This window comes from Hyalella azteca, unplaced genomic scaffold (genome assembly GCF_000764305.2).
Source record: "Hyalella azteca isolate HAZT.00-mixed unplaced genomic scaffold, Hazt_2.0.2 contig14089, whole genome shotgun sequence".
NCBI lineage: Eukaryota > Metazoa > Arthropoda > Malacostraca > Amphipoda > Hyalellidae > Hyalella > Hyalella azteca.
This window is the reverse complement of record NW_025943988.1, coordinates 1,204,890-1,276,978: the sequence shown is the minus strand read 5'-3', so window position 1 is coordinate 1,276,978 and position 72,089 is coordinate 1,204,890. Positions and strand designations below refer to the sequence as shown.

Genomic DNA, 72,089 nt, shown 5'->3' with positions numbered 1-72,089 from the left:
TTGTACATAACCATAACTGATGGCTTCGAGGATCGCTGGTTGTGTGTATGTGTCAGTTGTGCAACTATTCTGTGTCCTGTGACTAACCGTCTATCCAAAGGTACAAAAGCTTCTCTCCTCAGAGCATATCGACTATCTATTGCACAACAGCAATTCTACTTGAATTTCAGTGAAATAGATATCAACTGCTTGCTCACAATGGTGCCTATAATGCCCTATAGAAGTATGAGCCAAAAATTTATAGCGAATCCTGACGGCTGACGCCAGATGTATTGGGCCATGAGCATTCGTCTTAAAAAATATAACTCAGCACTCACTGCAATGAGTGACAGAGAGCGGATTTTCTCAAAATCGACGAAAACGTGAAGTCACGGACAGACGGACGGACATACGGACAGACGGACAGACGGACGGACGGACAGACGGACGGACGGACATGACGAGCACAATAGGGCATTTTTTTCATAAATGAGAATATGCGCTAAAAAATACTGGAGTTTTTTATGCAAGATTTCTACGTTACAACGAAAGTTTCTCTGTCGGTAAGTGGTAGACTACTATATACAACGCCTCGTTTAAAAAAATTAACTATCGTTTGCTTGTAATGCCAATGACAACTTTGAATTAATCTTCAATTTTTCAACCATAATAGTAGGCAAAAACGATATTTAATTGGCCTGGTTTCACTAGCAAAATGATACAATGGTACATGCAAGGTACAGTCCATTATAATTATCAATTATCTTAAAAGGCATTACAGAGAAGACACAGACATTGACATTCAATATGAAAGAAGTCAAGTTTTAGTGTATGGGATTATAAAATAAGTGTTCATGCTCGGTATGATTTTGATCAACATCCCACTAATATTTTAGTAGATGATGTATTTATTCTGAATGTATTTGGTAGAAGATTTGATATATATGTTCCGACTGCGTAAATAAGTACTCTATTGATCCCGTCACATCAGCAAGAATGATTTTTTGCATCATTTAGTTCGGAGGAAAAAATAGCCAGTTAATTTCAGAGAAAATGTCAAAGTATCTTTAATTTCCCATTCGTCGAGGTAAATTACTACGCAAAACATTTTGCGAATAACCTGCAGCTTGATATCTGGAATTATTGTTAGTTTACCTTATTTATTTATTCAGCCAGCCCTTTGAAGTGCTGTCAGTTGAGCGCTAATTTATGATATTATATCAATGTATGATGTGAATTTGGTCACCAAATTCAGGAGCTCGGTCAGAGCAACTCAGATCACGCGAGGCTGTGCTGTTTAACAGCATCGCATAACTGCGCCCGACCTGCAGCTACCGCCACGTATAGAATCGCGTGCCTTTATAAACGATTGATTTCGAGAGAACTTATTGTCCGTGTGCGGCAGTGAGCTCCAAAAATCATGCAATGATTTAGCAATAACTTTAAATTTATTGATAGGGACATCGATCTGGGTATGAACTAAATATGGTCTAGTGTTAACTTATTCATGATGGAATATTCGTTGTTTTCCTACGAACACGACCGCCTCTTGGCAACAAACTTCAACACGCAATGTTTCATGAGTGATGAACTCAATGACTAGAGCAGCGATATGAAGCAACATTCTGAACTTAAATTACCAGGTAATTATTACCTTAGGCATATAATTACGTTATATATATATTTTTTTCATATAACCCTACTTGTGTCTCGTATATACTTTGGTCCCCAAATGAATTTTTTTCTTTTTAGAAATACTTTTTTCGATTGTTTGCAAGCCACTTAACATATATTAATAATACTAGGAGTTCATAAGCCCGCTTTGGCTCATTCTGAGGGGCTCTAGATCAAATAAATATATTAAGGAATGAATATATTAATATTTATTATAAATAGGGTTAAGGGAATGAAAACGCAATATCTAAATATACTCACTTACTTTCATACATGATAGCTAAATTTAATATTCATCAGTTACTTATTTTTTCTAATTAATTCAATCATGCAGTCATCAGTCCCTCAAAATAGTTTTGTCACCCTCCTCAATCTTTATGTTTAACATATTGAAGGATGCATTCCCGAGATGCCGATGCAGCTGGCAATAAATAACTGATGTGAGTTAAGAGCAGAGCGATGCCCTCAATATTGAAACATTTCAAACGATTTTGTTCAATGCGCCCGTAAAACAAGTTTGGCGGTGATGAAGATTAACAATTACTTATTTTACTTCAGTCACCGTATGATAAAAAATGTGATTCTATGTATTATAGCAGCATGTTATGTCAGATATAAATAAAAATAACACACTTTCTCCACCGGGAACTATTTTTACAATGGAAACTTTGCTCACGCTTCTCACATTTGAATAACGCTATATATGTACAGAGTTGCTTCTTGTATGATTCTTGAGGAATATTATTTATCCATTGGAATCATCCGGTCGAACATATGTTTGATAATTATAGTTCATATATCAACCCGAATAACCTAATAAAACAATTTTGTAACTCGCATGAGTTAGTATCATGAATAAGAAAATAAAGTCACGTTGATGTTAAGAGGTAATATTGGATGGCACCGATATATTAATGTATGTTCAACATGAATCCGAGGACAGGGATTAGTTGACTAAGTGAGTGTGGTATACGTAACAACCCTGTTCTTTACTAAACTTATCTTGTTACGGGGTGGTTATGCAGATCTACGTACGGGTGGATATAATTATTACAGATACAGACAGGTATAGACTAAGACTTGGACGTTAGGTCGGAGTAGCTCTAACAAGTGTTACATCGCGACGTGAATACGTCTTCCAGCGTATATCCATCCGCAATACCGTGTCTGGTAATAGCGGGACCTGAAACTTGACTTTTCAGGAGACATCTCAAAGCGAGGGCTGAATAATATGTTAGTATCCAATCTGATTTTTGAAATTAAATGAACGATGTCAAGTGTAAACAAATGCGACCTGAAATTTGATTCAAGATTCCTAACAGAGTTTGGATGAGGGTTAGAGTTTATCTGTCTTTGATTCGCATGACTTGTTTGAAACTTTACGTGATGTAAAGGCATGAATGTTTTCATGTTACAACAGGAAAGACGAATGTTTTCATTTGATAAAACCCTAAATAAATAGGTAAAGCTGTCACAATATCTGCTTGAAATGCTTTAATATCTGAGGGACTATCAACCCCGATCACGGCCGGGTTATCCAGCGCATGGTCGCGCCGCTCAGGCTGTGCCGTGCACGGCAAACTCCACCTTCTTGACCAACCAAATCGTTTCAGTTCTTACAAAAAAATATTTAAATCTCGTTAAAATGGATATTTGTGTTCATATCAAATAAAAGTACAGCTTTAATCATGCGTTTTCCAATATTTTATCCCTAAAAATCTACGGAAGAGAAAACAGCGCACAATTATAAAGACCATTCTCAAAAAGATTCAATCACTGCATAAATCTACATTCTACATTCTACTACAAACGAATCCATATATAGATGCTGTTACATCAGTAACTTCTTTCAATAGATATAATTTTAACGGAACTTTCATTTAAATTAACATCGCCTATCTAAACCGATTTTCGCATTGATATTTATTATAATATGTAGCTGTGTGGGACACAATCCATCTATTGGGAAACAAATTAAGATTGTTTCAATTTTAGGCAATGAGAAACATTCACTCTACTTGATAATAGAACATTAATAACATGCCCCTTGGAAACCTCTTATCAGTTCTTTCGACTATAACAAAAATTCTAATTCGCCAGAGTGATGAAAAATTAGTTTAGTCGATAGTATACGGTTAGTTGTGATACAGTTCAAATCATTAAACTAGTAAGGTTGATGAATCTCATCAAAATCGGTCAATAATCGGTCGTCAGAATTCGAATTTCAGAGCGAATTCAGGCTTCATAGGCTTGTCATAAATTTGCCTTCGCAACGATAAATTTTGGCCGATCTTCACACCAGCAGCTTCACCTAACGCTAGTAAGGATGGAGGTGTGTGCGTATTTAATAATAATTAATGTGAGATGAGCCTTCTCTTTCATCCATGAGTCATGAGACGCAGTAATTTCAAGAACTTACTCTCTTTTTTTTTTTGTTGAAAGAATCCAAGTTATTACAACATTATAACCTTAGATTATACAGCTTTGCATTATAGTGACAAATTTATTTTGAAACTAATATTATTTTAAGCTTCCAGGACCGACCATATTGTTCTGTTCTCACTTTTTGTTTATTTTATTCATTTGGGTAGTACTACTTACTAGTCGTCAGTCAGAAGGGCCGGGCATTCAGTCCACTGGGAGAACAGGCCACAACAGCGCCTCATAGCTGCCACCGACCAACAGCGCCGCAACGTGGCGGACAGGTTATTTAGTTTGCTTTTATGAAGTTAGATCTCAAATTAAATAATTCCGTCAATAATGAGATAATGGCAAATATTCAATTTCTTCACGTTCTTTGTATTTGCGTTCGATTATGCGCAGCTAATATTGATCAAATCCAGGGCACAGTTCCTATAAATCAACAACAAAACTAAACACGATAAAATCCTGCGCTGAAGTTAGAATAATATTATGGCACCTATAATACTGAAGGGGAATTATAGCAGGTTTTCAGGTAACTAGAAACGAAAGAAAACTTAATATCGTGCATGTGTACGGTATGAATTATCATTTTTTACCACGTTTTTCTTAGCTCGCTTTCGTGTCCGTCTGTCTGTCTGTCTGTCTGTCTGTTTGTGATGATCAAAATCTTGCAATCGATATTTCACCAACTTTCCCGCTAGCTAGCGCTCTGAAACTTTTAGGGAAGCTCAGCTCCCGATGACAATACAATAATCAATAATTTGTTGCACATTTCCAGGCGTATTTATCACTATTATAAACAAATTAATTTTCGAAGTGGGCAGGCGCTGACGCTGCGTATCATCGATACGTACGTCAAGTCAAGTAAATTGGCTCGCAACAACGTTTTTCATGTGTAGCAACGGACTAAAAGGGGGAAAATAAAATACTTAAAAAAAACTTTTTAAAAATCCACGTTTTTCTTGTGGACTAAAAAGTAGAAAATAAATTATGGCTCGCCCAAAAAAACCTAGGTCGGGCTGTACGTTCATCATCAAATTTCCAAAATTCGTGTGTTGTGTGCTTTTTGCTTTAATCATAAATCTGCCCGACACACGTTTTTGGGGCGAGCCATAATTTATTTTCTACTTTTCAGTCCACAAGAAAAACGTGGTTTGTTAAAAAGTTTTTTTTAAAGTATTTTATATGTACAAGTGTTCGCCACAGTTGCTTAAAACACCGGCTTAATAATTGTTATGTACTCCGTATTAAATTGAATAATAACGTTAGAAATTTGTGCGCTAACGAATCGTTCTATAATATAAAAATTAACGCAGTAATTTTCATTGTCCATAACTGATGGCTTCGTGGAAGTATTTAAGTGTCAGCTTTGCAACTAAACTGAGACTAACCCGGTGGCACAAATGCTTCTCTCCTCAAAGCATATCGACTATCTATTACACAATAACAATTCTCATTGAACTTCAATGAATTCGATATGAACGGCTTGCTCACAATGATGCATATAGGAAGTATGAGCTCAAAATTCATAGCGAATCCTGACTGCTGACGCCAGATGAATTGTGTCAAGAGCATTCATCTTAAAAAATATAACTCAGTACTCACTGCAGTGAGTGACAGAGAGCGGATTTTCTCGAAATCGATGAAAACGTGAAGACACGGACAGACGGACAGACGGACGGACGGACATGACGAGCACAATTGGCATTTTTTCATAAATGCGAATATGCGCTAAAAAAATCCTAGAGTTTATCCATGCAAGATTTCTACGTTACATATGAAACTTTCTCTGTCGGTAAGTGGTAGACTACTATATTCAATGCCTCGTTAAAAAAATCAACTATCGTTTGCTTGTAATGCCGATGACAACTTTGAATAAATCTTCAATTCTTCAACCATTATAGTAGGCAAAAACGATATTTAATTGGCCTAGTTTCACTAGCAAAATGTTACAATGGTACATGCAAGGTACAGTCCATACTAATTATCTTAAAAGGCATTACAGAGAAGTCACAGACATTGACATTCAAGATGAAAGAAGTCAAGTTTTAGTGTATGGAATTTTAAGTTAAGTGTTTATGCACAGTATGATTTTGATCTGTATCCCACTTATATTTTATTTACGATTCATGCATTCCGTATGTTTTTGGTAAAAGATTTGATGCTGTCTGTGCCGACTTAAACATCATGGACAGTCCTGACCTCCATGTTATGCAGCGCTGTTGTTGGGTGCACGCGCCCTGCCTGTTCCTGGCCAACGTCACACCAAGCAAGTTTAATAATTAATTTAATTAATTCATTCATTTCACATTTTTTTCTACTTAGTATTAATTATGATAAATTTTTCGTTATTATTATTTTTTATTTCTTATTATTAGTTTTATTTTTGCTAATATTATTATGTTCTTTCAATGCCATATTTGTTTGTGGATTGCTTTCATTGTGAAGAGATAAATATTCGGGAAATATATCCTCGGAAGCATTTCTTTGTATCACTATCAGATCACTTGATGACATTCTTTTATTTTGAAACTGGGTTCTCGACTGTCCCATCTAGGAAAAAAACCCGTCTCATTAATGCTGACAATATTCAAACGTTTAGAGTGAAAATGAATCGATTTCCCTCTGACTATCTAACTAATATTGATGAACCCAACCTTGCAATGCAGTCTTGCATGACAGAACTTTCAAAAATTTACAATGCATAATTTCCTATAAAGTTTGTCACGATTAGGAAGCCTCGGCCTCCATGGGTGACCGCCGAAATAAAGTCTGCCATCAAGAAGAAGCATAAACTTCTAAAGCTTTCTCGCACTGGTGTAATTTACCGTAGATCTTACTGTACTTATCGGAATATATTGAATGCGCTTTTAAAAGTAGTTAAGAAGCAGTACTATTCGACTAAGATTCAGGAGGAGTCGAACGACTCTAGGGCTCTATGGAATATTGTCAACTCCTTACTTGCAAAAAATACTACACTCAAAAAGATTGAATTGTCCAAAAATAACAAGCTTATGTCTGGCACTGATGCGGTTACTGAATTCAATGATTATTTTATCTCTCCTGCCAATGACTTGACAAAAGATTTAGGTCCTGTGAGAGATGATACGACTTTCGAGGTCCCATTTAATGAGGCATCCTGCTTCTTATCTCCTTCTTCTGCATCAGAAATAAAAAGTTTGCTGCGACTATGTAAAGGCAAGAGGCTTCATATTGATGAAATTCAGCCAAGAATATTATTTGAAGTTGCTGATATCGTAGCACCTGTTTTAGCCCATATTTTTAATTTGTGTATGTCTACTGGAATCTACCCTGATGTCCTAAAACGTGCCCGTGTCATACCAGTTTTCAAATCCGGCAACTCTACTAACGTGTGCAACTATCGCCCCATATCTACTCTACCTTTCCTTAATAAGATTTTCGAAAAAATTCTACACTGCCGACTTACAAATTTTCTTTACAAATTTTCGCTAATATCTGATGATCAATTTGGTTTCCGTAAGGGCACTAACACGACTATGGTAATATTTTATCTAGTCCAAGACCTGCTTATGTCATTCAATGCAAAAAAAACTACTGTGTTGCTCTTTTCCTCGATTTACAAAAAGCCTTTGATTGCGTAAACCATCAAATCCTCCTAAGTAAACTCTACCGTTATGGCATCAGGGGGCCTTTTCATTCATTAATTCAATCATATCTAACCAATAGAGAGCAGTATGTTTCATTCAACGAATTAAAATCACCCATTAGACCAATTACGATTGGAATACCGCAAGGCTCTGTTCTCGGGCCTCTTTTTCTTTAACATTTTCATAAATGACATCGCCTCTTCTTTTAACGTGAACTGCAAGCTCTTTGCTGACGATGCCGTTTTCTATGTCTCGAGGAGCTCCTACGATGAAGCGTGTGATCAAATTTCGGAGCTAGCAGTGAATTTGTCAGGGTGGCTCAAAAAAAATAGGCTTGTGGCCCACACTGGTAAGACTAAGTTGATGCTTTTTACTCACAGACCCCTTTCCTTTCCCCGCGAAATCACTTTTAGTGGGACAGTTTTAGAATGGGTAGATCATTTTAGATATCTTGGTTTAATAATCGACAATAAGTTTTCCTACAATAAACACATTACCTACGTCTGTCAGGGGCTGAGTAGAGCCCACGGTGTTTTGCGTGCTCTATCAAGTGTTTTCCCTCTTCCATCACTAAGAACGCTTTTCTACTCAATTTCCGTATCTAAACTGTCGAACACGTTGGTCATATGGGGTGGGGTATCTTCTAATTCTGAAAAACGGGTCATCACATTAATAAACAAATCGTTGCGTGCTATATTTCGGGTTAGGTATGATGAAAACAATATCCCTTTGACTCGTACTACTGTATTATATAGGCAGTCGAAAATTTTAAAACTTGATGATATGTACAAATTTCAGCTTTTAAAATTCATGAATAGAGCACTCTTCCACGATGAACGTCTTTTTAATTCTGCATTCGCCTCTCTTGTTCCCCTACATTCCCATGACACCAGGGGCATGCATTTTAACTTACCTCCGATTCGGTTAGAAATTGAAAGAAACGGTACAGTTTTTAATTGTGTTAAATATTTTAATGAATTACCTGATGATTTTAAAATTGATTGTTCTAAATTCAGTTTGAAGACTAAATTCCGCGATTTTATTATTACTCGTTATTAATTTGACTCTGATTAGTTTCGTAAGATTTTTGGTAATTGCCTTTCCTCAATAATATTTTTGAAAAATAATATGGTGTAAGTTAACATTGTTTCGACTTTTCGTCTTAGTTGTATTTAATTTTTTTAGGTAGGGTTGTTATTGCCTTTGTTGAATATCATTTTTAGTCGCCATGCTAGTTACCATCAGTTTTACTAAAGGTTAGTTTTTATCAGGATGTTTTCGATTTAGTCACTTTCTGTTCCCTTTTGTCTTATCCCATCGTCGTTGTGTGTTATTGTTTTTCGATTGTAATATCGCTAATGTCGCCTGTGAAGCTTTTTAGCTTATATGGGCATTCACATGGATGCATTTTGTATTGTTTTATCCAAATTTTTGCCATTTTCTTGTTATGAATTTTTTTTGTATGCTCCTGCGTGAATAAAGAATAATAAAGAACAATACGGGATGTTCTCAAAATGTGTACAAATATATGATGTCAATTTCCTCTATCGGGAATGCAACAGATCAATTCGGCTACGATCTGAAAAAGTATCACACTACTGTGCGCATTTCACCCACAAATTTGCCCACATTATTGTGAATATTGCCCACTTTAATTTCTTTCACTATCCACTTAGTCCGAGCGAATCGATCTAGTCCAACCTCATAAATTGCAGGTGCTTTCGTGCCTCGAGATAACTTAATTAGTTACTCCTCGAAAAAAGTGATGGGAGGATCGTATAATGAACTGTTCAGTACTTCTTTATATTCATAGGAAATTCAAATTCCACTTCGACAAGGGGGTGCTCCTCCTTGATATACAACGTGCTTATTATTTATGAACGGTGGCTAAGAGACTGCAACTGGTTGCATCTCGAAGCTGCCCATATATGAAGATAATAATAGGGCTGCGAAACGGTAGAAAATATCGATTCAACAGATGAGAGAGTTGTAAACTGAATCCTACTTCACTTCCATGCGAAAACTGATAAAATTTTTCAAAAAGCCAGAAAACCGTTTATATGTTTCCGATTATTTATTTGCACCAAAATAAATTCTCGACTAACTAACTGAACGCTCTGTTATTTTGGAACAGAAATAAGTCCATCAAGATGACCTTCGAAATCCATATTACTGAAGAATTTCCCTCAATATGATATACGGTAGTACTTAAATAATTATGAAAAATTTAATTTTGAATTTATTTCTACCTCAAAATCGTGCAAATAAATTCGAGAACTAATCCATCGACCAAATATGACCCGCAAATTTTTCCTGAACAATGACTTTAATATTTATTCGAATTAATTTTCCAATATATATGCCTTCTATTCGAGAGCAGTAATGAATGAGCTATAGGCAATGTTTGGCGCTATACAGCGAGCTATCCCAACACAGTTAACCTAAGAAATAACTGCTCAAAAAAATACCCACTCGTCAAGAACTTTGATTACAAATTTTCCTAATATTTAAATTTTCTATGTACAAATAGAAAAAACGTGTTCGACCGGAGACTAAGCTAAATATATATCACGAACCCTAGAACGGTAATACATACGAGTTAATCACCCAAGAAAAAATCTACAATGACCAATCCTGGGAATATAATGAAAATTATAAGATTGGATGATTTCATTTTAGACTATTATCTCAATGGATGAACAATATGGTGATCCCTCAATGGGTGATTCCTATAATTGTAAACATCGGCAACGTAGTCTCTCAACCCTGACATTCGATAGGGGAGGCGATAGGGGGGGCGGCAGTCCGAAGTCAGAAGTTCGAACGTTTGTTTGACGATTTGTACACAACACGTGCAGCACATGACTCCCAGCGATGGATTTTTCACCCAGATCTGTTTTTTTAACCTCTCCTGGGTTTACGTCTCGGACAAATTACTGTAACGGCCGGACTCGCGGCCGGTCTAACGGCCAAATTCCAAATCTAACAATCAAAGAATATCTCTCAAACTAAGGAGCGTATCTCGTTGAAACTTGTTACACGTATTCATTAGGATCTAACGGTAATGTTTAGCTTGTTACATTTTTTTCGATTTTGCCTTCGCTTGCGAGTTATACGGCTCTTGGTTAAACCGGTCGGTAGAAAACCCAGTCGTTTCTCCTATATCTGTATAACTCGATAACGAAGGCAAAATATAAAAATTGTCACGAGTTAAACATCACCGTTGGGATGTTAGGTACTTATATATAAAGTTTCGTTGAAATCTGTTCAGTAGTTTAGAAGAAATTTCTTGATCGCCGTGAATTTAAGCGACAAATTACCCGGCGATACGGGCCGAATATAGGGAAGTGTGAAATCAAGAATGACGGTGAAATGAAAAAAAAACTCGCAAACGAAGGCAAAATCGATTTTTTTAGTTATTAAAACCGTTTGGTAGTTAGAAATGTTTATTCAAATTTTCTTTCAAATCTGTTCAGTAGTTAGGATGAAATTCATTGATCACTGCAAATTTTGGCACGTATCACAATATAACTCACGAATGAAGGTGAAATTTGAAAAATTTTTACGAGCTAAACATCACCATTAGGTTCTGATGAATACAAGTTCCAAGTTTCATTGAGCTGCGTTCATTATTTTGGCGAATATTCCTTGATAATTGAATTTGGAGATTAGTCGTGAGACCAGCCACGAGTCCGGCCGTAAAGTCGCCCGAGACGTCCTAGGTTTCAAGTGCCGAAACAGTTAAAACAGCTGAAAAAACATATAGGTTTACTAAATGGGGTTCTATTTGTGAAATACACATTTGTGTTTAACCTTTATCTTTTAAAATTGCAGCGTACTAAATATCAAGAAAAAGGCGTTTGTTTTTATATGTGTCTGTGGGGGCGCCAGCCTGAAAAAGTTTGGGAACCACTGTTTTAAGCCTTCAGTTGGCCCAAAGGAGAAAGGCAGATAGACAGAACACGGCCAATGTTACTTCCGAGACCCGAGGGCGGGGTGACCTGCATGCTTATCGACGACTTGGAGACGGAGGACGACGAAGGCGCCGCATCAGCGTAACCGTGGACTACGAATTCCTAAACTCAGCATAAGGTCATAAAGTTGATGAATCTCGTGGTACTAGAAGCAGTTAATAATCAGTCAGAATTGGAATTTCTGAGCAAAGCCATTCTTCTCCTGGCTTGCCATAAATTGGCCTTCACAACGATGAAATTTGGTTCAATCGACCTTCACACCAGCAGCTTCACCTAACGCAGTAAGGATGGTGATGTGTGTGTCTGTCTGCCCTCTCTTTTATCCACGAGACGCAGGATTATCAAGAAATTGCCCTTTTTAGCGCATTTTCTTCTTTATGGAAAAAATGCACTATTGTGCTCGCCATGTCCGTCTGTCGGTCTGTCTGTCTGTCTGTCTGTCTGTCTATCCGTCCGTCTGTCCGTCCGTCCGTCCGTGACCTCAAGTTTTTGTCGACGAGAAAATGCGCTCTCTGTCACTCACTGCTGTGAGTACTGCTGAGTTATATTTTTTTTGTTTAATGAGTGCAAGTTAGTAAAATATTATATCCTTAGTTTAAAAAGCTCTATATTATACAGTAGAGAATTTGTTTTGAACGGAACATTACTTCAAGCTTCCAGGACCGACTATATTTTTTTCATTTTTTGTATGTTACGTATTTATTATTTATTATTATTATATATATGATGGGGGAGTGTTAGTGCCCAGCATTCAGGCCACGGGAGGAACAGACCACAACAGCGCCTCATAGCTGCCACCGACCAACAGCGCCGCAACGTGGCGGACAGGTTATTTATTTTGCTTCTGTGAAGTTAAATAATCCCATCAATAATGTAATGATGGCAACTATTCAATTTCTTCTCGTTCTTCGCAGAAATTTTACGTTCCATTATGCGCAGCTAATATTGAACATAAATGATGCAGTTTCTACAAAATAACAACAAAACTAAACACGATAAAATCCTGCGCTAAAGTTAGAATAATATTATGGCAACTATAATACTGAAGGAGAATAATCGCAGGTTTTCAGGTAACTAAAAGCGAGGGAAAACTTAATATCGTGCATGTGTACGGTATGAATTACCATTTTTACGCACAAACGTTCGTCATAGTTTCTTAAAACACCGGCTTAAGGCCTGTAGTCACAGTGCGGCGAAGTCCGTGAGCGAGAAATTCGCGACAAGGATGTGGAACCCTTGTTCTGTGTTCAGATCGGCAAGTTGCTGCGCTCGAGCTTGTTGCCTTTGTAATATGATACCTGAGCCAGCACCCATCTAAGGGGCTGCGGCCGTCTCTTAGGTGGCCGAGGAATGGCCTGCGGTGACTAAAACTAACTGGCCGAGGCCAGACCACTGGCCAACCATTATTACTCGCCCCTTATTGTGCTCCCCTTNGATTTTGAGGCGCCATCCATCCGTATTATATTATCATGGCGCTATATAATTCAACGGCAGGCATGCTTGTTGCAAGAGAATTAAGTTAGTATAAATAAATCGTCGTAATATCTAACGCAATAAATACCAATGGCAAGATATGCGGGGTCGCTTATGTTAGCCGCAGTTATGTGGCGCTGTTGCCACCTGTCGTCAGCAGCGGACTAAACCCAGCCCGCGATACCCGTTGAAATGAATAATGTGACTCGTCGTCGCTGGTCGCATTCAGCGTTAATATATTTATTTATCCATAATAAATAACATCAGTGAACGGTTGATTATTATAGTAAGCATGGTTCATGGTTGTGAATGAGTATGAGGTGAAGTTTTCTGTTATGAACAATTTTTGAGGTACGAATATGACTGGAACTAGCTCCTTTATTTCTAAATTATAAATTTAAACACTTCTACTTCATCCAAACTACTTCTAAATTATTTACGTTTTTTTCTTTGCTTGCTCCATATTCATTAAGGAAGAACAAAGATTTGTTCATGTCAAGATAACCGCTTGTGTAATTAATTATCTATCTATTCAGATGTAATATATACCAATTGCTCATCAAAGCGTTTTATGCTACATTAATCTGTTATATAAATAACTTCTCGTCACTCAGGTGCACGTCTTGCAAAAGACATGCATGCCCCCGGCAAACTCAGTTTAGCCCGGCAAAAAGACGTATCAGTGCTACGTGCAGAAAGCGTGCTACAATTGGACAATATGACCCATTCATTTGTCTGAACGTACAGATCACACCTGCATGGGTTGATTAGCCATCAAAAGATCGCGTTCAAGTGTGGCAATAGGGAAGAACTTTGTAGTGGCGAATAATTGAATTTAAATACCAGAAATAGAGTATTGTCATACCTAGCATGCATTTGGTGCTACACTCAGATTAACAAGTGGAGTCTTTGTCCAAATAGTGACGCTCTTTTATCCTTGTGTGGGTCATCCTCGTGCAGCTGTGCTGGGTAAAGAAGCGTATCTAAATGCGGAGTTAAAGTAGTGTGTCACTATTTGAACAATATGACCAACTACTTTTTCTGAGTGTATGCTTGACTAAATGGAGAATGTGTAAAGTATTAAGGTTTTTGAGTATACAAAAAAAAATCAATATTGTTATTCAGAAAAACAATCAATCAATCAAAAACAATCAATATAAAGTATACAATCAACAAAAAACACACATGCTTGCTTTTGCTTGCTGTCGTCAGCTCGGTCAGTAACTCAGATCACGCGAGGCTGTGCAGTTCATCAGCAACGCATAACTGCGCCCGACCTGCAGCGTCTGACGCGTACGGCGCCTGGGGCCTTAAGTTAGTTTAGTCAATAAAATTTGTCTTCCTAATGCTACGATGAGCTAGGAAAATCAGCCACATTATGTTAACAGTATTTATTTAGTCCCCTGAGAACAAGTTCCCCACTTAATAATAAACCACAGCACGCACGATTTCTTGAGTGATTAGCGCAATGTCTTGAGTACAAACATGATGCATAGGTTATAATTTATCACGGTATCCTATTAAGAATTACCTAATTAATTATATAATTATCATACGTCACTTACTTACTTACCCGCAATTACTTGACTTCCTCTAGGATATTTCTCGTCTTATTACATATTTCTTTAATTATTCGCAAGCCTTTAGATTAGAGATAATTAATGCTTGGAATTCGTGCTCACTTGTTGCATGAAACTTACAATTAAAATATTTAATTAAGAACAATTTTTATATTTGTGCACAAGTTTGGCTTTAGGAGTGAAATGGAACACATCAACATTGTAAATCGATCAAATATAAAACAATCCTGAACTATAATACATGGTACATAATATAATCTATTCCGTCATCAGCCCCACTGAAAATAGGCTTGTCTCCCCTCAATATTTACAAATTACATTAAAAAGAACCACCCCATCGACGTCGCTGCAGCTGCAATGGATAGCTGAAGTAAGTTAGGAGTGGAGCGATGCGTTCACTGTTGAATCTTGCTGAACTCAACGGAACATACAATAGCGGGAAATTAGTCATTAGCTAAGTTAAATTTATATTGACTGATTATTGTCTGTTATTAAAGAGATTTATTTAGCACAGTGATATATATAAATGACTTTAAATACATTTGGGCACATGTTGAAAATAAGTTTCAGTTACCGTTACATAAAATACTATAACGTTAGTCACATTTATAATTAATAATAATGAACATTACTGAAGATGATTAACTTCATGCACGAAACTTATTTTTCAATAAATTTTTTGCTATCAGTAATCATTGCAAGAAGTGCTGACGTGATAAATTGATTCTTGTCAAATATTACAGGACAATAACAACTAAATTAGGTCGGTTGTTGTTCATTTCTTTATCATTATGTATCTCTACAAATTATTTCGGTTAATATAAAAAATAAATTTTGCGACTCATACGAGTCTTCAGCGGCACGTTGGTAGAGCTCATTGAGTGCAGGGCGAGATGGTAATGCTGCCGGTGTGCGTTACGCCCTGTATACGACCTAGCCGCACTCAACGTGTTGACATAGAACATTGCACTCACGTTTACTCAGGCCGTTATCATTAGCCCTGTACATTGCTTTGTCTACAATTGATCCATTTACTTTACATGAATTTATGATGCGTTTCTCAACTTAACCTGCTTCATATGAATACATGGCTTATCTCCACTCAACCTGTCTATTTTATATGAGGTGAAGGCCCTCTTGCACTATGAGACTCTGCCTGAAAAACTCGCTTTTTATTATTAACACGTTTTTCTTTACTCAGCTTCGCGTTTGTTTGTTGTTAACATTGACAACGAAAATTAGCCCACTTCTGATTTCTCTAGAGATCTGAAATTCGGCATGCAGGCTATTTTAGCCAAACAATTTCAGATACAATCATAAAAACTAGCAATTAGAGACCTAAATTAGCTTATTAGTAGCTTCGAAAGAGCCCTAATAGTAGCTTCGAAAGAGCCCTAATAGTAGCTTCGAATAAGCGCTGAAAGTAGCCTCGCCGGCTGGCTGAATGGCGTTTTACGCACCTGTGCCAACTCATTTTAGGACAAGCCGGGATAGACACTTCGGTGCGTAGTTTTAACGCAGCGATTTGTTTCAGTGCACCCTGTTAGTTCTGCCTATACACTTGATTCGTGCTAACCTATAATTCTCGCAACAAGCCAGCCCTCCATCAATATATATAACAGTTCAGTTTTCTATATAACAATTAGTTTTTATTCAAATTAGTTTCTACATAACAATATAACAGTTAGTTATATTACATAGTTATATAGCAGTAAATTTAATCATCTTAACTGAAGTTTACATATGCTTGATCAGCCTAGCCATAATATGATACGGATATGATTTTGAACTAATTTTTCCCCCCATAGTAAGCAGTAAAACGATAAAAGTCTAGAGTAGTTCGAAATTTGAATCCTAGTTTTTATTTCTTCTTACCTTCTAATTTAAGCATCTCATCTATTATAGCAACGCGCAGCCACGCCGTAATTGTCAGTGGGTGCGTTTTCCGTCACACCTTCACTTAATGTTTATATATTTGACCTGAAGTTGGTTCGGTAAGTGGATACGAGGATTAATGAGGCACAGAGTGAAGATTAATAGAGTCTTACTCATTAGTATACACGGCTTACAGTTTATGGGAACATAGATCAGCGAGTATGAGGTTAATAACACTTTCTGTCATAGGCTCACGACTCTAACGGGAGTGAGGCAGAACAGAGAACGGTTGCGGATATGTTCCGCCTCCGTAAATAAGTACTCTATTGATCCCGTCCGTCACACAGTATGAATGATTTTTTACATCATTGAGTTCGGGGGATAAAGGGCCAATTAGATCCAGAAAAGTTGTCAAAATATCTTTCATTTCCTATTTGAAGATTTAAATTTGAATAACCTGCTGCTTTATATCTGAGAATAATTGTTAGTTTAACTTATTTATTTAAATCACAGCAGAATTGTGGCAGTGAGTCGCGAGTTCGAGACCGCGAAATGCTGTGAATGCTCTGTGATGTTAAGACTCGGCGACAGGCCTACGGCCTACTAAACGATGAAACCGCTATTATTATTATTATTTATTTATTATACATTGTAGAATTGGTTGCCAACTATCAAAGCTCGGTCAGCAAATCAGATCACGCGAGGCTGTGCTGTTCAACAGCAACGCATAACTGCGGACGACCTGCAGCGACGGTCACGTATAGCATCGATTGCCTGCATAAACGATTGATTTCGAGAGAATTTATTGTCCTTATGCGGCAGTGAGCTCCAAACATCAAGTAATGTCTCAGCAAAAACTTTAAATTTATTGATAGGGACGTCGATCTGGGTATGAACTAAATATGGTCTAGCGTTAACTTATTCATGATAGAATATTCGTTGTTTACCTACGAACACGACCGCCTCTTGACAACAAACTTCAACACGCAATGTTTCATGCATGAGTGATGAACTCAATGACTAGAGCAGCGATATGAAGCAACATTCTGAACTTAAATTACCAGGTAATTATTACCTTAGGCATATAATTACGTTATATATTTTTTCTTCATATTACCTACACGTGTCTCGTATATACTTTAGTCCTCAAGTGAAATTTTTTCTTTTCAGAAATACTTTTTCAATTGTTTACAAGCCACTTAACATATATGATAAATACTAGAAGTTCATAAGCCCCTGTGGCTCATTCTGAGGGACTCAAGATCAAATAAATATATTAAGGAATGAATATATTAATATTTATTACAAATAAGGTTAAGGAATTGCAAGCGCAATATCTATATATACTCACTTACTTCCATACATGATAGCTAAATTAAATATTCGACAGTCCCTTATTTTTTACTTAATTCAATCATGCAGTCATGTCTCTCAAAATAATTTTGTCAACCTCCTCAATCTTTATGTTTAACATATTGAAGGATGCATTCCCGAGATGCCGATGCAGCTGGCAATAAATAACTGATGAGAGTTAGGAGCGGAGCGATGCCTCAATATTGAAACTTTTAAATTGTAACCGGACATTTTAATAACACTGACTTAATCTTAGCTATGGCGAATAACAATTGGCTTATAATTCACTTATATTCAAACGATTTTGTTCGAAGCGCCCGAAAAACAAGTTTGGCTAAGATGATAATTAACAATTAGTTATGTGATTCTATGTATTATAGCAGCGTGATATGTCAGATATAGATAAGAATAACACACTTTTTCCACCGTGAACTATTTTTCCAATGAAAACTTTGCTCACGCTTCTTACAGTTAAATAACGCAACGTTAAAAGTTGCTTCGTGTATGATTCTTGAGGAATATTATTTATCCATTGGAATCATCCGGTCGAACATATGTTTTCAATTTGTAGTTCATATAAAAACTTATTTTCTAATAAAATAATTTTGTAACTCGCATGAGTTAGTATCATGTATAAGAAAATAAAGTCACGTTGATGTTCAGAGGTAATATTGGATGGCACCGATATATTAATGTATGTTCAACATGAATCCGAGGACAGGGATTCGTTGACTAAGTGAGTGAAGGATACGTAAAAACACTGTTCTTTACTAAACTTATCTTGTTACGGGGTGGTTATACACGAGAATTATTACGGATACAGACAGGTATAGACTAAGACAGTGGTTCCCAAAGTGGGCGATATCGCTCCCCTAGGGGCGGTGGAAAGATTTTGGGGGGCGCGGTGTAAGGAAGAAGAGGGCGGTTGGGGGGCGGCAGTCCGAAGTCGAAGTCAAAAGTTCGAACGTTTGTTTGATGATTTGTACACAACACGTGCAGCACATGACTCCCAGCGATGGTTTTGTCACCCAGATCTATTTTTTTAACTCTTCTGGGTTTACGTCTCGGAAAAATTAACGGCCGGACTCGAGGCCGGTCTCACGGCCAATTTCCAAATTCAAAGATCAAGGAATATCTCTGTAACTAATGAACTTAGCTCGATTAAACTTGGTACACGTATTCATTAGGATCTAACGTTAATGTATAGCTCGTGAAAATTTTATGAATTTTGCCTTCAATTGTTCTTGCCATAATTATATGGCAATACGGGCCGTAATTCACAGTGATCAAGGATTTTCTTCCAAACTACTGAACAGATTAAAACGAAATTTTGAATTTACAGTCCTAACTACCGAACGGTAATGTTTAGCTCGTGAAAATTTTTTCGATAGTGCCTTCGTTTGCGAGTTATTTTTACTTCACATTTATTCCTGATTTAAACAGCAATAAGGGCTTAAAATCGCAGTAATCAAGAAATTTCTTCCAAACTACTGAACAGATTTGAACGAAAATTAGTGTATAAATACCTAACCTTAGCAACGGTGATATTTATCTCGTGTCAATTTTTTCGATTTTGAGAGTTCTACGGCGATAGGTATACGGCTCTTGGTTAAACAGGCCGGTCGAAATGCCGGTCCTTTCACCGTATATCCGTATAACTCGCGAACGAAGGCTAAATAGAAAAAAATTGTCACGAGCTAAACATCACCGTTGGGAGGTTAGGTGTTTATATAATAAGTTTCGTTGAGATCTGTTCAGTAGTTTAGAAGAAATTTCTTGATCGCCGCGATTTTAGGCGACAAGTTACACGGCGATACGGGCCGAATAAAGAAGTGTGATATGAATGAGGTGAAATAAAAAAAAAATCGCAAACGAAGGCAAAATCGATAAATTTTTATAAGTTAAAAAGTCATCGTTTGGTAGTTAGGAATATATATTCAAAATTTCGTTCAAATCTGTTCAGTATAGTTTGGAAGAAATTCTTTGATCACTATATACGAATTTCGGCCTGTATCGCAATATAACTCACGAATGAAGGTGAAATTTAAAAAATTTTCACGAGCTAAACATCACCGTTAGGTTCTGATGAATACATATTGTAAGTTTCATTGAGCTGCGTTCATTAGTTTTGGAGATATTATTTGATAATTGAATTTGGAGATTGGTCGTGAGACCGGCCACGAGTCCGGCCGGAAATTCGCCCGCCACGTCCTATATAGGTTTCTAGTGCTGAAATATTTAAAAGAGCTGAAAAACATATTGGTTCACTATATGGGGCTCTATTTGTGAAATACACATTTGCGTTTAACCTTTGTCTTTTACAATTGCAGCGTACTAAATTTCAAGAAAGGGGCGTCCGTTTTTATGTCTGTGGAGGGCGCTAGAAATTCACTAAGGAGCCAAAGGGGGCGCCAGCCTGAAAAAGTTTGGGAACCACTGGACTAAGGCTTCGACCGTCAGGTCGGAGTAGCTCTAACATGTGTTACATCGCGGCGTAAATACGTGCATGGGGTCTTCCAGCGTATATCCATCCGCAATACCGTGCCTGGTAATAGCGGGACCTGAAACTTGACTTTTCAGGAGACATCTCAAAGCAAGGGCTGAATAATATGTTAGGATCCAATCTGATTTATGAAATTAAATGAACGGTTTAAACAAATGCGACCTGAAATTTGATTCAAGATTTCTAGCAGAGTTTGGATGAGAGTTTGATTTAACCCGTCTTTGATTCGCATGACTTGTTTGAAAATTTACGTGATGTAAAGGCATGAATGTTTTCATGTTACAACAGGAAAGATGAATGTTTTCATTTGATAAAAGCCTAAATAAATAGGTAAAGCTGTCACAATATCTTCTTGAAATGCTTTAATATCTGAGGGACTATCAACCCCGATCACGGCCGGGTTATCCAGCGCATGGTCGCGCCGCTCAGGCTATGCCGTGCACGGCAAACTCCTCCTTCTTGACCAACCAAATCGTTTCAGTTCTTACAAAAAATATTTAAATCTCATTAAAATGGATATTTGTGTTCATATCAAATAAAAGTACAGCTTTCATCATGCGCTCTTCAATATTTTCTCCATAAAAAACTACGGAAGAGAAAATAACTTACAAGTAATAAGACCAGCCTCACATAATATTCAATCACTGCATAAATATTCAATAAAATTAATTTTAGATGGCAGAATTTATTGATTTATACGCGAGCGATTAGTGCCCAGAGAATTCGTTGATTTAAATTATCAGAGAGTCGGACAATTCTGCAGATGACGTTGCTAGATCGAAAGGCATATTTCAGGAAGTAGTTTTAGTTCGTTAACGACGTTTCGAATGCAACACACATTCATTTTCAAGTTACAAGAAGCATCAAATATTGAAATTTTGGTGGAAATAAGTACACAAATATGATACTACAGTAAAATTTTGAACGAGAAAAATCACGCTGAAAACTATCTCAAAGTTCAGACAAGTCCGGTAGTCAGGAGTCAGAAAGCTGGCGTCAAATCCGCTGAGACTAAGAGGTCAGCCATCGTCGCTCGATTGATGTCAGGCCACTGCTTGATGACAATAATAATAATAGTAATAAAAATAATAATAATAATAATAAACTATAACTACTTCCTGAAATATTCAATAACGAACAAATTCTTTTTAAGTGATGGACATTCTTTTCTATTGCTATAATTTCATTTGGCCTTTCATTTAAATGGATTGCCTATTTAAACCGGTATTCGCGCTGATATTTATCATTATACTACAGTATAACTGTGTAATACAACATCCATATAATTGTGAAACAAATTTAAATTGTCTAAATTTTAGGCAATGAGAATCCTTCACTCTACTTGTTAATGAAAGAAAACATTAATATAACTTCCATAGGAAATATCAAATCAGTACTTTCGACTAAAACAAAAATTCTAATTCACCAAATTGAGGAAAAAATCAGTTGAGTTAACATTATCCGGGTTAGTTGTGAAACAAAATTGGTCTACAAGTAAGGTTTTAAACCTTCAGTTGGCCCAAAGAAGAAAGGCAGGTAGACAGAACACGGCCAATGTTACTTCCGAGACCCGAGGGCGGGGTGACCTGCATGCTTATCGACGACTTGGAGACGGAGGACGACGAAGGCGGCGCATCAGCGTGACCGTGGACTACGAATTCCTAAACTCATCATAAGGTTGATGAATCTCGTGGTACTAGAGCAGTTAATAATCAGTCAGAATTGGAATTTCTGAGCAAAGCCATTCTTCTTCTGGCTTGCCATAAATTGGCCTTCACAACGATGAAATTTGGTTCAATCGACCTTCACACCAGCAGCTTCACCTAACGCAGTAAGGATGGTGATGTGTGTGTCTGTCTGCCCTCTCTTTTATCCACGAGACGCAGGATTATCAAGAAATTGCCTTATTTTTTGTTTAATGAGTGCAAGTTAGTAAAATATTAGATCCTTAGTTTAAAAAGCTCTATATTACACAGAAGAGAATTTATTTTGAACGGAAATTACTTCAAGCTTCCAGGACCAACCATATTGTTTTCATTTTTTGTATATTTACGTATTTATTATGAAGGGAGGTGAGGCCCGGCATTCATGCCACGGGAGGAACAGACCACAACAGCGCCTCATAGCTGCCACCGACCAACAGCGCCGCAACGTGGCGGACAGGTTATTTAGTTTGCTCCTATGAAGTTAGATCTCAAAATAAATAATTCCGTCAATAATTTGATGATGGCAAATATTCAATTTCTTCCCGTTCTTCGTATATGCGTCCGATTATTCGCAGCTAATATTGAACAAATCCATGACCATGGCACAGTTTCCACAAAATAACAAAACAAAACACGATAAAATCCTGCACCAAAGTTAGAATAATATTACAACTATAATGCTGAAAGAGAATAATCGCAGGATTTCAGGTAACTAAAAGCGAGGGAAAACTTAATATCGTGCATGTGTACGGTATGAATTACCATTTTTCCGCACAAACGTTCGTCATAGTTTCTTAAAACACCGGCTTAATAGCTGTTATGTACTCAGTATTAAATTTGATAATTAACATAGAAATCTCTGCTTATGGAAGCTTCGTATAATATACAAATGAACATTGAAATTAACATGGTCCATAACTGATGGCTTCGTGGAAGTATCGAATTGTCAGCTACGCAATTAAACTGAGACTACCCGGAGGTACAAATGCTTCTCTTCTCAAAGCATATCGATTATCCATTGCACAATAACAATTCTCCTTGAATTTCAGTGAATTCGATATCAACGGCTTGCTCACAATGATGCATATAGGAAGTATGAGCTAAAAATTCATGGCGAATCCTGACGGCTGACGCCAGATGTATTGGGCCATGAGCATTCGTCATATCTTCTTAAGGGGCATTGAATATAGTAGTTTACCACTCACACTCGGAGCAATTTTCATTTCACACATAGAAAACTTCCGTGGGTAAACTCAAGTATTTTTCAAAGAAAAAATTACCTTTTACGTTTGCTTGTAATGCCGAATGCCGATGACAACTTTGAAATAATCTTCAATTCTTCAACCATGATAATGAGAAAAAACGATATTTCATCAGCCTGCTTTCACTAAGAAAATGCTAGAATGGTACAAGCAAGGTACAGTCTATTATAATTATCTTAAAAGGCATTACAGAGAAGACACACTGCACACAGATATTGACATTCAAAATAAAAGAAGTCAAGTTTTAGTGTATGGAATTGTAAAATATGTATTTATGCTCGGTCAAATTTCCATCTGCCTCCCACTTATATCTAGAATATGATTGATTTTTCAGTATGTATTTGGTAAATGATTTGATGGTGTCTGTGCCGACATAAACATCATGGGCAGTCCTGACCTCCATGTTATGCAGCGCTGTTGTTGGGTGCACGCGCCCTGCCTGTTCCTGGCCAACGTCTCACCAAGCAAGTTTTAGTTTGTATAATTTAATTTAATAATGGTTTAACATATTTTCTACTTAAAATTAATTATGAACACTTTTTTCGTTATTATTTTACGTTTTTTATTATCAGTTTTATTTTTGGTTATATTTGTATATTATTAAGATCAGTATTTTTTCAATGCCATTTATGTATAGGATTGCTGACATTGTGAAGAGAAAACTCACGACTTTTACTCACTTAACACCGTACAACAAATGTAACTCACACAACTTGTCAAAATTACCGTACAACAATTTTATTAGAAATCTGAGTGGCGGCGAGCAAAATATGTTATCGCCTCTTGGAATAGTTTGTTACAACTTCTTCTAACCAACTAAACACTATTTATTATTTCTTGCAGCTTAATACAAATATAAGTTATATTATCGTGACGCTATATAATTCAACGGTGAGCACGCTTGTTGCAAGAGAATTAAGTTAGTATAAATAAATCGTCGTAATATCTAACGCAATAAATACCAATGGCAAGATATGCGGGGTCGCTTATGTTAGCCGCAGTTATGTGGCGCTGTTGCCACCTGTCGTCAGCGGCGGACTAAACCCAGCCCGCGTTACCCGTTGAAATGAATAATGTGACTCGTCGTCGCAGGTCGCATTCAGCGTTTCTGATGAATCTATTTATCCATAATAAATAAATTAGTGAACGGTTGATTATCATAGTAAGCATGGTTCATGGTTGTGAATGAGTATGAGTTGAAGTTTCCTGTTATGAACAATTTTGAGGTACGAATATGACTGGAACTAGCTCCTTTATTTCTAAATCATCAATTAAAACACTTCTACTTCATCCAAACTACTTCTAAATTATTTACGTTTTTTCTTCGCTTGCTCCATATTCATTAAGGAAGAACAAAGATTTGTTCATGTCAAGATAACCGCTTGTGTAATTAATTATCTATCTATTCAGATGTAATAGATACCAATTGCTCATCAAAGCGTTTTATGCTACATTAATCTGTTATATAAATAACTTCTCGTCGCTCAGGTGCACGTCTTGCAAAAGACATGCCCCCGGCAAACTCAGTTTAGCCCGGCAAAAAGACGTATCAGTGCTACGTGCAGAAAGCGTGCTACAATTGGACAATATGACCCATTTATTTTTCTGAACGTACAGATCACACCTGCATGGGTTGATTAGCGATCAAAAGATCGCGTTCAAGTGTGGCAATAGAGAAGAACTTTGTAGTGGCGAATAATTGAATTTAAATACCAGAAATAGAGTTTTGTCATACCTAGCATGCAATTGGTGCTACACTCAGATTAACAAGTGGAGTCTTTGTCCAAATAGTGACGCTCTTTCATCCTTGTGTGGGTCATCCTCATGCAGCTGTGCTGGGTAAAGAAGCCTATATAAATGCGGAGTTAAAGTAGTGTGTCACTATTTGAACAATATGACCAACTAATTTTTCTGAGTGTATGCTTGACTAAATGGAGAATGTGTAACGTAATAAGGTTTTTGAGTATATAATTTTAAAATATAACTCGGAGATTTTATAATATATTATATTTAACTTTATATTATATTACATTATTTTATATTGTACAATATTATATTCCATTATATTATATTATATCATACTGTATATTATTATATTTATAAAATATATATTAACTATGATAATTTATACATAAAAGAAATAAGTTATCATAATATATATATTATTTAATGGCCAGCCAGCTACAAACAACAATAACAAATCCAAACAATCAACAAAAAAAAAACACACTTGCTTGCTTTCTTGCTTGTCTACGCTCGGTCAGTAACTCAGATCACGCGAGGCTGTGCAGGTCAACAGCAACGCATAACTGCGCCCGACCTCCAGCGCCTGACGCGTGTGGCGCCTGGGGCCTTTAAGTTAGTTTAGTCAATAAAATTTGTCTTCCTATAATAGGTATAATTAATGATTTGAGTTCGAACACCTTTTTGGCTTTAAGCTTAATTAAAGCTTAAATTAAGGTTTAATTAATTAAATTAATTAAGCTTTAAGCTTAATTAAAATAATTTAATTACCTTATTAATAATAATTATTTTTATGCACAGTTATGGCTTATGGAGTAAAATGGAACACAACATTGGAAATCAGCAAAATAAATTTAACCATGTACAGACTAAATTTGTACTGTAATTCATTGTACATAATTTACTTTATCCCGTCATAGGCTATGATAATCGGTTGGTCTACCTTTAATATTTATGAATTACATTTAAAAATAACCAGTTCATTGACGTCGCTGCAGCTTACAATGGATAACTGAAGTAAGTTGAGAGTGGAGCGATGCGTTCACTGTTGAGTCTTGTAAAACTTAACTGAACATTTCAATCACGGGAACTTAGCGAAGTAAAATAATTAGTCAAATCAATTGACTTATTATTATCTGACATTCAAGAAATTTAGTACACTGCTATATGAAAACGAGTTTGGTTACACGATGGTAACGTTTGGTGAATATTTTTGAGTTACCGTTAGATAAAATGCTATGACTACAGGCACATTATCGATGAATAATGATTAACATTACTGAAAGTAACAAATATTTCCCACTATAAAGTTTTTTTTTACATCAAATGTGTTCCCGTTTTGATTATTGTAGAAAGCGCATACATGTTCTTTCTCATTTTATCACAGAGGAAGGAATACTATTCTGAAAATGAGATCGGGCGATGCTGTTTATCCTTTGATCCCTGGTAGGAGTGTTTGTACAATGATATAAAAAATTTTTGTGGCTCGATCGAGTCTTTCTTGGCATGTGACTCGTGAAACGCAGTATATTGCACGCACGTGTCCTCAGGCCCTGTAAAGTGGTTTGTCTCCAATGAAAGCAATAATTTTTAGCGCATTTTTTCATTTAAGGAAAAAAGGCACTATTGCGCTCGTCATGTCCGTCCGTGACGTGTCCGTCTGTGACTTCACGTTTTCGTCGACGAGAAAATGCGCTCTTTGTCACTCACTGCAGAGAGTACTGAGTATTTTATATTTTTTATGAATATATGTTGTTTCTCAACTCATCTGCTTTATATGAATATATGGTTTGTTTCCACTCAACCTATTTTATATGAATATATGGTACGTCTCCACTTGAATTATCTGTTTTATAAGAATATATTGTTTGTCTCCATTTAACTTATCTGTTTTATACGAATATATGAACGAACAAGCAGCTGTTTTATACGAATACATCATACATGGTTTGTTTCAACTTAACCTAACTACTGCTGAGCTTAGGTTAAGAATATATGGTTTGTTTCCACTTGACCTGTCTGTTCTATATGAGAGAACCAGTTCCTAGATGACTCTGCAGCCGGCGAAGGCTGCAGAGTATAACCAAACATATTTTGCTGACAAACAACGTCAGTACCATGTACACGATGTACCGTGCACGTGTACCGTACCAATCAATTTCCATTATACGCCGGCTTTGGCTGCTAAATTACTAGGTAATACTGGACACTAAAATATAAATTATTTCTTTTAAGAGGGTCCCAATAATTTATTAACGAACATTACTATCTTCATGATCTATACCCGATTGCTTCGTCAAAGTATCGAAGACTTACAACCAAACGGCTGTTCTATCATAACTACCTAAGATATTTGTAATTAAAACAGAATGTTAATAGGTCTTCGAATCAAGAAAATAAAATCGCCGTAAATGATCTTTGCAGGATCAAAAATACTACGGCAGGAAGTTCAGTAGTCACTCCCGCCAGGCGCAGTTATGTAGCGCTGTTGCTGTTTGGTCTTCAGCGGCGGACTAAACCGAGCCTGCGTTACCTGTTAAAAATAATGTGGGCACACCACCACCGTCCGTAGGCATGTTTTCTGAACCATTACTTCTCCGTACTACAATAGTGAACGGTAAATTATCATAGTAATTAAAGTTCATGGTTATGAATGAGTATGAGGGAATGCAGAGTCTACTGCCCGGGAGAGGAGTGTGAGAAAAGGCCGACAGGAAATTAATTACTTCACGTTCAATGGAGCAATAAGCTAATAGAGATACTCGTTACAAGCAATACACGTTATGTGGAGTAAACTTTACTAGAAATATTAGTTTCACAAAACCTTACATGGCGTACAAGCTAATAGAGTTACTTGTTATAAGCAATAACCCGTTATACCATATAATGAGGGTCAAGTACACAATGTAACGTTTGACGCCAGTACTTATTATATTATATTATATTATATTATATTATATTATATTATATTGACTCATGCTATATCTTCTTATAATTATAAAATCTAAATTAGTATAATTTATCGTAATATATTCATTATTCCATGGCCCAGTCATGAATAAAGAACACAAACGGTATTCAATCTCTTGAATGCCGTGCTTGTGTACTGTGCCAATTCATTGACATTATGCGTTCAAGTGTTCGCCACAGATGATATAGACGCTGGCTTTCGCTGCTAAAATACTCGATAGAAAATGGATAGTAAAATATAAATTATTGCTTTGAAGAGCGTTTCAATAATTTATTAACGAACATCACTATCTTCGTAATGTATGACCGATTGCTTAGTCGAAGTATCGAAGACTTGCGACCAAACGGTTCTAACGAGCATGAGTCGTATTGTTTGTTCATCCTGAACAATAATAGAAACAAGATGGTTTAGTCCGCCGCTGACGACCAGGTGGCAACAGCGCCACATAACTATAATAAATAGTATATATATATAGTGAGGAGTCAGTGTCAGGGGCCGGGCATTCAGGCCACGGGGAGAACAGACCACAACAGCGCCTCATAGCTGCCACCTACCAACAGCACAGCTGCGTGACCGACAGTTTATTTAGTACTGCCATGAAGTTAAAATAATCCCATCAATAATGTGAAGATGGCATTTATTCAATTTATTTACGTTTTTTTGTACACGCGTTCTATTATGCACAGCTAATATTGAACAAATATATGATGCAGTTTCTACGAAATAACAACTTAATTAACTAAACACGATAAAATCCTGCGCTATAGTTAGAATAATATTACGGCACCTATAATACTGAAGGAGAATAATCGCAGGTAATAATGTAACTAAAAACGAAGGGGAAACTTAATATCGTGCATGTGTACGGTATGAATTACCAATTTTACGCACACGTGTTGGCCATAGCCTTACCCGAAGGTACAAAAGCTTCTATCCTCAGAGTATATCAACAATCTATTGTATAATAACAATTCTCCCTAAATTTCAGTGAATTCGATATCAACGGCTTGCTTACAATGATGCATATAGGAAGTATGAGCCAAAAATTCATGAGCATTCGCCATATCTTCTAACGGGGCATTGAATATAGTAGTTTACCACTCACTCACGGAGCAATTTTCATTTTTCACATAGAAAACTTTCATGTATGAACTCAAGTATTTTTTGAAGAAAAAATTTATCTCTCCATTTGCTTGTAATGCCGATGACAACTTTGAATTAATCTTCAATTCTTCAACCATAATAATAAGAAAAAAACGATATTTAATCGGCCTGGTTTCACTATCTAAATGCTACAATGGTACAAGCAAGGTACAGTCTATTATAATTATCTTAAAAGGCATTACAGAGAAGACACACTGCACACAGATATTGACATTCAAAATGAAAGAAGTCAAGTTTTAGTGTATGGAATTGTAAAATATGTATTTATGCTCGGTCAAATTTTGATCTGCCTCCCACTTATATTTAGAATATGATTCATTTTTTTCAGTATGTATTTGGTAAATGATTTGATGGTGTCTGTGAGGACTTAAACATCATGGGCAGTCCTGACCTCCATGTTATGCAGCGCTGTTGTTGGGTGCACGCGCCCTGCCTGTTCCTGGCCAACGTCGCATCAAGCAAGTTTAGTTTGTATAATTTAATTAAATAAGGTTTAAATTTAACATATTTTCTACTTAAAATTAATTATGATAACTTTTTTCGTTATTATTATTCCACGTTTTTTATTATCAGTTTTATTTTTGGTTATATTTGTATATTATTAAGATCAGTATTTTTTCATTGCCATATGTGTATAGGATTGCTGACATTGTGAAGAGAAAACTCACGACTTTTACTCACTTAACACCGTACAACAAATGTAACTCACTCACCTTGTCAAAATTACCGTACAACAATTTTTAGTAGAAATCTGAGTGGCGGGGGAGCAAAATATGTTATCGCCTCTTGAAATAGTTTGACCCAACTTCTTCTAACCAACTAAACACTATTTATTATTTCTTGCACCTTAATACAAATATAAATTATATTATCATGGCGCTATATAATTCAACGACAAGCATGCTTGTTGCAAGAGAATTAAGTTAGTATAAATAAATCGTCGTAATATCTAACGCAATAAATACCAATGGCAAGATATGCGGGGTCGCTTATGTTAGCCGCAGTTATGTGGCGCTGTTGCCACCTGTCGTCAGCGGCGGACTAAACCCAGCCCGCGTTACCCGTTGAAATGAATAATGTGGACTCGTCGTCGCAGGTCGCATTCAGCGTTTCTGATGAATCAATTTATCCATAATAAATACATTAGTGAACGGTTGATTATCATAGTAAGCATAGTTCATGATGAATGAGTATGAGGTTAAGTTTTCTGTTCTGTTTATGAGTAATTTTTGAGGTACGAGGAAGAGTAGAGAGAGAACTGGCGGCGGCCTTCAGGACCTTCTTAATTTTTATGCGTAATCGAACGGTATTAATTTTATTTCTTTTTCCTAAATAATTAAAACTCTTTTACTTCATTCAAACTACTTCTAAATTATCTACTTTTTTTCTTCGCTTGCTCCATATTCTTTAAGGAAAAACAAAGAATTGTTCATGGCAAGATAACAACCTCTTGTATGTGCATAATTAATTATCAAGTCAGCTGTAATCGATAACAATTGTTCATCAAAGCGTTTTATGCTACATTAATCTGTTATATAAATTACTTCTCGTCGCTCAGGTGCACATCTTGCGTATTCAGACACTCAGAGAAAAGCGTGAGAATATTTACAAATAACGATACACTTTTCGCCCCAGTGTGTCTGTCTTCCTGACACAGTTTAGCACCGCAAAAGGACGTATCAGTGTTTTTCCATGCATAAAGTGTGTTACAATTGGACAGTAAGACCCATTGATTTCTTTGAATGTACAGATCGTCCCTGTAAAGAGAGAGTGGCAATATAAGATCGCGTTCAAGTGTGGCAATCGATAAGAACTTTGTAGTGGCGAATAATTGATTTAAAATACCCAAACTAAAATATTGGCATACCTTGCATGCACCTGCTGCTACAATCAAATAAATGAGTGAGTTCTTGTCCAAATAATTATGTACTCTTAGCCTTGTGTGGTCATCCTGATACAGCTGTGCCCGGTAAAGTAGAGCATCATTGCGGTGTGAAGAAAGTGTCACTAATTGAACAATATGACCAACTACTTTTTCTGAGTGTAGGCTTGACTGACTTATTGGAGACTTTGTGACGTTTATCAGTGTACACAGAACATGTGTGACGTATTTAGGTTTTTCTGTATATAATTTTACTATATAATTCAGTGACTTTATAATATAATATATAATATTAGGTTATATAATATTATACTATATATATTACTATATCTTAAAAAATTCTAAATTATTTATGTATAATAATTTATAATAACATATTTAGTATTCAATGACCATCCAACAACAAACAAGCAAGCAAACAAACCACTTTTCTCTGCTGGCTGGTCGTCTCAGCTCGGTCGGTATTCCACATCACGCGAGGCTGTCCAGTTAAACAGCAACGCATAACTGCGCCCGACCTGCAGCGTCTGACGCGTAGCGTCGGGGGCCTCTAATTTCTTAAAAGGTTGTCTTCAATAAAACATTTCTTCCTAATGCTACGATGAGCTCTAAAAATCATGCAATTTATGAGCGAAAACTTTGTTAATGTCTGGGGCAAGATTTTGTGCCTCGTGACTTGTTCGATATTTCTATCTGAGCCTGAGGACTGGGAGTCGTTACTCAATTTTGTAGGGGATAAGTAAGACTCCATCTGTCTAGAGAACTTATCTTGATACGGGGTGGCAATACATGAGAGTTACATTAGAGATATAGGCTATGACGGCGACCGTTAACCGGAGTAACTCTAACGAATGTTACATGGCTGCGTACTTGTCAGTTACTGGGGCCTTACTAAGGTTCCCAGCTCTTTTTATAGAATCATGGCTTCCGCCCACTGCTGAGGTCTTGATCGCGTGATGTGTCACGTGATGTTGTCCAGACGCTGACTCAGGTCTAGTACTTTTGCATCAATTTCTACTATGCCTAGTTAATATTACATCTCAATTACAGAACATCTAATCCTATAATATAATTAGAATGAGACGCTTGCTTGACACCGGACATTAACATCATTTATGAAGACATCTATCTGGGCTTGAACAAGATATGTTGAATGGATTACTTTTTACGTGGTGCAATATTCATAGTTTCCCAGAAAACAAGTTTCCTACTTAATAACAAACCCCATAACGTAAGATTTCACGAGTGATTAGCACAATGTCATGAGCACCAACATGATGCATAGGTTGTAATTTAACACGGCATCTTGTTAATAATTACCCAATTAATTATAGTTATTATCATGCGTCACCTTCCCCCGAATACCTGACTCCCTCTTGGGAATTTCATCTTATAACAAAAATTTCTTTCATTATTCGTAAGCCTTTTAATCGGCTATAATTTATTAATGATAGGAGTTCGGTATCCCTTGCAGCTTGAAGCTTTCGATAAAATTAATTAACCAAAAGCAATCACACGTTATACTAATGACGGTCTTAGTCCCATTCATTATTTTCTTCACATGTATAAATAAGCGTCTAATAGTGTAACCTCATTGCCATCCATGCACGGAACGTTTAACGCAACAGCTATTTACACGATGTAATATGTATCGTCAGTACCATGCACACGATGTAACGTTTAACGTCAGTATCATGTACACGATGTAACATTTGACGTCAGTGCCATGTACACGATGTAACGTTTAACGTCAGTACCATGCACACGATGCAACGTTTAACGTCAGTATCATGTACACGATGTAACATTTAACGTCAGTATCATGTACACGATGCAACGTTTAACGGCATTACCATGTACACGATGTAACGTTTAACGTCAGTACCATGCACACGATGTGTTGTTGTAATTGCCCATCCTGGTAGTGGCAACTAGGTAAGGGAGGGGGTGATAGGTCAGTTTTTCCGGGCACTTGGTGCCACTGGTAGTTCCACGACCATCACTGGCTCGCTGACCCGCCAGAACCATTTTTGCATTACACAACACCCTGGACAAGCCAGGTACTCATTTATCATTTACTCATTTATACTCATCATTGGATGAATGGCTGAGTTGACCATGAGCTGAGCTTCCCGGTAGAACTTTGTCCTCAGTGGGACTCGAACCCGGGAGCTGGGTGCGAGCGACAGAGTCTCTCACCACTGCACCACCACAGCTCCTATGGTCCATTACTGTAATGGTCCATTACATCAAGGGCAGTGGTGGTCTTCGGCAGGCGACCCTCAATAAAACCTTTCTTCCTAATGCTACGATGAGCTAGAAAAATCATTCAATTTATGAGCCACATTATGTTAACAGCCTTTATGTGGTCCCCTGAGGACAAGTTCCCCATTTAATAACAAACCACATCACGCAAGATTTCATGAGTGATTAGCGCAACGACTAGAGCACCAACATGATGCAAAGGTTATAATTTAACGCGGTATCCTATTAACAATTACCTAATTAATTGTAGAAATTATCGTTCGACACCTTTCCCCAGTTACTTGACTACCTTTTGGAAGTTTCTCCTCATAATGAATCGCTTGTTGCATGAAACTTACGATAAAATTCTTTAATTAAGAAAAATATCTATGTGTTTATGCACAATTTTGGCTAATGGAGTGAGATGGGAACACGTCAACATTGTAAAATACCAGAGGTGGGCAGTAGCGACCGCTACATTTTAAGTAGCGGTAGCGGTAGCGCCCGCTACATATTTAGGCAGCGATACGAGGTTTTGCCGCTACAGCGCTACCGTAACATTTATAGATAAAGCCTTTAAATTTTACTTAATAGTATTCAATATTATTTCAACCAGCTGTTACTAGTGTCAAAATGTTAGTTGTTACTTGTCAAGTTGTTACCAGTGAAAGCGCAGCCGTGCACCACCAATTTTGTGCACCAAGATCGAAGCCCTGAATCGAACGCCTTGGATTTCTCCGGACATCCACCAATCAGCCGTGAACCACTCGGCTTTGTCCACCTCCGGCCTGGCATAAAACCTGCCGTGCACCACCAGGCCGCGGATCGAATATGACTTCCGGGCGTCGCTAAATTACGTAATTTTACGTTCACCGTATCTAAGGTTAGGTTTCAGATAGCAAAGTTCTGTTCCAAAATTTATCGTCCTTCGACGAGTGGCCGTTCGACCGAGGGCTGGTTCGACCCACGGCTTAGATACGGACGGCTTGAAGTGTTGAAGGCTACGTTCCGGAAGGCAGGAATCATGATAGTCAATTACATCCTGGGCAGTGGTGGTCTTCGGCAGGCGACCCGTTACCAGTTACCACTCACAGGTATTTTTTCATGTTTCAGTTTGCTTACAGTTATTTTTATGTTTCATCTTCCCTACATGGATGTCTACTTTAATCTACCAATCTCAAAAATAATCCACATATATATACAAATAAAGGACTGATTTTTATATGTATATGTGGATAATTTTTGAGATTGGTAGATTAAAGTAGACATCCATGTAGAGAAGGTAAAACATAAAAATAACTCTAACTTTTATTTACTGTATCTAACCCGTACTAGTTCGGTTAGGTTAATTGCAAAAATATGTTTATTGCAATTGTTTGAACAATATAATATTGCATTGATATGTTTTGAAAATGTTTTATTATCAATAAATGTTTATGAGTAAATCCCAAGAGCAGAACAATGAATATTTAGAGATTTCCAATAATTTTGGCCATTGTAGCGGCTAATGTAGCGGCGCTACATTTTACTGTAGCTGTAGCGGTAGTGCTCGCTATAATCTAGTGGGTGTAGCGGTAGCGGTAGCGGTAGCGCCCGCTACATTTAGTCTTATTACAGAGCTGGGCAGCGCTACTTGGAAATGTAGCGGCGCTACCGCTACCGCTACATGCTCTAAATGTAGCGGGCGCTACCGCTACCGCTACATGCTCTAAATGTAGCGGGCGCTACCGCTACCGCTACATGCTCTAAATGTAGCGGGCGCTACCGCTACTGCTACACCCACTAGATTGTAACGGGCGCTACCGCTATCGCTACAGTAAAATGTAGCGCGCTACATTAGCCGCTACAATGGCCAAAATTATTGGAAATCTCTAAATATTTATTGTTCTGCTATTGGACAAGGTTTGACTTATATATGGGAGGGGGAGGAAGGTGGGGGGGGGGGTAAAAATGTGAAAAAAATGGGAAGAACGCGAAAAAAACGACGAGGAAAATAAAAAATCGGGGCTCTACAGTCGCTAGATATTGTTGTTACAAATCGAATGATATGTGTCTCGACATTGAAGCATGTGATTTGCAAAAGTTATAAACTTTTTAGAGTACCCCTTATTTGCCGTTTTCTATTAATTCCACGTTTTCTTTCATTTTTTTAAATTTACATGAACAAAAAGGTCTTAGATTTCTGTTTTACATATGTGTACCAAGTTTCAAAACGGTCCGTCTGTAAACAAAAAAGTTTTGTTGGAGGGTAGCCGGTCCCCTTAAGTAAAATCTAAGGCTTTATCTATAAATGTAGCGGTAGCGCTGTAGCGGCAAAACCTCGTATCGCTACTTAAATATGTAGCGGGCGCTACCGCTACCGCTACTGAAAATATAGCGGCCGCTAGTAGCGGCCGCTACATGTAGCGCGCTACTGCCCACCTCTGGGCCAAATTAGTATGAAACTATGTTGACTAACATAGGTAAAAAGACGCATATTAAATATTTATTTATTATTATACATAAAAAATAGATATCACAACATTATAAGTTAAGTTTTTTATTATTTTCAACAATAGATAAATTCGGAGCTTCTTTCCCTTTAGCTTCGTAGATTTCAACTTTATCTTCAGGTTCTTTGTAAAGTTCGACTTCTTTGCTGTATATGAAGACCACGATATCTCCTATAATTGACAGAAGCATCAGACCTGTTAAGAAATAAACAAAGAGAGATTAAAACACTCCAGGTCCGCACTATAAAAATTTACATTAATGCAAGCAACGGCTGATTTCTCGTCTACGATTTGTGAGTTTAGATTGAAATGCCGTCCATTATTGGCTGACGGAGTTACTAACATGTTTGTATCTTTAGAGAAAGACATCAATCCTGGGACACACAATAAAAAATAGTCACGTGCGCGTAACTCTTCTTGACAGTATGCCCCAGGATGTAAGCCTTATTCGGAGTGACAAATATCATTATGCGTCCTGGAACATAACATATATTACTGGACCATAAACAATGTACAGGAAAAATTAAAATATTTATTATTTTCTTTTCGATTGCTTATACTATTAATTATCTTACTTATATTAAGTAAGACTCACTTCCTGCCACGAGGTGCATCAATAATCTGAACTTGTCCGAGTCGTAGAGCCAACAGTTGCCGCGCTGTCCGCATTTCCTGTCCCACATCATACACGCAGAGTCTGTGAACGACTCACTTATAAGCATTTACATCGGAAAATTAAAGATATTGTAGAACAACAATATGTAGTAGAATACTAGGGATTAGGAGAACGCTAGTATATAGTATAAGAAAATAAGATGCAGTAGAACAATAATAAAATTGTATTATGATTGTAACAATTTCAGCTACTTCGATCGTTCAGTTTAATGCCATTGTGTAATTGGAAAACGATATTTTTGTAGTTCAATTGAGTAAAATACAACTCAAACATCAATTAATACATGTATTCTATAACTAAATTATGATGAATTATTATTTATAAACAGGAGTGAAAGTAAAATGAATCATCACATAGTCACGCTGTAATAATTTAATAGGGGAAAAATCCTACAGAATTATAAAATTGGGAAAAATTGTAAAATCATTCGGGAATGTTCTAAAATGATCGCAGAAAAATCAGTGAGTTAAATTGGTTACTAAAATCTGTGTGTATAACATAACATAACATAGTGATGTCGGCGCTGAAGTGTAGGCCTGATGTGGCCTGTCGCCGATTCTTTTCCTTTTCGTGCCTTGTTCATAGATCTAAACTCGTGTCATTTGACCGGATCTTTTCATGACTGGCGATAGTTTGAAGTAGCTACTAGACTTCCACCGGGTTCGATAAGGAGCTAAAGCCCAGTTAACTAAGCTGTCAAGATCATCTTGCAATTGCGCTTTATTTGACGCATTCTTCACTGTATTATAAACTTTTGTGTCGTCGGCATACATGGAGCACACGCTGGACACTACTTCCGGCAGATCATTAATAAAAGCAACGAACAAAATAGGCCCCAGGACGCTTCCTTGTGGCACGCCACTGCGCACTGATGCCCAGTCTGACACGGTTCCGTTAATACTGACACGTTGTCGTCTACCTACAAGAAAATCTCTGATCCATTGGAGTACGTTTCCCTCAATCCCCAAGGATTTCACTTTACGCAACAGCCGCTCATGCGGAACACTGTCAAATGCTTTGGCAAAATCGAGGTACCATGCATCCACTGGCTCCCTTTCGTCCAGCAGGCGAGTCCAATCGTTCAACGTAGATAATAAGTTAGTGGTGCAGGATCTGCCGGCAATAAAACCATGTTGACAATCTGATATGAGATGGTGAGCAGTCAAGTGATCGATAATCCTATCCCTCACAACAGATCCATCAGCTTACAAACAACACTTGTCAGACTAACAGGGCGATAGTTGCCGGGGCTGCTTTTGTCACCTTTTTTGAACAATGGTGTTACTTGAGCTTCTTTCCAGTCGGACGGCAAAGTACCTTCGTTCAAGGTTTTTTGAAAGAATACTGTCAATGGGCCGGCCAGAACGGATGCTAATTCTTTGAGCAATCTGGGATGGAAGCCGTCTGGTCCACATGACTTGTTGGGATTTTGAGCTACCAGGCGCTTGAGAACCTCTTCTTCGTGTATTTCAAAACATGTTAACTTCGAGCCGACTGGGCGCTCCTCAATATCTGGAATACTGTTGCCTTGATTGTGTTGGAAAATTGATGGGTATCATTAAAAATTGTTTAAAATCCTTTTGCATTAGTCAAATTCGTTAAAAAATCAGTTTTATACTTATTTCGCGCCTTTTAATTTTCAACTTCCCAACAACGGCGCCCATAATGATGGGGCCCGGAATGAAGCCAAACAAACGGTACAAGACTGTAATGACGCCAAGTGCCAGCGCTTTATCTCCTTCATAAACAGACCTGCGCACGCAAATATATATATTAATATATTTTGTAAATTTATATATCCACTTATCCGGACTTTAATTATTTTATTCTAAATTGCAAAAAAGGTAAAAATAAACTGACCTGGCTAGACCTAACCCCTGTTGATTGGTCTCTTGCAACGTAAAAAAAGGATTTTATTCACACCTAACCCTAACTCAAACCCTAAACTAACTAGTTTTTTGTTTTTTTTTTGATGTCCGGTAGTGTAGTTCATTGATTTTTGCGTCCGGTTTTCAAGCACAAATTAATTGCAGAGTACACAACCGGACGCGATTTTGTCCGGGATTGTAACCCTTGTCCGGTAATGTTACCAATTCTGTCCGGCTATTTTTAGACTTACATATTTTATAATACATATATATAGATATATTGATCGTAAAATGATATATACCGGGAGACTACGGATGGATAGGTAATAATTTACGATACTGCATGGACTACTAGCTCTACAGCATTATTTATTGCACATTACTTACTTCCTAAATTTATTCATCTATAACAGTAAAAGTTGTTATAGAGCCGGAATTATTCTAAAATTCATTCTACATAAAAAACATCGCCTTAATATGAGTGAATTACTCATTTCACAATTGAAATAACGAATTGTTTATTCCCGTAAATCTCACCGCAGGAATACCATAGTGCCTCCCACGCTGCCAGTAGCAGTGATCAGTTTACTGACGATGGTGAGGCCGATGTAAGTGAAGAAACTCGAGCACTCGTTGGGACAGTAGCCGTCCGCGGCCCAGCCTCCTGACGAGGGGCTACCGTTCACAGGGGCGTTGTTGTAAACCAGCGACGACGACGCAGCGCTCGAGTCCTGTGAAAATGTTTTAACTTGTTTGGACGTTTTATAGCGCCGCATTGGGGTCCATGATAATTACTTATGAGTATTAATTAATTAATAACATCAAATTGCATTGATATTAAATTTTTTGGGCCCAGGGACAATTTTTGATAAGTAATATAACGTTTCTTACCCCACGAGTGAGTCCGTACATACTTTTTTAAAATGTACTTTAACTTTTATTTTCTATCACATTAAGGTCCTGGGAATATTTTTACAATGTGATTGAATTTCTCCCATTAAGAATATTTCTGCCAGGATCATATTTCAGCTAGAACGAGAACATATGTTAGGAACACATGAAATAAACTTTCTTTTCTCGAATATAATATAAAGTCGAAAAATTTAAATCCAAATTGAATGAAGGAGTCATGGCTTAATGACCTTTTCTTTTAGCGTAAGTATCGAGATAGGTAGAATAATGTCTTGATTTTAATTGTAAAGCATAGAGATAACTGTGAATTCCAACCATGATGTAAGCAAATATTCATTTCTTTCAAGAATGCCGCTTAAATTTAGAAAACTCTTTGTAATTGGCTTTAGAGTATTAATAATTTAATATGATTTTGCACAAAATTAATGGGAATAAATACGGGTCATCACAATTTAACGCTAGTATTCACTTACGAGTGTCTGTATAGAAATTAGCGGATCCGCAATGCACGCGCAGTCACCGTGGACCTGTATGAAAAAATTAGTACTCTCTGGGAATACTTCAATCATGGGTAATAGTTATTGGTTTACATAATTTAGAAATAACTCGTTTTAAATTATTATCGCCCTAAAACTTGTCAAGATGTCAATGCAATGCAATGTAAGGCACGAACATATTGTTCAAATGTACACAAATCTGCTCACCAGTTCAGAACCATTTTTCGACAGTGAAGTGCAGCCGGCATAGCAGGCAGAGTAATAAGTTTGTAACCCCTGGGAACACACAGGCTGGAACTTGGTACTGCACTCGCGAGACAGCGAACACACTCTGTGAACAAAAATATGCAGAAGAAATAAAAACGCATTCTGTGAACAAAACTGTACAGCTGAGAAGAGAAAACACTCTGGAAATAAAAATATGCAGCTGAAATGAGAATACAATCCGTGAACAAATATATGCAGCTGACATAAAAACGCATTCTGTGAACAAAACTGTACAGCTGAGAGGAGAATACAATCCGGAAATAAAAATATGCAGCTGAGATGCAGAAAATTAATGCATGGAGGTTAAAGGAATATATACTGTACACTGTACGACACTGCAATGATGCAAGCAGTAATATACAGAAACTATAGCAACACACTTTATAAGTTTTAATACGCGACAGTGATGAATGCAAATATTCATGGGGCCATAAAACATATCCAGTTCACTTATGGTTGTATACCGTTTACTCTTATGTTTAGAGTGAATATATTAATGACATATCTTGTTACTCGACATAATTAAATATTACGGCATAATTCTAGTGAAATTATTTCTAAAGATGTTCTACAAAGCTGAAAAATTTTTCAAAACTTTGTATCTAATGTTATTTATTATACAGAAAACGATTAGGAAGAATTAAACTCACCCTTCAATTCCGAGTATATTGACGCCAGGACACTTTACGAATGCAAGCGTGAACATAATAGAGGCCGACACTATTGTGACGAAGAAACTGTAGGCTGCAACATATCGCGCTCTTGGCTGCTTCCACTTCGTCACCACGCCACCAAGTATACTACCGAACACTGATGCTATCAAGCTCGTCACTCCTGCAGGCAGAAGGCTTACAGTGAAATGTAATAACATGAAGTAAAGAACCTGAGATGTGCTTTGCTTGAAGCGATCGATGAACGACGCGAACAAAGTTAAAAAACATTCAGCGTCAAACTTCCAACGACTAGAAGTCAGATGATAGATAATCTCTAAGATAATCATCGATCTGTCAGCTTTGAGGTAGTGTAGTAATCAGGAATGCGGTATCAGGATGAAGATTCACGTATCAATCTATCCAAGAGAAGTGGCTTCATTAGTTTAAGGAGACATTCGCTTTCTAAAGCAAAGTAATGAAAATTGTGTTAACTGTGTGTCTACCTAATAATATACACATATAACACGTGTGTCTTGGATGCAAAATTTTCCATACATTTCACTGACCGCTTGCTGTGAATGCTATGCTAATTTATTAATTATTATTAACATGAAGTCTGAAAATGGGATTTCAATTTTGCGCAGCGTAACTTCTACTATTATGTTAGGATAGTAAAATCCCTAGGATAATGAAAGTAATGAATATTTTGAATGCAAATCGTTAGATTTGCTAACAGGAAAGATACAAAATGATCGTTTCCTTGAAAATCTTATAAATCTGACCTGTGTAGAAGTTAGCTTCGCTGGCACTTATGTGGAACTGAGTTTCGATATACTTTGGCTCGAAACTCGAGTGCCCCGAGAAAGCGAGGACCACGCAAGCCGTGGCAAAGCAAGTGCCGATGTAGACCTTGTTACTGAACAATCTTTTCATTCCCGAAGGAAGTTCTGTGATGCATAAAAAATTTGCAATTTTTAGTGAAACAGGAGCAGCTTTCTAGTGAAACAGCTGCAGTTCGTAATTGTAGAACAACAGAAGACGATTCACAAGTAACAGAGTCCGAAATCATGGCAGACTTTTGATGGCACACGTTTTTTTTCAGGATGATAATTGATATGCTTCACACTATTTAATTCATCAGGTAAATTCGTTTAAGAAACTTTGACGTGGGAACAAAAAACAGCCAAATGATGAACGTGGGCACGATCCTGCGACTATCAGGAGAATAAATTTAGAAGGAGAATTACGATTGTCCAAAGCATTTCTTGACACTTTGTAAAACTTTTTTTTTTAAATGCAGCAAACACTATTCGTTTTAATCTCAAATCATTCGATGACACAGTATGGCTTCGTTATTACTGATTCAGTACTTATTAGTAGAAAATCAATATATTTACTGAATACATTCTGAATATTTTTATAAAATATATAGTAAATCTCAATAACAAATTTAGTGCATTTTATTAGTATTTTATCTGTTCACAATATTAGCCAGTTGTTGCTCTCAATGACGTCGCTCATTTAACGTTCTACAACTAATTTGGAATTGTTTTACGAATTTTTTCCGGAACCCGTATCTGGGATCATCAATGGATTTAGGTGATGAGATACTAGATTTTGAGTATCTCCGATGAGATACTCAAAATACGATTTTCACTGTTCCCTTTACCACGTTTTACTGCCGCTGGGATCGCCGCTCTCTGAAAGTCGCTTGCTCTCAAGTCTGTAACAATTTTGAACAATCTAACAATTTGTACAAATTTTACTCAACTTGATTTCGGTTTTTAACTTGTGTTTATCTAGCTCTTGCATTTGCAAGCCGCTTATTCTCAAGTCTGTAACTGAGTTTTTACAGCCCTTTGAAACTTTACAATTTTTACTTAACTTGTTTCAGTTTTATTGTGTTTTTTCTTTGGCTCTTGCATTTTATGATGGCTGGTCAGAGAGGAAAAAAATTAAATGAGATATGGAAAGATCGGGTTCCAAAGGCCGGATCCCTTGTGAATCAAGTCACGAAAAGTTCAAGAATCGGCAACAGGCCATGGGCCTATGTCTTCAACGCCGACACTTCTATTCTATTCTATTCTATTCTAACCGAAATTTGCACGCACGATTACTCACTTTTTAGGGAAGGCTTGGTATGCTTCTTCTTCTGCCGAGTGAGGTTAAGGTAATGGTCCACGGAAAGTACCTCACTATTCGGCGGATTTTCCATGATTTCCGCTCTTTCGAGTCGCTGGATTTGGGCTGCGAGGCTCGACGAGAGTTGCTTCGGAAAGAACATCAAAGAGAAACCCGATATGGCGAGTAGCGTCCCAAGGATCAGAAAACCTGATCATATACAAATTGAATTTGCTTACACAATATTATGGTCTAGACTCTAGCGCAACCTCTGCGTCTAATATGGAACTTCTAAGTAAAGTTAAGATTTCTTCAATATGTTGAATTTCTTATGGTTTTACTTCCCGGCTTATTTGTAACAAAATTGAACGTGATAGTACGATAACGCATTAATAATGAGATGGATTTGGCATGAGCATACAAGATTGGTCAATAATTTGGAAGTAATGGAACTCTAAATATTACGAACGTTCATGGTAAGAATTAACACTCCATCTAGCCACTCAATTTTTGCACCGTAATATAGGCTGATTCAAATGCATTCAATAATTAGAGAGACGTTTTAATCATTTCTAAAATAAAAAGTAAATGAATTTTTGAAGAGTTAGACGTTCTAATTTTGTCCACTGTTTCAGTAGTATTTTTTTATCATACTTAAAATAAGATTAAATTGTCTGTACGCTAACTGTGATTCTGGTTTTAAGTAACTGAAATGTAGAAAGTACAGTTCAATTTACACATTCAGTGTGGACAAAATTTGAATGGGACCACTGTACCCACTGAATAAGGCAACAAGCATAAGCTAAATCTATTTTCATATTCAGTGTGGACAAAACTGGAGTGGAATATACTGGAACTATTAGACTCACTGACACAGCTACCACGCGTAAGTTAAATTTATAGCATAGCATAGTGATGTCGGCGCTGAAGAATAGGCCTGATGTGGCCTGTTGTCGATTCTTGTATTTTTCGTGACTTGTCCACAGATCTAAAAACAGGTCTTTCGACCGGATTTGTATTCATATTCAGTGTATAAAACTGTAGCAGGATCTACTGGACCCACTAACCCAGCCACCAGGCCCCAAGCCAGCGCGGGTCCCGCCTGCTGATCTCTGGGTCGAGGCTCAGGTCGATCCAGTACGAGAGGCACTTGCTGCCCAGGAAGAAACCCATCACTGGACCCAGCATACGCCCCACCAACGCTATTCCTGCTCAATATAGTACAACAACCATAGCTCTTATTTAGTGCGTTTATATGGTTTCCAGTACATTACGGTAATATTGTCATACATTAACGTTTGGTCGATCGAGTAAGAAGGGCACTGGTTACCCAAAAAGAAGTCCATCACCGAGAATCATCGCTATTCCTGCGTAACCATAATAACCATAGGTATTATTCGATGCGTTTTTATTGTTTTCCGAATACTCCGTTAATTTATAAAAATTGTAATCAATTTTTTTTTTAAATGTTCCGAAAAAACGATTATTGATTACGTTTATATTGTTAGACGAGAACTTTCTGTTCAGTATGTCTATCATCATATTTGTGTTATAATTCATTTCCTATACGCCAGATCTCCGTACGGAGATCTGGCATTTTTTGATGAATCCTACGAAACAAGTTCAGTGAATAATATTTTTTAGCTCAAATTAACAATATTTGCATAAAGTATGGTTCTCAAAATATGTTAGATCTCCAGCTGGCACTACATGAGCAACAATATAATGTTTAGGACTACTCTTCCCCACTGAAAATTTTCTCGTATCTATGGGTACGCACACAGTGGAATCAGGTTTGCCCGCGCGGGCAACCTGCTCCAACCTGCCACAAGAATGAACATAGGATAATAATGTAAGTGTTCACAGTGAAAACCTGTACGAATAGGCTTCTGTATGCTATGGTTTCAACCTGCCACAAGAATGAACATAGGATAATAATGTAAGTGTTCACAGTGAAAACCTGTACGAATAGGCTTCTGTATTCTATGGTTTCAGACGCCAGCCTGAGCAGGTAACCAGCACGCTGGAAACCTGCTTTCACTGTGTACGTACCCTATGAACCTATTCTGCTGCCAATATATCCCGATCAAAGCGCTCAGTGTTGTTTTTTCAACGCCACTCGAGGCATGTTTGCAAGCAATGCATACATGTTTGCCCCAAGATGATGGTGAGACATAAAAAACTGGTCAAACTCTATAAAAGTTGATAAATCGAGGCTACAGGTTACATTAGAGAAGCTGATAACCTACCATAAGAAAACGTGATGATTATCCCCCTAACAATTAAGACAATTACTTCCAACCAAATTTGCCACGCAAACTAAACGAACCTATTACGAAACAGAATCCAAGGTGGGGGATATCCAAAACAACAAAGTTTCCTTCTAAAATTCCTGAATATGACAACAGGACTCCGTCCCAAAACCAGAACGGCCGTTGTCTGGTAAATCCGCTCTGATTGATCTGCATAATTTTCTTAGAGTCGAGATTCAGATGTCCTTAAACAGTGATCTTCAAAAGTGTGGGCATGACTGGTTATTGACCCCGTCAAGTCTCCGCTCCAGCATCATCCTCCAATGCCCACATCCACCCGCCACTTAGAACGAGATCAACGAAAAATAACTTTGCGATTTTTGTGAACAAGCACAATGAGTTGATCATGACGTACAATGAATTAAATGAAATACTGGTTCTCAGATTCGCATTAGCAACTCCATGTAAGATCACAGTACGCATTCAGCGAAGGTGTCGGACAAATTTACGGCTGGATTCGCAGCCGGTTTCGCGGCCGGTCACACGGTCAATCTCTAAATTCAATGACCAAGGAATATCTCCCAAAATAATGAGCGTAGCTCTATAAAATTTGGTACACGCACTCATTAGAACCTATCGTTGATGTTTAGCTCGTGAAATTTTTCTATTTCACCTTCATTCGTGACTTGTACAGCAATACGGACCGAAATTTGCAGTGACCAAGAAATTTCTTCTAAACTACTGAACAGATTAACACAACATAACATATCGATCTCGGCGCTGAAGTGTAGGCCTGATGTAGCCTGTCGCCGATCGTTTATAAAAGCAACGAACAAAATAGGCCCAAGAATGCTTCCTTGTGGCACGCCACTGCGCACTGATGCCCAGTCTTTTTTTTTAATTTGATTTGAAGACTTCGGGTATGCAGGTAGCACACCTCCCAGCCTGAGCACAACTCAGATTTTGATCACTCCACTTCACTTGTTGATTTCACTTTGTATTTCTCTTTCAGCACTTCCACCAACCAGTGTGGCAGTAAATAGTGAGGAAGATCAGGGGTAATTGGTTAACTTTGTTGGGTAAGATTTGGGGTAACCTATGATTTAAGCTGTTTATGGAAAGTGTGACGATACACCCCTTTTGCTAGCTACTGTCATCTATTCCGCATTTTTCCTCAGCTTTGAGGGTGAAAGAAAAGTAAGTATCTATAGTATCGGCGGGAAAAAATTAAAATTAAATTTTGTTCATCTTGAGACACTGAAATTCTGATAAAACGATATTGTAGGTATATTTCAACCATTTTCAACCCTTTATGAGGATATTTCGAATTTTCATCACGTTTGCAAGCGCTGAAGCCTATCTGTCGAATTAGCTCTACCTCCATTGCAGTTTCGATTGTTGTTAAGAGCGATCAAGACAAGTTCACGTTTGCTTCCACATTTTTTCTATGTTTTCATCGTATTTAATCTAACCCTCGGTCGAGGAGCTGTTCTGGACGCTGGACAGGAGTGCGGTGGCCAAGGCTTCGCCACCTGATCCGTAAATGAGGTGCGGAGATGCAGCGATGAAGCACGAGAGCGCTGAGTTGATCACCCCGAGCCCCATCCACCGCGGTCTGTCGCCGTAGCTGCCGTAGTAGGTGATTACGATGGACAGTAGTACCTGCGATACGTCGTTGCCAGCCAGGACGATGCCTGCAATGGCGAAATATGTCGCGAGACCAGAAGAGAAATTCCCAAGTATACGTCGTTGCCACATATGACGATGCATGCAATGCTGGGATATTCCGAGAGACTAGAATAAAAATTTTCAGTATACGTCGTTGCCAGCCAAGACGATGCATGCAATGGCTTAATAAATCAAGAGAATAGAAGAAAATTTTCAGTATACGTCGTTGCCAGCCAAGATGAAGCCTGCTTTGACAATATTAATATCGTTTACGATTAAAACTTAAAATGTGGACGATACTTGAAGCTTTGGTAACACAAAGCCAACTTGGGCAATGAAATATGGTCTAAAATGCAGTGTAAATTAAAAAAAACATCGATCAATTTTATTCTTAACTCAAAATCCAGCTAATTAGAAAACTATGCTTATGTTCGATCATCTAATTATTCGACAGAAAATTCAAGCTTAACTGTGAACTGAAAATATGAAATGAAAGAACGATCAGGTTCCTCAAACAATGAATCAATAATTAGAGTTCAACATTTTCACTCTAGTATTGGCGCTAAATTTTTCATGACCACCTGAAATTGATATAATAAACATTCTCCTCGAATGAGTTCATCATATTGCCTGAAGTTCATCTAATTGCCTCAGGTTCACTTATATGCACTCACGAAGAAAATCTATGAAAACCATTAAACTAAGGCAATGGTTTGGTAACATATAAAGAAGCCAGTATTTAAAAAATGCTCACCAGTTTGTTTGCTGCTCATGTCGAACCTCTTCTCTACTGTAGATATCACAGAGACAGTGTACGTAAAGAACATGCCCATCAATACGCCCACGATGTTGTATATTAACATGTAGATCTCTTTACGAGCCAGCATCTGCACAAGTTTGATAACCATTCAAATTTATTACAAAAAAAACTTTCTTTCATTCCCAAAATTTTTTTGGAAAACGTAATAGATTCGTTACATGAAACTGTTTAGTCCACAAGACAATTCTAAAAAATTGGTATGCCGCCTCTGTATTACACTGTAACAGATAGAAAAATCAATTTCTCAGCACAACACACAACGTTGAGAAAAATGCTCATTTCTACTGTTGAGAGTGAATATTACATATTAGAACTAAGCATTGTGATTCATTGCTTGTTCATTTAAACATGCATAAACTTTTGAATTCGGACATCAGCACTGAAGATTTTAAGTGTTCTTATACCTGTAGGAAGTTCGGCTTGCAGGGACCCAAGCCGCACTTGATGTCATCCAAGTCCATGTCAAGAAGAAATTGCTGCTCAGGTGAGAGAAAATAAATAATTTTGAATTGAAGTACAAAAATTATCAATGATGTATCAACGTAACCTGAATTTTTAATTTTTACACTTGTAACCTTTGCAAAGATTGTTTACGCATCGGTCTGAACAAAATTTTTGTTTCGGTTCCAATACAAAAATTGATTAAAGGGAATTTTTATCGGTGAACCTATACATAATGTTGTATGGTCATTTTAATTTCATATTAGGAATATAATAAAAAAATTATTTATATTTTCATTTAAATAAATCCATTTTAATTTAAATTATTACCTTTATTTCCATCTTCGACCTTCCCTCAGCCTCCTGGTCGTCCTCAGCGCCCTCGGCTGGGCTGGGCGGCAGCGCATCCAGCATGGCGTTGCTGGCCGTCAGAACGCTCCCGTCCATTGTTTATAATAATATCGAATGTAGTGAAATTTTTATTATTGCTACAGTAACTGATTAGAATTATAAAATAAAATACTAGGTTTCTAATGCTTACATTCCATTCCATATATATACGAGTAGCATTTTCGATATCTTTATCTACTATTGGTTAAGTAAATCTCGTTTCTATGAGACTTAGGGGTGTAGATTTATCATCAATAATATCATCATCAGCATGATACAGTGCGTGGATGGTTAAAATTCAGCTTTGAATATAAAGAAACGGATATACATATTGCGTAAATGATGTTTGATATTGATTATACTACAATTGTGTAGAGTGTAAGGCGAATTGTCGTGGTAGATAATTGTGTGCCGGAGCGATGTTCCCGGCAATGCATGCCAGCTAATTATCCGTCGTTCAATTATACGTGGCATTAGTGGCACCGAAATGTCAAGAAGAAATTGCTGCTCAGGTGAGAGAAAATAAATAATTTTGAATTGAAGTACAAAAATTATCAATGATGTATCAACGTAACCTGAATTATTAATTTGTACATTTGTAACATTTGCAAAGATTGTTTACGCGTCGGTCTAAACAATTTTTTTAGGTTCCAAAAATTACAGGTAATTCTTTTCGACAAATTTCTGAATGATGTTGTATGTTAATTTTAATTATTTATTAAGAATATATTACATTAATTATCTCTATATTAAAATTAAAGTTATTACCTTTATTTCCTTCTTCGACCTTCCCTCAGCCTCCTGGTCGTCCTCAGCGCCCTCGGCTGGGCTGGGCGGCAGCGCATCCAGCATGGCGTTGCTGGCCGACAAAACGCTCGCTTCCATTGTTTATATAAATATCGTGCCTAGAGGTATTTTTATTATTGCTACACTAATTGATTCGAAATATACAATAAGATACTAGGTTTCTAATGTTCACATTCTATCCCATAGGGGAGTTTTTTTAATAGCTATATCTACTATTGGTAGAGTAAAACTCGTTTCTCTGAAATTTGGGGTGTAGATTTATGATCAATAATATCATCATTCATCAGTATAATGAAGTGCATATATGGTTAAAATTCCGCTTTGAAAATTAAAAAATATATTCTGCGCAAACGATGTTTAATATTGATCATATGACAATTGTGTAGAGTGTAAGGTGAGTATTACAATCGTGGTAGCTAAACGAGAGCCGGAGCGATGCTGCCGGCAGTGTATGCACGCTAATTATATTTCAATTAATTATACGTGGCATTAGTGGCACCGATTCATCAAATAACTGCAGGGACTCGATTATTTCACTGATGAAAGGAATGAACGCATGGAATAATAAATACCTGAAGCTGTTTTTACCATAAGATATGTTCCTACAAATCTGAATTGTAGTCATTTTGTAGTCATTGTTGAGTGTAATATCTCGTGTACAGAGGCTAAAAGAGGTTACAGTTTCCAGGCATGTCAACATGAACGGTTCAAAATCAAGGTTAAGCGTCAAACGGAACATCATTCATTGCATGTTTTAAAATAATTGCTTCCTTTTATGCTGTTCGCCTAGCGGTTCTGTACGCTCCTCCACGTGACAGCTTGCAAATGCTCAAATAGTAATAACGTTATTTATCGACACCCAGAATACTGAATGTGTCATATTGCCCAAATATTGAAGCATTTTCTTACCCACAGCTCAGCAGAGAGTATAGACGTTGTACAGATATGTCTTTTCATCATGCAAAAACTGGTCAGGATGACCCACAAATTGGCAAAATATGCATCGCTAAGTGGGCAACGCACAAGTCTTACGCGTCCTTATTAGACTGACATGATTTACTGATTAACATATTGAAGAGGTGAGAAGAAATGAAGTGACTGTTTCTCATCCATATCGAAGACACGGCACGAAAATCGGCAACATTTGTATTTTCAATTAATACGTATCATTGTTAAATGATACGTATTGTTGACCTGATATAAATTTCAAATCCGTATGAGCATATTATTACTTATGAACATTATTATTAGCCATCTATTAGTTGTTCGAATGATACTCATCATAAATTTATTCTTTGCCTGTGCGCTGAATTTGTTATACATTTGATGTCAAGCGTCATTTTTGAGCCAAAGAAATTGGTAGGAATGCGCGACTCGGTCACTCGTTTGGTCTGAGGCCTCGAATGACATGGCAACTCAAGACCGCTTTTAAGGTGAGTCCAGCGGTAATTGACTTGAGACTGGGAATGGATTTATCAACGTACAATTAAGACTAGGATTGTATTTATTAACATGGCTATATGGAGAAGCTTCAAGAGTGGCCATGCGGCTCATAAGTCCTCGATCATTCGGTGCTTTACCAACTATTTTCGGTGCTTATTTGCTATTTTATGGTCTTGAATCTCTTGTATATTATAATTTTATTGGTTAGTGTAAATCGTTGATTATTCATTTCCGTTATTTTAATTGATACCAACATACGAGAATTAAAAACCAACATACGAAAATGTGAAGTTTCACCATTTTATTCATTTAATTTATTATATATACTCACGTCATAAACAGTATATTAAATCGTTATCACGAGATATAAAAAAATATAGTTTAATCTTGTACTTCGCCTATTCAGTTAAATATTAGCATTTACTTAGCATATTACTGCAATGCCCTGGTAAATAAACTATTTCGGAACACATTTTCTGGATAAACCACGTAATTTTCTTTCAGATATGCTGTATCAATATCGTGCTTATGGACAGATTAAGTAACCAATTAAATTGTAAATTATTAAGCATTATTTATGCGACTCGACACTGTGTATAAATAGAAGTCGTACATAACCTATTGAGGCTTTCAAACCGTAGATGAGCAATCGAAAGTACGAGTGGGCTACATAAGTTTATCAGATACGATAAGTTCACTGCATGGGCGATTCATTTATATTCATCCATGCCTATAGAATTGCACATTTACCGTTCTCGTGACGAGGTAATATGAAGTTTCATGCACCCACAAATGTGAGGTTGATTTTACATATGAGCGTCTGGTGCGAACTAGATTGGTCAAGAATGGAAATGGTATTTATTGTGATACATTCGAAAAATTGTATATACATATTCAATTAAATGTTTAATTATTATGGCTATACGTCGTCGATGTCAGGAACGACTTAATGCTCAAATCGCCTGATTGGATGGATGAATGTATCTCGTGCTAGTTAGGCCATTTTGATTCTATAAAAAATATTCTGTAGGCAGTTATTTCACTAGAAAAGGGACTGTAGACCGAACATAAGCTTGTTACTCGAGAAAAGCTGCTTTAAATAATGTGAAAAAATGTTAAAATGTTTTAAGATAAATAAATTGTTTGTAGTAAAACCAAACTGCCGATAACCGCAAAAAATTTTCATTATCGGTCAAAAGTCGACGCGGAAGCGTAGGATGAGAGAACAAATTTTCAGCTCTAATTTTTTCGAGTACGCGTGTAAAAAGATATCCAAAAATTAAGAAAGAATCATTTTGTATTTTTTGCATATTTGATTACTTGTAAAAAGCAGACCTGATTGAAATTTTTTTATGCAATATTTTCTGGCGTAGGTGCTGGAGGAGACACGTACCCTCAAATGTGAGTAAACATAGCCAAGTGATATATTCTAGCGTACGCTTAAAAAAGCCAATTGCAAAACTAAAAGAAAAAAATTGCATGGGATGTTTTTCAGCGAACGTTCGAAAAGCTAATAAAACAGCGAGAAGAAATTTCATGTGATATTTTTCAGTGGATTTCTCGCACGTGTAAGAGAGAAGATGGCCACATCTTGATCCCATTGGTCGCCTGCCGAAGACCACAACTGCCCTGGATGTAATGGACCATCATGATTCCTGCCTTCCGGAACGTCGCCTTCATCACTTCAAGCCGTCCGTATCTAAGCCGTGGGCCACTTGTCGAAAGACGATAAATTTTAGAACAGAACTATGCTATCTGAAACCTAACCTCAGATGCGGTGAACGTAAAATTACGCAATTTAACGATGCCCGGAAGTCAGATTCGATCCGCGGCCTGGTGGTGCACGGCATGTTCTATGCGAGGCCGGAGGAAGACAAAGCCGAGTGGTTCACGGCTGATTGGTGGATCTCCGGAGATATCCAAGGCGTTCGATTCAGGGTTTATTGGTGCACAAAATTGGTGGTGCACGGCTGCGCTCCCGATCCCCCATGACACAATACAGGTAGCATCAATCCGCAGCGCAAAAACGATGATTGTAGAAAGCAGCACAGCACATCCTAGCTGTAGAAAGCAGCGCAGAAGGATTTGCATTCAAGTGACTGGCGTCGTTGTCAGTAAAAGAATAGAAAACGCAAAATTTTACTCGTATGCAATACCTTACTATATTTTCCAGCAGGCTGATAGAATACCGCGGCTGAAAATTACAGCTATTTCTTAGTATAAACGCGGTTTACAAGTTACAAGCTATCTTGATTTTTGAACGCATTTAATACACTTTGATAATACGACATGATTTATATTCTAATGAAATACCTTAGACTTCACTTCTATAATATCACAATTAATGTCTCTTTTAGAGTTCGATTGCTGGAAAGTCAAACGTTCTAATGAAGCCAGTAAAAAATTCATGACCAGTAGAATGTTCACTCAAAATATTTCACTTAAAAATGTCTTTGAAACCCCGTTAAATTAGTGATCAAATCTTATTGAAATCCACGATATTCGTAATTAAAAATAATATGAATAAATTTCAGTTAACATACGATATTGAACAAATCAAGATAGAGGAGATACAACACGCAGGTGCTGCCGCCACCTGATTTATGCTCCCACTGAAGACTTTATTTCCTGCAAGTCATCAACCGTATGAACTTTGGAAGGCTGCCGCTCCTCATCGCCGCTAACATGTGGCGGCCACCATGACCATCATTTGGATGACAAATATTTTCCCGAAATTATGATTGTTGTTACGATGAATGATATGTTATTACTTTTGCATGTGGCAATAACCTCACCATCGTTTGATGATAATATTATTTCATAACTATGATTGGAATAAATGTTATTTAATGTGGTTTAGGGCGGCTGTTGTGAACGCAACATTTGTCTTGGGATAGTAGCTTAATTCTGTGGTCTTGCGAAACCTTTTCGTTCATTCATCATCTGTCAGGCGGAGTAAATACCAATCTTAGATCAGGAACGAATTTTGGTGAGCCTAGTTCTCGTGTTTGAATATTTCTCTGTTAGAAAGCCTTTACTTGAATATTTTCGAATATTGTTTATAAATTCAATAACCTTTTTTCTTTGAATAAATTTTGTATTTGTACCGGTTTCTTTCCAGAAACCGTGTCATCTGGGAATATAAAGCACCCAGATGCACGCCTATTCTATTAATCCTGCCATAGATAACAGTTGCGCTGAAAAGCACTGAATAGTCCGCAACAGCGGCTATTAAAAAGCCAGCTGTGCAAAATTAGACGTAAATCTGTTCGGCAGATGCGAAGCTTTCGCGATTATGTTTGATCAATTCTTCATTCGCTATTTTGGATGATTGGTTGTTGTGTGCATTTTCAAATTTTTACTCTTTGTACTCAAGTGGAAATTTTGTTACAAAATTTATGTGTGCAAATTAAAAATAAATTGTCAGTATCTCAAGATCAAGATAAATAGCATCAGGATGGCACTGGTATTTACATTAATTTTAGAGGGAAATGTCGGAAAAATCAAGCCAAAAAATAGTACTGTTCCTTTCTCGACGTAATCTATAACAGTGAATGGCCTCAAATGGTTACAAAAGACCTCAAATAATTACGACCTCAAATTATAACGACCTCAAATGATTACGAATAGCCTCAAGTGATTATGAATGACCTCACTAATGATTACGAATGACCTCATTAATGATTACGAATGACCTCATTAATGATTACATATGACCTCATTATTGATTGCGGCGATGATTTACATTGGCGCCGCAGCGTCTGCGAATTCTCCTGTTCAACGCACGAGTGGCTACGATACCAAGAGTTGATTAGTATAGGAGAATATAACTATAACCGTTAAAGATTTATTAAAACCGACGATGATTAGGAATAGGAATAAAGTATAAATAAGATAAGAATAGGGATTAGGGGTTAGAAGCGAATTTTGAATTAGGGGGTGTGGAGCTCGAGCCGTCTAGCGCGCATGCGCGAGACCGGGGGAGTATTTAAGAAGCGAGCGCGCCACCGCGAGTCAGTCCCGTACCGGTGTTAGTAGCGTGCAGAGCTACTGGGCGGCGTTCTACGACTTAGCCGAAAGATAGATTTTTGGTGGAAACAGCTCCGCGGGTGCGAGAGATAGTGCTGCAAGTTAACCACGACGATTCAAGACGGACAACTAGTATCATCTGCCAAAAGCTACAACGCGAGCCTGGTTATACGCGCTCAGAGTGAGTTCCATCGAAGCAAAGTTCTACGAGTGTTCAAGCAGCAACCCTCCGCGTTAGACCGTAACGCCGAAGAAACCAACGCCAAATCCAAGTATTGCCGGATTACGACGGATTGAGTCACCGGGAGTCTTCCAGCGTACATTACGACATCTCTTCAGTTAACACCACGATACCCTTCTGAAAACACCGTCAGACAAAGCTCACCGAGAAGCAACGAACGCCGCAGCCAAGTATTGCCGGAGTGTGACCGAATAAATCCCGGGGAAGTCTGCCGACGCTCACCTTCATTCCAGCCGATGATGTACCCCTTTTTGGGATCGGTGAAATACTATCCCCATTTTAGCCCTCTTTATTTGTACTATTGTGAAGGTTAAATTATTAGCGTGCATTGTAGCCTTCGTTGGGATTTGCAAATACGGGTAGGCTAAGCCTAGGAATTTGTTGCCAATTTTTGCCGTGCCCAGCTCTGTATTAGGGTGGGATTTGCTGTCTTTAAGTATATAAGAGTTGACATGCTTATTGGTATCCTTTCCCTTGTCAAGTCGTAGCTGCCAGCGTGAGAACTTTTTCACTGTGCCCCGGCCCTCGTGCTAAAACCTGACAGTAGGATAGCTAAAACCTGAACTAAAAATTCCACGGAGAGAAAAGTTAAAGGATTGACGTCATAACTGGAAATGGATGAATTTGTCGTAGGGTAAAAATCGCAAATAATTTACATCAAGGTACAACCCATAAATTAAACTAAAATAGGAAGGTAGTAGACATCTTCTTTTAAATCTTTATTCTAATCAGAGAGGCAGGTTGATATCTGAATATCATAAAATTATTTATTTTAGATGCCAAATGTCTTTGGAAAGTGCGGTCGATATTTTAATGCACACAAAACAAACATTCAAGTCCTACAACAATGAGAATTCACATCTGCGTTGTAGTTGAATGTTAAATTAACTTTGACTATTAGATTTAATTATATCAAATTAAACAGATGTATCTGACGTAAATATCTGTTTCATTTGACGCAACAGTAAACAGAAAAATTAGGCATTAAAAATTCTCTAGAATATTCCGCGCAGGTGTTTTCTTAATTTTAACAGGAAAAAATTGCCAGCAATTTCTTGAAATTTTGTTTACTAATATAGATATTTATAGAGGATATAAATTTTAGTGAAGAAGTGAGATGAACTTTTGTTTATAATTTATTAACACTTTACACAGTAGGTTGATATTTCGCGGGTGAGATCGTACTACTCCATGCTTATGTGACGGCGCAATACCTTTTCATCTCTCAAAAACAGCAGGAAGTTTTTCGCTTATGTCTACGAGGCCCATAACTTCCATGCATAATTATGGCCATTATGCACATAATTATGGCCATTATGCACATAATTATGGCCATTATGCACATAATTATGGCCATTGTGCATATGCATATGGCCATAACTTCAATGCAATATCCATTTATGTCAACTGCGAAGTGAACGCTCATTAATTTTTTAGATTTCCAATGGCCAGGAGCTTCGTCGCTGAGACGAAATATCCTCTGTTTGATGATATACACTTAATATTTATCTAGGTTTCAACGAAGTTTACCGTCTATTTTGATCGTTTACTTTTAGTTTTAGACGTATTAATTTATAGAGATTAATTATCTATCCAAGAATTGATGGAGGTTAGTCCCGTTGATGCGTGTTTATATATGTTTTCAGAAACACCCATCTAAATTGTGTGTTTTCATTTGTAAACACTCGATAAATGCTCTCTCATTTTTGCATTTGTGTTCTTGCGCATGTGCTTTTATTTTTCCGCTCAAATCAATGCCATGTCAGACATAAGAAAACCATAATACATTATGTATGTAATTAGTAGAACAAGATATTTATCAGCGTAAAAATATGAATGAAATTAATACAGTATGATATAAAAACGTACGCACAATTCTTAGAAAAAAAATTGTTCGTTGACGTTTTTTCGCCTCTGTTTCCATACTGCTATAATGAGACGCATAGCAAACATTTAAATTTTTGTTTGCTTTTCTTCTTTTCGAGGAAAGCGACTTGAATTTGATCTTAGAGAACTCCATATTTCATTTATGATCTTTTTGAAAAACATAATTTTGTTTTCTTTAATATTCCCGTGACTTTGAAAGGCTGTAAGCAAGATTTGCGGAGCTGAAAGTTAATAATATTTATACGCTTATTAAAATTTGGACTTTGATGCGCTCGGAACTTCGTTACTTCAACGTAGCAAAACCGCGACAGATTAAGCGTATAATGAGACGCGTGGAGGTCAGCCTTAGTCATCCTTATATGGGCTTTTAAACTTGCATTGTTCTTCACATGCTTTTTTTCTTTTTTGCTTAAAAACGATTCTTATTTTCCAAATTTAGACGCATGGTGTTGGTTTTATTTCTCGCTGTTTTGTTAATACCTCCAAAATTAGTTTTTGTGTCCTGAAGTGCGATGGGATATTAATATTTGCACAGATAGATTTTAATAACGGAGATGGAGTTTAGTAACATTTACGACAATTAATATCGTTCTCGTTCAGTGTAATTTTTTTCACTCACATTTCTGTTCCTAACACAATATTTAAAATTTGCGATGCTACGAAACGGAAAGTTTTTGACCTTTAATCTTTTCTCGTCTTTAATCCATACTGATGAATATTATTATATGTTATATATATCTAATATGACACTAGAATAGTTCTAGGAAAGAATTATTCGCTGTTGTAAAGGTACTCAATAACTATTGATTCTACAAATTCTACAATTAATTTTCCTAGTTTTAGTAAGACTTCAAATTTAATTCCATAATCATTATTTCCTTGAAATTTAATCGAAGCAATATCTTATTAGGCCGAATTAAGAATCAGACGCAAATGCATGGCAGGAGTGTTCATACTGATAAAAATTCGCTTTAATTACGATTCTAGACCGTCTGTAATTCCTTCACTAATCCGCACCCTGTTAAATTCCTACGTAAATGCGATAACCTGCTCTGAAAGTTCCTCTTTTAAGTATCTGCAAGGAATTTAGAGGCCTTGCGATCGGACTCCCATTGCAGACAATCGACTCGTTAATTGCGCGGAATTTTCTTTCAGTCAAAATTCGAAATATTGCCTTCTAACAAGCATTTCGCTGGCTTAACTTTTTCACGGAAACTCAATTGTTTTACCCATAGCGATTCTTCGTTCAATCTAAGCAGCATATAAATAATGTGTAACCTCTAAACCACAAAGAAAAACATTTTGTGTTCCTCGTTTTTCGCAGTGCTAGTGTGAAACAACTGTTCAGCGCAGGTTTCATAATATTTATTGTCTGGATCCCCCTGCGTCAGAGAAAATAGACGATTCTATGAAAACTCCCGAAGAAACAGGTTGTCCGTGTAACGGCTAATCTCAGGGCAGCCCTTAATTATAAGAGCCCGATGCCAGAAGGGGAGCGCGTCAGCCACTACTCCACACGCAGTCCGTCTGGTGTGTGTTGCGTCGCTATTTGTTTTCCGCTATCAGCAAAATTTGTCGCTAAATTTGTTTTCCTATCAGCAAAGAAATTAGAAGTGGTATATACCTCGATTTTGCCAAGGCACACCTCGATTTTGCCAAGGCATTTGATGGTGTTCCGCACGAGCGACTGTTACGTAAAGTGAATTCTTTGGGAATAGAGGGAAATGTACTCCAATGGATCAGGGATTTGGGCCTGTTTTGTTTGTCTCTTTCATAAACGATCTACCATAAGTAGTGCCAAGCGTGTGCTCCATGTATGCCGATGACACAAAAGTTTATAATACAGTTAAGGGTGATAATATAAAGTTAAGGGTAAAATGTCTGGGGTAAAATTTATCTCGGTTATTTACATACGGATCACTCTGAAACTTGGTACACATATGTAAAACAGAAATTTAAGACTTTTTTGTTCATGTGTATTTTTCGAAAAAAATGAAAGAAAACGTGAAATTATTAGAAAACGGCCGAAAAAAGGGGGTACCGTAGAAATCTATCTCCTCCTAGGATTTTCACGGTACAACATCGAGACACATATCATTCGATGCGTAAAAACCATATCTAAAAACGTCACGTGGCGGTTTTTTGAATTTCTCATTTTTGTGGGTGTGGGAGCATTTTTCCAATATTTTTCGAAATTTTTCGATTTTACCCCCGCCCTCCCCCACTTCCTGCAAAATAAAATCCGAACTATAACGAAATTGGAAAAACGACCAAGTGACGTTAGTAGATCTTTCCTTTCCAAATCGAATGATTTATGTCTCATTGCTGTAGCTTCAAAACTGTAGGAGATTGGATTGCCGTGAGAGAGGTTTTAAGCTTTGGCAACTTTTCAGTAGAGGCAAAAAACCGCCGCGCGGCATGTGACGTAGCCTAGATACCGAAAGTAAGCGTCAAATCACTTCAAAGTCAGTCATCGGTGCACAGAGCCACTAAACGAACACCATCCCCGTGCTGTCTGTGAGGTTACTGAGCTCTAGCCGAGTGGAGAGAACATTTTATAGTTAATTTCCCCCTTTGGAATTACTGAAGGCCCCCCACCCCCTTGCCCCTTAAGGGGTCTGTCGTGAATGCAAAAATCAACGTACAGAGGTGATTCTAGTACCGTTCGATGTGGCAGAAAGTAAGCTTTAAGATGAGTAACCGGAGAATGTCATAATTGGCCGCTTTATGGTGCCCGGCCGGGTAATTTCCGCCTTAACTTTAGTGAAGGGGCCTGGTCCCCTGCTCCCCTTAAGGGAACTGTCGCGTCCGCATAAATCAACGTACAGAGATGGTTCTAATACCACGAGAAGACGATGCGTCAGAAAGTAAGCTTTAAGATGAGCCTAAAAACCGGAAAAGCCGAAATTTCGACCTTTGGACCCAGACGCTCTCCTTAAGGATGCGTCAAATAAAATGCAACTACAAAATGACCTCAATAGTTTAGTTGACTGGGCTGATGCGTGGTAGCTGCATTTCAATGCTGACAAGTGTAAAGTACTTCACCTCGGGAAGAACAATGAACAGCAAGCTTACAGCATGAGAAGACATGGTTGCAACGAAAGGGTTATGATTGAGCAGTCTTGCGTGGAAAAAGATCTTGGAGTTTATGTCGACAAAGAGCTAAAATTGTCTAGGCATATTGAAAAACAAGTTAATAAATCCAATAAACTGCTTAGGCTGATCACACGCTCCTACGAGTACCTAGATGTAGTAATGATGAAGCTGTTGTGTTGTTCTCTATCGTGCTCCCGAACCTAGAGTTTGAAAACTTTGTGTGGTCACCAAGACTTGAAAAGGACAAAAATTTAGTAGAGAGTGTTCCAGGATGTGCAACAAGGATAATTCCAGGCTTAAAGGGCAAGTCTTTTGAAGCAAGATTGTTGCGGACTATTTATTGCTTTTCAGCGCAACTGTTGTCTAAGGCAGGATTAATTGAATACGCGTGCATCAGGTTTCATTTTTTTGCTTTATAATCCCAGACGACACGGTTTCTGGAAAGAAACCTGTACAAATACAAAATTTTATACAAAAAACAAAAGGTTATTGAATTTATAAACAATATTCGCAAATAATAAAGTAATTACAATGACTTTCTAAACAACAAAGAAATATTCAACCAAGAGCTCACCATTAAGCTCACCAAAATTCGTTCCTGATTTAAGTTCGGTCTGTACTCTGCAGCCGACAGATGACGAATGAACGAAAAGGTTACGCAAGACCACAGAATTCAGCAAGTATTCTAAGGCAATGTTGCGTTCACAACAAAGATTGAAGATTATGAAGCTTCCCAGTCTCTGTTATCGTCGCCTGCGTTGTGACCTCATTGAAGTTTACAAGTATACTCATGGTTTGTACGATGTTCCAGAAGGATTACTAGAATTTGAAACAAGAACCAACACCAAGGGCCACGGATATAAAGCAAAAAAAACTGTGGTGCAACTCATCCATGCGACAACATTTTCTCGCTTCGAGTCACCGACATGTGGAACTTCCTCCCTGAAGATACTGTTGACGCTCAGAGTATGAACGCCTCAACGCGTTCAAGAACAGGATAGACAAGGCCATGCAGGAGCATATGCTTTGCCTTGAAATGCCTCGTATCCTACGGAACAAATGAAAGTCTAGAAACGATTTTAAACCTACCGTTCGTTTAAAAGGTTTGATGAAAAGGCCTGTCTTTTATATCTGTGAACTAGTCAAGAAAAGTACAAGAATCGGCGACAGGCCTATCCAGGCTTATTCATCAATGCCGAAGATACTATACTAAATCTTCATTATACTTCGAAATGTAGATGAGCCAAATTTGTTGAATGTTTATACTCCCATTATATTGAAATTGCGTTATAGGATCATAAAGAAAATTTAAGGGAAAGGTTTTTTCTGGCAAGAAACCTTTCATGGTTTTTAACCTTAGAAACCTAAACCTATTTTCATTAAGCCTACTTTAAATCAGGGCAATGATTGCCGAAGAAATTATGGAAAAATAATAAATTGAAAATGCAGGTCAATCTTAAAAATTTTGTTAACGAATAATGTGAGAAGGCTTGTAAAGTTACCTGAAATCCTAAAATCCCCAGAAATCATGGACGGAACACGAGTAGTAGGCATGGTTATCAGGAATATGAAAACATTGACCCACTCATGGAAACAGTGACCCACTTCATGGATGCACTGACTCACTTCATGGATACACTGACCCACTTCGTAGAAACACTACCCACCTCAGAGACACACTGACCCAATTCATAGAAACACTCACCAACTGTCTGGATACACTGAACCACCTCATAGAAACACTGACCCATTTCATGGAAATACTGAGCCACTGCATAAAAACACTCGCAAAACAGCCTGCTATAGTGAACCTGTCTGGGAAAGTGATGCGGCACAAATGTGACATAATTTAACTTGCTATCACTTGCGTCAGTATTAAAAAAATTGGGGGATAACAAATTTCAAAACTTTAATTTTAGCCTTTAACACTTTCGTCAGTAACGAAATACAATAATTATTGGCTGCATGAACTGACATTATCGTATCTAATTCAGATAGCGACGTTATCTTATCCATGCATGTTATAGAACATGTTTCAATTATTGCCAAAAAGATCTGACTTGCCTGACAGAGCCGCTGCAGTCTTCTCTGAGTTGTGTCAAGGTAAACAGAATCGAAATCATGGAATTCTAAGTCATCAAAGGGATTTAGTCTTTAGAATATAAAAAAATTCTTTAAATCAGAGTTACATTTATTTACAAACATTTCATATGCTGTTAATATTACTTTATAAATGACGCTAACTGGATTTCGTTACTACTCGTGATTTCTTGTTTCCTAACCAAACTAACTTCCAACTTTTCGACAAATTTTAGTGCGTGAAACGAGGGCAAGTTTTTGAAAACCCTCGGCGACTGCCGGTAACCCGAGAACAATCGCTGCCTTGACTGCGCTCAGGCCTCGCCTTCCTATACCCTCCCCACCCTCTTGGCCCCTACACCTCCCCCTCTCCACCCGCCTCCTCTCCACCCGCCTACGCGTCGATACCTTGATTCCGCCACCACATAGTAGCTTCTTCAAACTATCGCCAGTCATGAAAAGATCCGGTCAAATGACACGAGTTTAGATCTATGAACAAGGCACGAAATGGAAAAGAATCGGCGACAGGCCACATCAGGCCTACACTTCAGAGCCGACATCACTATGTTATGTTATGTTTTGTCAACCTAAGAAAAGTTGGGAGGCAATAAAATGATGACGAGCAATGTCGATTACAAGATATTAGATTCCCGCTCCAGTATTTCAGCTTATAAGGATATGTTTGATAGAAATCGATAAAAACTGTACCTTATGAAACGATTTATGGAAAATTTCAAACTTTTTGTACCTGCAAACAATATTCAATGAGTTACGACCCTGCAGTGAAAAATGCTGTTACCAAACATTCATGCTAAATGGAACGAAATGCTAATAACTGCATATAGTCTAATCTTTGTCTCGTCATAGGAGTACGATCTCATTAATCAGTTTTCCTATTTTCGGACTAAAATCAGCTCAAAAATCTGGGATTTTTTAATATTTTACGATTCTCTAGATTAAAATCAACACAAAAATCTGGGAATAATTGCAATAGGACCTTATCACTATAGCGTGATTGTTCTAAAGCTGGATTTCATAATTGTTATATCATGCGATGTAGCTGGGTCGAAAATATTACCATCAAATATTAGCTTAGGTTGTGTTTTGTGAGTCTACTATGAAATTTATGACATTTGCAATGCAATTGATTACATATATCGTGATAATTTCCGAATCCAAGCTGCGTATAATACATTTTCTTCTGACTCCTAAAAAAGTGACCCCGGAAGGACCCAGGAATTCCTTAAAAGATTTCAGGATAGTAATATTATTAATGGTGGTTGGAATGTGAAGGTTGCTAAGGTTGCCACTACTGGTTCCGTGTACTGACTGCCACTGTTGCCCCCTTTCATCCAGGTTCTTTGATAACCTTATTTGCCAGCACGCCACCGATGGCATACACTAAGAACTTTTAATGAAGAGCTTTGCTTAAAGTGCACCTATTTTTTTGACGGGCCCTCTCATTTACAACGAAATAAAAGAACATGTACGTACGGCATGGCTAGTGCTTCTATGGAGTGCGAAGTTTGTGACGAGGCATTCAACTCGGACAACCGCAAGCCGCTTTGCCTGACCTGCGGCCACACGTTTTGCTACTCCTGCATTGCAAGATTGTTGAATGTTTCCGCGCCAAAAAACTGTCCGAAATGTAGGAAGAAAATATTACAACGTATTAATCAAGTTCCCGTTGTCTACGCTTTAATCCCCTCTGAAAACAAAGTTGGCCAAAGTGATGTGCGCTCACAGTCTGAGGCACCATGTACCCAGCACAAGAAGGCTCTGGATTACCTGTGCATGGACTGCATGGAACTAACGTGCTTCAGATGCATAGGCGGCACGCACGCCGCTCACAGAATTGAGTCGCTCGACGACCTGCTTCAGGAAGATGAAGCCGTTGACGCCAGAACCAAAGTACGGACCACGTTGCTGGGAAAACTTGAAAACGCTAGCAATGTGGTCTCGATATCTGACGGTCTTTTGGGTTTGGTTGAAGACCTCATCATTCTAAAGACTGACTTAGAAGGACAGAAGGATTCGCTGCTGGCTCAGAAAGTGTCCGCCGAACAAGATCTGCACGCTTGGGATGCTTCAGTCACCGGTTTTGATAAGACAAAAAAGAAAAAGAGACAAGAGTGCAGAGCAATCCTGAGTCGACTGAAATTGAAACCTGAAAAAATTCAGAAGATACCTGAATTCAAAGCGTTGTTTGATGCTGCTAGTATGAAATGTGACTCGTTAGAGGTGAGTAAAAAGAATTTTTCGGTTTCTTCTGTTTTTTTTTTCAAAAATAAAATTTTCTTGATAATATTCCATTGGAGGTATCTATTAGGTATGATTTGCCCGGATTGCATCAGTTAAGTGAACTTAAACAAAAAAACTTCATTGGCTTCAGTATATGCTGAATAATACCGTTTAAGATAGATCGTAAGGCCATATCAGATATGGTGCTAACAGAATCAAATAATTTTACGCAAAATTTCTGACAATTAACAATACAAACGTAAGAAAAAAGTAGAGTGCATTGTAGATTTAGTACAAATTTAGTACTGCATAGTACAAATTTATTCAAATTCTGATTACAATGTTAATTCATCAATACGTGAATAAATCTTTCCGTTATCGCTAGAAAGTTCTTAACCCTCTAGCGCCGTATGTCCCTCTCCGGGAACATAACTTTCAACTTAATTATATGTAAACTATTGAGTGCAGCAACTTAAGGACGTTTGTTCGCAACAGAGAACATTTTAAAGTTTTCCGTACGTGGCGACAACCATCAGTGTGTCATTTTTAGCTCACTAGAACGTAGGCTGATGACAATATTGCTCCGTTTACTCATGTCAAGCGGTAGAGGGTTATATATCCCGTTTGTAGGAGGTATGAAACTTGTGAAATGCACACAAATAATATGACACCATTTGACGGTCAGAGCGAATTAAAATGTGATACAATCAAAGAATTCGTTTTTATGAATATTCGAGGATTCTAATTATATAACAGAATGAAAACAGAAATTACGAGATAATTGGATGTGACTCACTGACCCAGGAATCTCTGAGATAGCATATATCTTTAGAGAGCTGGTTTAGCGTAATGAGCCCCCAGAATAGCTGTTTGGACTCCTACGGGATTGCTTTACTAAATAAATGTCTGTTAACTCCACTTCAATTTGGATTCTTTATTATTTTTTCTTTTCTAAATTAATTCCATGGCCATTTTTTTCTAAATAGTCCATTTATAGTATGAACATCTTCAAAAACAGACTAGACGAAGCTATGCAGGAGCATATGTTCAGTCTTAAAATGCCTAGCAAATTACGGAGCAGTCAATAAGTCCAGCAGCTATCTCAATCAATCGTCAGTTATGGAAAGATCGGGTTCCAAAGGCCGGATCCCTTGTGAATCAAGTCACAAAAAGTTCAAGAATCGGCAACAGGCCATGGGCCTATTTCTTCAACGCCGACACTTCTATTCTATTCTATAAAATTTTTCATGCTTTTCAACAGTTATCACGGAGGAAAATTTTGCACATTTCTATTTATAGAATTTGGGACTCGTGAGAATTTTGTCTACAAATGAGAAGTTTTTTGCTACTTATTATGCACTGGTCGGAATCTTATAAATTTTTTAGTCAGCCTCTTTCATACAGATATCAGTCTGTAAAAATTCATTGAAAGTGCATCTACCTCATATAAGTGCATCTACCTCATATAAGTGCATCTGCCTCATATAAGTGCATCTACCTCATATAAGTGCATCTGCCTCATAAAGTGCATCCCTCATATGTCTGCATCAGTATAGTACATAGTACATGCTAAGTGTCCCTATAGAAACACGAGGAAAAAGAGTTAAAGCTAATTTTTGATTTCATCAAAAATTGATGAAATCAAATTTTATTATTCATGAACGAGCAACGACTGAAATTATTGTTTTTCAGCTTCTCTTTTTCTGCAATTTTTGTTTGGTGAGGAGTTTCGCCTAATACAACATGGGTTTAAGATAACATTTATCACATTCGACAGCCAATAATTGGCACAATAGAGACCCACCAAACATGTGACAATAAATCAAACTTGAAATAAAACATTATGGTTGATTCAGCAGTAATTTAACATCGTTTTTACGTCATTTGCTTGGCGGGTGGTCAGTGCAACGGCGGTGGGTCAGCCGTGCAGCGGCCACGGCGACAACGGCAATAAACCAGCGACAACTGAGCCTGTAAGTCTGAACTGAATGTTTTTTCGAAAGAAGCCTTAGATGATATATGTACACTAAAACTTAGTAGCTCACATGTATTTTCCAACCAAATCAACATTAATTCTCAGTGATTGATTGCTCTACAAACCATCCCAAGAAATGGCATCTTTTCGCGAAGTGAAGAAAATAGCATTATTTCAATAAACAGCATAAGTCATAATTTTCAAACCTTTTCTGTGAAAATTAATGGCAAATTTTTCGTTAACAATTCCCAACAGGTAATTGCCGCATAAAAATCATATCTTAATACGGATCACTCCGAACAATGAAGGCAAAATTGAGCTATCTTACAAGGCGACGACTATTCAGTGCTGGGTTGAATTTGAAAGTTAAAAATGAATGTAACTCGTGCGATTTTACTTGTGCATCTGTGATAAGGTGGTAAATCTCAATTTGACATTTTAATTTAATAATCCTTCAGTTATAGATCTCTGTAAAATAATATGACGTTTGAATGTGACAATGGAACGAAACAAACCTTACCTTCTTTTCAATGGAAGGCATAAGGAACGACAACCGACGGTTTGGAGAAGATTCGTTACTGAAGGAGAAACTCGCTAACAGTTCGGATTTCCCGCTGAAAGGCATGCTATAGGCTGGGCGTGCACCTTCTGCGAGCACCTTCAACCTCTTCAGTTGCCAGGCAACGTTGCTCCGCTGTACTGTTGATTGCACCGTAAGCTACACTGTAGTTATGAGCTTGTCATTTTGTCATCGCTTCAAGTTTTTGTTTAGTCGTACTGTGCCGATATTTATGATCGTGTTAATCTCGTTTACTGTGGCTTCGAGACATGATATTATACTGTTTATAACTTAATGATTTTATTAAAAGAAACCGTTCCCCTTCCGCAATTGCAGCAAGATACAAAATATTTCAATAATAGTATGTAATTAATTATATTTGGAGGCTCGCAAGAGTCTATAATTAATGAGTATTAACTGAAATTTGATTGAAATCTAAATATTGGCGTTTGAATGTGGAGTGCAAAAAAAATCCTTGAGGTAATTTTTAAATATGGCGATTTAAAATCAGCCAGTGACGTCATTATCGTAGAATTAAACTCAATTTCATCAACATATTCGAGTATATACTGTGGACATGACATAGAATTAAGTGGGTTTGTTACCTTAAACTTGCTGCAAGCGCATTCATATTCATTGCACGGCTGAACTGGTTTAGCTCTGTCAGATATCTAATGCTCTATCAATTGTGAGTTGTGATCCATACCTCAGCTCTGTTTTGTCACCCCTAAAGCACTCTGCTCACTGTAGAACAGCCTAGCGCGGCAGCACCTGCGACCTGATGCTGACTTCGCCCCTTATGATTGAGGTGCGCCGGTGGGCCTGCGTGGTGTCGCTGAACACGTCACCCTCCTAGCCATTTGTCTCTCTAGTTAACTTTACCAACTTGAAGTTGTACGGTGTGACTCTGCAGGCTCTTTCGCCACGGCGTTACTCTCAACGGTAAAGGTTGTTGCGTATACACTAGCCGACGAATAGTTGCATATACACTAGCCGACGCACCTAAAATTTGTGATGATTGACGTCATCAGAGGCGATTAGCTGTTGCATTGCACCCAGAGCAGCTCGGTTTAGATAGTCTAGAGAAGTGGTTCCCAAAAGTGGGCGATATCGCCCCCCTAGGGGCTGTGGAAAGATTTTGGGGGGCGGTAAGGGGAAGAAAAGGACGGAAGGGGGGCGATAGGGGGGGGGGGCGGCAGTCCCGAAGTCACTGTTAGAAGTTCGAACGCTTGTTTGACGATTTGTACACAACACGTGCAGCGCATGACTCCCAGCGATGGTTTTTTTCAGCCAGATCTGTTTTTTAACCTCTTCTGTGTTTACGTCTCGGACAAATTAACGGCCGGTCTCACAGCCAATTTCCAAATTCAATGATCAAGGGATATCTCTCTATCTAATGAACTTGACTCGATGAAACCTGGTACACGTATTCATTAGGACCTAACGATAATGTTTTATTCGTGAAAATTTTTTGAATTTTGCCTTCATTTGTTTTTGCCTTAGCTATATGGTAATACGGGCCGAAATTCACTGTGATCGAGGAATTTCTTACAAACTACTGAGCAGATTTGAACGAAATTGTGAATTTACAGTCCTAACCACCGAACGGTAATGTTTAGCTCGTGAAAAATTGTTCGATTCTGCCTTCGTTCGCGAGTTTTTTTTTTTATTTCACCTTTATTCGTGATTTAAACAGCAATGCGTGATTAAATTCGCAGTAATCAAGAAATATCTCCCCTAACTACTGAACAGATTTGAACGAATCTCAGTATTTAAGTACCTAACCTCAGCAACGGTGATGTTTAGCTCGTTACAATTTTTTTCGATTTTGCCTTCGTTTGCGGGTTTTACGGCTATACGTATACGGATATACTTAAACGGCTCTCGGTTAAACCGGCCGGTAGAAAAGCCGGTCATTTCTCCTGTATCTGTTTAACTCGCGAACGAAAGCAAAATAGAAAAATTGTCACGAGGTAAATAAACATCACCGTTGGGAGGTTAGGTATTTATATACAAAGTTTTGTTGAAATCTGTTCAGTCAGTAGTTTAGAAGAAATTTTTTGATCGCCGCGAATTTAAGCGACAAATTACCCGGCGATACGGGCCGAATATAAGGAAGTTTGAAATCAAGAATGACGGTGAAATTAAAAAAAAAAAAAACTCGCAAACGAAGGTAAAATAAAAAATTTTTTAATGCTAATGATCACCGTTTTGTAGTTAGGAATGTGTATTCAAAATTTCGTTCAAATTTGTTCAGTATTTTGGAAGAAATTCTTTGATCACTGCGAATTTCGGCCTGTATCGCAATATAACTCACGAATGAAGGTGAAATTTAAAATTTTTTCACGTGCTAAATATCACCGTTAGGTTCTGATGAATACATGTTCCAAGTTTCATTAAGCTGCGTTCATTAGTTTGGGAGATATTACTTGATAATTGAATTTGGAGATTGGTCGTGAGACCGGCCACGAGTCCGGCCGTAAATTTGCCCGAGACGTCCTAGGTTTCTAGACAATCTTCCTTCGACGAGCGACTTCCGCAGCTTCGCTAAATTACGTAACTTTTAGCTCACAGCATCTGGAGTTAGGTTTCAGATAGCATAGTTCAGTTCCAAAATTTATCGACATACGACGCGTGGCCGTTCGACCGTAGGCTGATTCGACACACAGGACAGATGCGGACGGCTCCGGCGCGCTCCGTCCGGGTGGTGTAATTTTTTTTCGCGTATTGGCAGACAACGCTGGGTCATACGACGTCAGGCTATTTTCCTGTGGGCTGATTGGTCTAATAATAATTCAATGGATGTGATCTGTTTGGTGGCTTGCCGTTTAAAATGTTACAGTCAAGAAGTGTTGTAGGCTACGTTCTTCAGGGAAGGGATCATGATAGTCCATTCGAAGCACGGCAGTGGTGATCTCCGACAGGCGTCCCACCACTGGGAAACCCTGCCGTCAAATTTTGGGGGAGTTACTCGAATTATATCGTAGTTTCCCTTATTTGTGGTAAATTTAATTAAAAAGCTAGTGACGAGAATAAGAGAGCACTGGCCTACGCGGCATTGATGCTAAGCGCTAAGAAGTTGATCCTACAGCAAAGAAAGACTGTAACGAAGATGAAATCGTCAATGTGGCCTAGTGCTGGTAGGGATGCAATCTATCAACCCTAATTGTGGTATTTTTAAAACCATTTTCGGGACCACCACGTACGTTTGCATCGCTCTAACCTAATTTTGGTGAAACAAACTGCGATCACTGCAGCGAGTAGCACTAGCTCTTCCATTGCCGAGAGCGCACAAGGCTGAATGAAAGTTTGAATAGTGTTCGACTGGACGCTCGTCACTCTTCCGTCTTGTCGGTCAAACTTTGGCATGACATGCAAGACTGACGATAAGTTTGAGCGTGTGGACGGGGCTTAAGTCCGAACCAGCCAAGCAGCAGTAGTGACGGTGTGTGGAGTACAATCACTTCCAAGCTACCAAGACAACACCGGCTGCTCACGGATAGTCAGAGGAGATGGAGGACAAGTAATTAGTAGGAATGATGTCCGTATATCAAGGTCTGTAAATAATGTAGGAAGTAACCGCATACATCAAAGTGAAAGTGCACAAAAAGTTTTAAAATGTTTTTACACGAACTCGGATTCCGTTTTGAACAAAAAAAATGAACTGTTAACTCTGATCGCAAACGAGTGTATAGACATAATTTGTATTACTGAAACACTCACTAAAAATCACGGGGGGAGAATTGTACCTGTTGAATTTCAGCTGCCAGGTTTTGATTGTTTTCATAACTTAAATGAAGTGCAGTTCAGTAGAGGTGTAGGTCAGTGGGTTAGAACCTCTTACGGGGCCCAGCAAGTTAAGTTATCTGCAGAGCATCAATCAGCTAGAGAATCAGTGTGGTGCGAACTTACTCTAAAAGGCAAAGATAGCAATCATAGCATCCTCATAGGGGTCATTTATAGATCACCTAACAGCTCCTCTGATAACAATAAAGTACTAAACAGCCTTTTACCGAGCATGTCATTCAGCAGGTCGCATACGTTGATAGTTGGTGACTTTAACCATCCAGAAATAGACTGGGCAGATGAATCTTCTCCAAGAGATGAGAATCACCCAGCATCCCTGTTCTTGGAGTCTGTGCGAGTCTCATTTTTAATCCAGAACATCGCAAGGCCAACCCATTTTAGGGGTAAACAGACCCCATATATTCTAGATATTGTGTTTACTAGTGAAGAATCAATGATAGATGAGCTTCGCCACAAGGCTCCGTTGGGCAAAAGCCACCACCAATCATTGTTTTTTCAGTATTAAGAGTTGTGCAGAAAAGACGCTTCGGAAGCGTGAACATTTGAACTTTGCGAAAGGCGACTATGATAAACTCCGTGAATCGGCGAATATTTCGGACTGTATTAAGGACATGAATGTGGTTGATTCATGGTCGTTTCTCAAAGACACGGTTATGTCTGCAGTTGATGCCTGTGTACCCAAGATTACGCTTGGACGAGTCAAAAAGTCCCAGTGGATGAACAGTGCAGTTAAGGCTCAGCTAAAGACCAAGAAAGGAGCCTACAAGCGTTATTTACGAACTCGCAGCGAGTCTGATTATAACCTGTATGCAAGAGCTCGATATCGAGCTAAAAAAAGTTTGTCGCTCTGCAGTGAAAAACTTCGAAAAAATATTGCTAAAAATGCAAAAAAGAATCCGAAAGCCTTCTTTTTGTACGCTAGTTCGAAGTGTAACTCAAAGGACGGTATATCTGATTTGAAAGTAGACCAACGATAGATTTCCTCTGATGAGGGCAAGGCTAACGTTCTTAATCAGTTCTTCAGCAGTGTGTTCACAGATGAAGACTTGAACAGTATTCCAGGTAATGAGGAGCGCCCAGTCGGCTCGAAATTAACAGGTTTTGAAATACACGAAGAAGGGGTTCTCAAGCGCCTGGTCTCAAGCTCTAAATCCCAACAAGTCATGTGGACCAGACGACTTCCATCCCAGATTGCTCAAGGAATTAGCAACCGTTCTGGCCGGCCCATTGACAGTATTCTTTCAAAAAAACTCGAACGAAGGAACTTTGCCGTCCGACTGGAAAGAAGCACAAGTAACACCATTGTTCAAAAAAGGTGACAAAAGCAGCCCCAACAACTATCGCCCTGTCAGTCTGACAAGTGTTGTTTGTAAGCTAATGGAATCTGTTGTGAGGGATAGAATTATCGATCACTTGACTGCTCACCATCTCA

General features: G+C 37.8%; 2 protein-coding genes across 2 annotated transcripts; one reads left to right on the top strand and one right to left on the bottom strand.

Moving 5' to 3' along the window:
- Window positions 1-35,959: 35,959 nt before the first annotated feature.
- Window positions 35,960-48,555, bottom strand: LOC108675222 (solute carrier organic anion transporter family member 74D-like). The gene is made up of 14 exons (XM_047883944.1): window positions 48,434-48,555; window positions 48,067-48,138; window positions 47,597-47,729; window positions 46,647-46,868; window positions 43,990-44,130; window positions 42,923-43,132; window positions 41,584-41,748; window positions 40,799-40,982; window positions 40,089-40,212; window positions 39,858-39,911; window positions 39,010-39,203; window positions 38,255-38,356; window positions 36,524-36,627; window positions 35,960-36,123 (listed from the first exon to the last, which is right to left on the bottom strand). The coding sequence occupies exons 1-14, from the start codon at window positions 48,548-48,550 to the stop codon at window positions 35,960-35,962; spliced, it is 1,986 nt and encodes a 661-aa protein (XP_047739900.1). The 5' UTR covers window positions 48,551-48,555.
- A 14,990-nt stretch (window positions 48,556-63,545) lies between these two features.
- LOC108675221 (E3 ubiquitin-protein ligase TRIM39) lies at window positions 63,546-66,270 on the top strand. The gene is made up of 2 exons (XM_018163210.1): window positions 63,546-64,316; window positions 66,220-66,270. Exons 1-2 carry the CDS (start codon window positions 63,573-63,575, stop codon window positions 66,268-66,270), a joined length of 795 nt encoding a protein of 264 aa, XP_018018699.1. The 5' UTR covers window positions 63,546-63,572.
- Window positions 66,271-72,089: the final 5,819 nt, after the last annotated feature.

Bases quoted from the DNA above. Each gene is read 5' to 3' on its own strand.
- LOC108675222 (XM_047883944.1), bottom strand. From the start codon at position 48,550: ATGGACGGGAGCGTTCTGACGGCCAGCAACGCCATGCTGGATGCGCTG. The intron at 43,133-43,989 runs GTTAGTGGGTCC...GTATATGATCAG, and splicing joins GCTTGGGGCCTGGTGGCTGG to GTTTTCTGATCCTTGGGACG. The intron at 40,983-41,583 runs GTCAGATTTATA...TTCTGCCTGCAG, and splicing joins CGAAGCTAACTTCTACACAG to GAGTGACGAGCTTGATAGCA.
- LOC108675221 (XM_018163210.1), top strand. From the start codon at position 63,573: ATGGCTAGTGCTTCTATGGAGTGCGAAGTTTGTGACGAGGCATTCAAC. The intron at 64,317-66,219 runs GTGAGTAAAAAG...GCGGGTGGTCAG, and splicing joins TGAAATGTGACTCGTTAGAG to TGCAACGGCGGTGGGTCAGC.